The 72089-nt window shown below is 38.8% G+C and overlaps 3 protein-coding genes across 5 annotated transcripts in view; 1 reads left to right on the forward strand and 2 right to left on the reverse strand.

Moving 5' to 3' along the window:
- Positions 1–23195: 23195 nt before the first annotated feature.
- On the forward strand, positions 23196–29595 carry MRPS22 (mitochondrial ribosomal protein S22). Its single transcript, XM_086468000.1, has 8 exons — positions 23196–23298; positions 23587–23744; positions 25033–25197; positions 26393–26536; positions 27013–27096; positions 27682–27827; positions 29043–29151; positions 29420–29595. The coding sequence occupies exons 1-8, from the start codon at positions 23196–23198 to the stop codon at positions 29510–29512; spliced, it is 1002 nt and encodes a 333-aa protein (XP_086324126.1). The 3' UTR covers positions 29513–29595.
- Positions 29596–30212: 617 nt separating this feature from the next.
- Positions 30213–47986, reverse strand: COPB2 (coat protein complex I subunit beta 2). 3 transcript variants are annotated; one of them, XM_086467645.1, is made up of 22 exons: positions 47942–47986; positions 46217–46354; positions 45524–45610; positions 43605–43731; positions 42354–42502; positions 41081–41227; positions 39849–39948; positions 39569–39711; positions 39148–39347; positions 38469–38579; positions 36919–37007; positions 36731–36837; positions 36293–36436; positions 35490–35620; positions 34982–35189; positions 34638–34748; positions 33595–33809; positions 33225–33317; positions 32966–33146; positions 32728–32796; positions 31036–31122; positions 30213–30567 (listed from the first exon to the last, which is right to left on the reverse strand). In XM_086467645.1, exons 1-22 carry the CDS (start codon positions 47942–47944, stop codon positions 30472–30474), a joined length of 2736 nt encoding a protein of 911 aa, XP_086323771.1. In that variant the 5' UTR covers positions 47945–47986; the 3' UTR covers positions 30213–30471. The 3 variants fall into 3 exon arrangements, with proteins under 3 accessions (XP_086323771.1, XP_086323770.1, XP_086323772.1); XM_086467644.1 differs by having other exon boundaries at positions 31036–31125; XM_086467646.1 differs by lacking the exon at positions 32728–32796 and having other exon boundaries at positions 31036–31125.
- A 16933-nt stretch (positions 47987–64919) lies between these two features.
- The window catches only part of RBP2 (retinol binding protein 2), a 10845-nt gene continuing 3675 nt past the window's right edge, over positions 64920–72089 (reverse strand). The window contains exons 2-4 of the mRNA XM_009951272.2: positions 69734–69912; positions 66605–66706; positions 64920–64973 (exon numbers count right to left, since the gene is read on the reverse strand). Coding sequence (XP_009949574.1) covers positions 64920–64973; positions 66605–66706; positions 69734–69912 — 335 coding nt within the window. The remainder of the gene's footprint in view (positions 64974–66604; positions 66707–69733; positions 69913–72089) is intronic.

Genomic DNA, 72089 nt, shown 5'->3' on the forward strand with positions numbered 1-72089 from the left:
TTAATCCCAGCTGTTGTTCTTGATTATTTCCTGTTACTTTTTTACATTTATCTTTGCTCATATTCTGGGAAAATAATTTAATTAAACTATTTTCACAAAGTGGCACAACAACAGATTATTCTAGAAGGAGAGTGAGTTATTTTCCTTTCCAAAAGATACTATGCTAATGATTATTAGCCTACATTAAGGCACAAAATATGTGTCGTTTAATGATAAACCCCTACAAAATAATTCAAGTGCTATGATTAAAAATTCACATTTAAAAATAATTATTAGACAAAATAAAGAAAAATAATCAGCAATTAAAGGACATTACCACATGTTAGTATTTAACTGAGTAAAACACATTCATTTGAGGAAAAGAAATCCTACCTGACAGCTTTAGATGATTGCTTTACGGAGATTGCAGAACTGCATGTATTATTTGAGGGAAATATCACTGCAAGTCCATACATTTCATGCCATTAGGGACTTGAGGAATCTTAAACTGCAAGTGCTAACATATGAAGAAATTCACAAACCAGTAAACTCAAGCAATAGGTAGACTATCAAGCTTTTTGATAAAACACTCCAGCTGCACTCCCTCAAATCCTGCCTCCCTTCCTGTCACCAAATACACCATTTTCATCAGCTCAAAGATTGCATCGACCTGCAGAAGACAGAACCCTTACCCAGTAAACTGGTATTCTTCCTTAATAGGAATATAGGAAAAGTATGCTGTGACAATGAAGTGGAATAGTCTTACTAGAGGTGACTCTCCAGCCACATGCTTTATTTGTAAAGCATATATAGGTTTGGTTATATAGCTCCTCATGTGATCCCTTGCTACATCTTATGAATGGATTCATGTTTACTGCAGAAATCTATTAACAGTCCAGCTCCATCTTGCCTAGCAGAATTGGCTTTGTAAATCAGGAAGGTATTAAAACAATGGCCTATCCTCATCTCTGAAACAGACATCCAAATGACTGAATCCACAAGAAGGACAAAGAGGTATTAGGAGAAAAAGAGCCATTTTAGCCTGTAAATTGAGAATGGCTGTGACTGTATGTGCTGACTAGGTGCTGTGGTAATTCTAGTTGCAACCATTATACTACTCATTTAAGCATATGTCCTTCACTGCACATATAAAATGGAACTCCTGTGCCTATTAAATGTGGCTGATTACACTTTTATTGTTCTAATTGATACTAATTCATGATACGCATTATTAATGCTTCATGCATATGCCCCTATATCCCTATAAAAAGCAAATAATATTTGAGTTTTCCTTTACTTTGCAAAGTGCATATGGCTACATGATGGTTATATTTCTATCTTTAATCCTGACAAGCATCTCAGATTCCATTTGGGAAATCAAATTGAAATTTTAAAAATTATTTGCATCTCAGATCAATTTGGAAAGAAAATATGAAGACAGAAACCAGCAACTGTAACGAGATGAAGAAAGAAAGTGTGGCTCTGTAAGACTCCAGATGCACCCAGCTGTTATTTGGGATATTTCTAATTCTGCAATCTGTGCAGAGTCTCATTGAACTGAATGGCTTTCTGACTGCAGATCTATGAGGTTTGTTGATTACGCCTTTGAACTCAGATAGGCCAAGTATATAGCAGCTGCTCTTCACAAAGAAATCAGGCTTACTGAAAATAACAGCATAAAAAGACCTAATGGTTTATGGTAACACCACTACTCCATGTAGTTTCATTAACCAGACGGAACCATTATAAACAACTAGATTAAATGAGGAGTACTTTATGTGAGATAAGTAACATTCTAACTAAAGCTGGTTTATATTCTCTTTAATTTGTCTTAGTTGCAATCAAAATAATGACATAAATTGCCAATCATATCACTTTGGATTTATAAAGCACCTCAATCTTACAAACAATTCTGCAGCTACAGAGACATACAAATATTTGTAAACTACGAAGATATAAAGGAGGCTAGAGACAACTGTCAAATGAAGACAGAGCAGTTCAGCTCTAAGCTGTCAGTGAAAATTCTCTGTGTCTCTGAAACTTACTTACCTCTTTAAGATGACCTGTGACCAGCCTGTTATTCCTTAACACATTACAGGGCCTAATCAGAAGTTGGCACTACTTTGGGGGGTAACATATCACTGCAGTGTGAGGAATGGTAGTGCTTTGTCCATCATGAGTAAGGAGCAAAGTAATGGATCCCAGATCTGACTGTTATGGGCAAGTAAAATTTATTGGTATCATTGAAATCTCCAACCTTGAAAGAGCCATGTCCTCATTCATATACAGAGTTACAGCTTGCAAATACTTTTCCGTATTTGAAGTCTAAGCTAAACACTAAGTGCTATGAGACCAAAACGTGTATATCATGTCCATTCATGTATAATTAATTGAGCATTATTCTGCTCCTTTTAATATTACTTGTTAATTCATGACAATATCCTATTAATATACTCATTTAGTAGACTGTTCCATTCCTGTGAATGTAATTACTTGATTTAGAAAAGTGAATGAAAAGTTCGTTGTGGATAGAGTTCAGGAGCTCAGTAAGAACAGAGCTCTGCTGGCATGGCTGCCCAGGCTCTCTGAGGCACTGGGCATCAGTGGCTGGGAGACAAATGCCTTCAGTCATTTTCAAGGCCTGTTATTGGCACGACTGTCTTGCTTACAGCCCAAGTACTGAATTGTCCCATGTACCAGGGGACATCATCTAGTACCTGCACTAGATGAAGTCTTCCCACGCATGCAGACCTTGCTTTTGGGACTATTCTATCTTTTTCTGGGCCTACTATATGCTATTTCATACATATTACAGTAAATGTAGTAAGAAATCAGGGGTGAGAGATGAAGTAAATAGAAGTGCTAAGGGAAGCATCTTGCATCTTTCCCTCTAAGTAGAAAGTGCATAGTTTCTTAATCAGTTATCAGACAGCATATTATCATATTCCTCTCCCAACTGCATCCACCTTGAAGATTTAGATTGTAAGCTCCTCAGCGTGCAAAACCATCTACTTAGGAGTTCTAAACCTCATGTCCATTCAGGACCGACTTCCTAGGTACACAAACAAGAGTGACTGAAAGGCTAACACAGTTATTTCCATGCCCATTAGGATTTAGACTGGTAGCTCATGTAGTCTAGCATCCCCAGCTCAGAAATAAAGCAGCTGTGCAAAAATGTTTCAAAGGCTGGGTGCCAGTTCACACACACCTTATTTGGAGTCTGCTGTGAACTATTAGCCTCCTTTATACACCATGAACTGCAAATACTGAGATCAATATAAAGCACTGGTCAGGAGATGACAGGTAGGACATCAACAGATTTATCTCTCATTAAAATAAAAAATTAAGAACTACAGTGTGTCCTTTCTCAAAAGCACATTCAGGCTAAAGTTTTTAAAGTTTTTCAAGTTTTTTTGGGGGTCATACCTCTCTTAATGCTTTGTTACAGTCTAATAATTTGATAACTATCTGGTTTAAAAGCCTTCCACTTTACTCTGGTATAAGCTGGAGTTCAATATCTGGATCCGTGTCATTTTACTTTCATGTTCATCAAAGCTCTGTGGGGGGTAAAAATGAACATCATCATCCTCCAAATCTTCATTGTCCTTCTGCCTTTGTAATGGGCACAAATGAGCACTGTCATTCCTTAATTCAATATCTTCCGTTCTATTTTGCAAGGCAGTATGTTCAGAATCAGTACACATGTTGCCACCAGTGGTGACACCCATCCCAAAAAGTATCTCTTCTCACCACAAAGAGTAACCAGTCTTACATTAAAATGACTGTAACGCAGCTGATTCTCTGTTAGCCACTGAAATGGGAACCAGGACCTTAGAGGCCATGGAAAAATCATGGGTAAAATGGTAACCAGACTGCATGGTGCAGAGACAGCTGTGTGAAGCCAGTCTAGATCCAACAAGGATAATGGTGAGTTGGAGATAACTAGTCCCTCTGGGTTTGAAATTACTCCAGCAGAGGAAATAGTCCCTCTGCACAGCAGTGCTCATTGCTCCTGGTTATAGAAGTAACCAGGGGATGTAGTAGAGCATCAGCCATTTTGTGGAAACATGTCTGCATCACGGACAAGCTTCTTGGAACCCAGGAGCATACTGGGGAGAGTGCACAGCTGCCCAGTCATTTCTCTCTGGATGTCTCCCTGTCTGAGCCCTGAGTCCATCTTTGCACTGCTTATCATATCCTCTGGTTTAGCATTGCTGAATTGGCAGTACTGAATCCTTTTAGACCCCCCCTTTTCAGAAGGCTGCTCAGGTTTCTCTGGCACCGCAAGACAACTCGAGCCCAGTATGAGTGGACACAACAAACTGATAGTCCCTTAGGACTCCTGCAAAAACCCTCCAGTGGTTTTTCACTCCACAGGGCTGACTGTTCCAGAAAGAGTGATGAGATTTTTTTCTGTACAAAGTCAGCTCCAGCTTGCACAGTTCGATAACTCTGTAAGTTGTGCAAGTACAGCTATATGGCTTCTGGACCCCTGATCACCACAGCATAGTTTGTGTGATTTTCAAACACCTAGCCAACTTTGCACTCTTCTGCTTCTCCATTTACAGTAACCTGAAAAAAAACCTGCCTGCATATTTTTACAGGAACACACAAAAACTTCTAAGTTCAGGTTTTCTACTAACTTATTCACAACCTTTGTTCATTTTTACTCTTAAGAGGGTTTAATGAATGACTTAGTAGGCTACAATGAAAGAGTAAAAAATTCAAAGGCACCTGTAGGAATCAATTGCCACAATGCAGCTCTGGTCTCTCTGAAAATCATATTTAACTACCATTTTGTGTCACTTTTAGCCTATTGCAGCATGCCATTGAAACCTTTGTTCAGCAGCTAGTTTTCCTGACATTACTACAACTGAAGAAGTCTCACACATCTGTCAAATCCAGAAACTGCGTGATGCTGTTCTCACCTGTGCATTCTAAGTTTTACATGCTAGTACCATATCACTGTGCTTCACAGAACAAAGGGACTTAAAATCCTATGAGAAAGCAAAAAAGGTATTTTGTTAAAAAACACCTGGTTTTAGAAGCTACAGCTGTTTCATGTTTCTATTCATCCTTGACAATGTCCATTTTTTTCAGAATGTTTTTACAGCCTGTTTTGTGTTAAGTACCTGTTGTTTGGCACCTGGACGTATGCACAACTTTTATCTTGTGTACAGTATCATCACTTCAAGTGGAATACACATATGCTGCAAGTTCGTTGGATACCTAAGGATTTTACTAAGATGGAGCCTCTAAGATCCAGCCTTCCTCTCATCAAATTCAATAACAAAACTGACCTTGACATCACCAGGCAGAAAGAGAATTTTAAATCCTTACTCTGCTTCTAAAGACAGATGCAGCTTGTGACAATGGCTGACACGGAATGATTTTCTTTCTTTTTTTGAGAAAGAAAGAGATAACGCTTACACCTAAAAAATATTCTGGAAGTTACTTTTCGCTTCTAAACATCTGTAAAGCAAGAACCTTCAGCTTGCTGCTTGTGGAATTTCCCACAGAAGTCTACAAAGGTTTTGCATTCAAAACTATTACACGTTTACTAAGTGATCTAAATGTCATCCTTTAAATTAAGAAGAGGGAGTTTAGCAAAGCTCATTTGTTCTCATGTTCTGTTCATTTATTTAGATACAATTTAGAAAACAACATGATAGAATGAAATTCCATAGCTGCACTGCATTAGAAATGCTGTCAAGACTGGCTGAAGATTACTGATTCTGCTTCAGTTGGAATTTGTACAAGTAATGTTATCTAAAGAAGAACCATATGAGGGCAAATTGAGCAGCATAGAATGAAAACTATTAAAATTTAACCTAGCGGCGAAGTATCTAAAAAAAGATTAGACATTCAGCAATACATCTTAATACATGAACACTAAGATACCTAATGGGCACACTAAATTCCTCTAATTTCCATTTACCAAGCCATAGTAAGTCATAAAATCTTAAGAGCATCTCATTCAGTGATAGATCCACAGTGAATTACTTTCCCTTGATAACGTTGCATTATTAATTTATAATTTATTAAAGAGAATTGATGCTTAAGAATGACAGAATGTGCCAATTTTCCAAAGTGGTGTAAGCAAAATAGAAAATTAGTTTATTCAAATAATTTAACTCTATAAAAACCGTATTATTTTAGCACAGGCAGCTATCCTTTGATACAGACCAAAACTGCTTCTCTGAATGCTATTTAGATAAGAAGTATAAGCAGTTTATTTTGAAGTGGGAATCAGTCAATAAATTATCTGTACCTGCAAATATTCCATGTTTAACTTGTAATAACTTCCTTTATTGAGTTTTATTTGCTTAAATGCTAAACAGTACTGATACTCAGCATTAATACTCTTCACATATGTGCAATACTCATGCATATCCCACAAAATACAACAAAGAGTCATAGGGATGAACTGCCATAGTGTAACATATGGCAACAACTAGTGTAGTAAACTGAAGCAATAGTATACCAGAAAAAAGAAAGATAGAATTGGACAACACTTTCCTCAGATAAGAAATTATGAGCCCTGTAGTTACAGCACAAGTGGAGGAGACAGGAAATCTGGGATTTATTCTGGGATCTGTCACAGTTTTCCTGTGTGGCTTTGAGAAAGTTCTGTGGGGTTAACTTCAGCCATGAGGCTTGCTTTCCCCTGAGAGCAGCTTGTACCCATATCTCGACAACCCCTCTCTAGTATAAGCTAATTAACACAAAAGGTAAGAAGTTACTAGTGCGACTTCTGTACATAAGCAACAACAAAGTCAGGATCTAATAATACAGGTGAAACAACATGATCAAAAGCAGGCTAGGCAATAAAAGTATTAATATGAAGGCAGGCAACATACCCCTTCCCAGGAGCGAGCGGGCCAGCTAGCTGGGCCCAGCAGTCAGCTCTCTTCCTCTTAACCAGCTCCTATGTATACTTACAGGGACATTCCCAGTGACAAGTCAAGCCTAATTATCCCTCAGAAGACATTAAGTGTTCCACTGGTCCTAAAGAGGTACAGCATCAAAACACAATAAAATAATTGACAATGTGTTTTTCTCTTCCTAAGGGCTCTAAGGACACTAGAACAAAAATGTCCTGGACATAATTTTTCCATTTAAGTCCGTAGTAACTCTAAAGAAGTCAACAATAAACAGATTTCAGACCCAAGGTATAAAACCAGCATCCTGTTGTCTCCAGTTTACATTCTATTGCTCTTGGACATAGCACGTATCATTTAAGAATCTACCCCATTAAAAATGTCATTGCCATCTATTGTTCCAATAATTTTTTTTCCTCTGGTCTTGTGTCTGAATCTTCATGAATCTTTTCAGACAGTTGGAAATTTAATGGTAAAAACCCCTTGTTTTCTAGAATGCAAGATGCAAGTCAGTCAGATCTCTACAAAAATTAACTCATAAGTAAAAGATTACGAAATATTTCTTCTGTATGATATGCATTTTGTTTAAGTTTTTATTTTGTGTTTTTAAGAATTCAAATCCATCTTTTTTTACACAAACCTCACTCACATATATCCATGTTTTCTAGCACTAGCATGGCTACTTCTTCTCCCAAATACTTTATATCATTGTGTGTTAAATGCAATTGTAACCTACCTGGGGCTGGTCTTATTGACCTAAATTAAGTGGAATTCACACAGTTCTATACCTTCTGGGCTTTAGGATTCCAGCTGATGTGGCACACCACAGCATTTCTCCTCGACAGCAAACACTCCCCGCCCATGTTCCATTGTCTCCCAGGAATATCAAAAGCAGGTTCCAGTTTGCAAATACAAAATGAGAAAGACTTTTCACAGCTTCATTTAAGAGAAGAAAACCAAAAAGTCTTTACCTTATTGTAGTTTCAATAACGACACAAAATTTTTAAACTAAACATTCCTTTCAGTGTTGGGCTTTTTTTAGCCTTGGCGATCCTGTCTAAAGCATCTTGGGAAGGCTTCTATATACTGTGATAATATGAAAAAAGAGTCTCTCAATTACAGTAGTATCAAATTTGGGGCATGTCCTTTTTTACTGTATGTTTGCATAACAAATAGCACAATGGGCCTCTAATTCTGACACAGATTTCTGGGAATACAGTACAACAAAAACTAAAAAAAGAAGAGAGGGTGAAGGTGCCACTGTGGTTTTGACTAGGGCATTCTAAGCATGGGCATGAACCTGAACTCATCCAGAAGGGATTAGAAGACCACATTGTTTACCATATAAGACGAAAATGCAAAGAGTTTTTAATAGTTTTTCATGCTGTTACTGGATTTTGACAACAATATCATTTTGTTCAAATATCATAAGAGTAGTTTATTATCTCACAGCATTCCTTGAAAATCTGAACTCTCTTGAGTTCCACAGAGCTGTACCAGATAATTGACATCAGAACACTCTCCATCTGTTGTCCTTCCTAGAAAACTGGCACCTCAGGAATGAACTAAAGTTAACATAAATATTTAAAACAAAAAGTCTCCAAAACATGCTATTGGTCTACATGCAAATCTAATTCCTGGAATCCTGAGGGTAGCTATTTAGGGGTGCCTGTATCTCAGATGGTATGTTCAACTCACAGTCTTGGCTTTTATATTGATTCAGGGTGCGTATGTGTACAAAACGATGTTAATAAATGTAAGGAAATAAGGTCTAATCATACGGGGGGTAGGTTCTGGCCAAATTCCAGTTGGAATAATTACACTTTGCCTTCCTGACTTCTCTTGTCTTAATTGTTATTTACCATAGGATTCTCTAACAAGGTCGCATGCTTTTGCTAAGCTATGAAGAGAGGAAAGTAATTCCTGGAAGTCTACATGATGAACAGGAGAGAGTTTATACATATTTGTAAGATACTGTTAAATAACACTAGGTAAAATAAAATAATTATACCTACACTAAAAGGAAGAAGATATTCTTATCATAAATCAGCCTACTATTTATTAACAAAACTGGAAAATTAAAAAAAAACAACCCGCCACATATTGATCTCTTCAATATAATTTGCTTATTGGGGTTTCATTATCTGAACACTGAAAAGATGCCAGGCCTGAGCAGGGCACTGTTAGTTTACTTTTGTTCCAATAAGTACAGACATATAACAAGCACATGTGTGGGTTGATGCCCCAACATTTAAACATCCATTTTATATGATCTGATCTTAAAAGCGGTTTCTTTTCTTTAGTGTTCACCTCCACCAGTTCTGCAAAACTTTAATCAGAGATGAAACACCATGAAATTTCTTACAACCAAAGTTGAGTTACAGAAAAAGAACATGCACAAGGATATGGCTGCCAACCACTTTGCTTCACAGCCGGGTCAATAATCAACAGCCACACTCAGCCAGAAGTGTTGACCGTAGAGGTTGCTGCCAAAGAGACACGATTTGAACAGTGACCAAGTGAAACACAAGGTCAAATTATCTGGAACTAGGTGAAGGATGGAATAAAACAAACTTTTTTTTTTTTTTTTTTTTTTTTAATAATCTCTGAATATTGTGACAATTACTGAAAATCCTATTTCTTATAAGCATTTACCTTGCATTTAAATGCGGTATGTATTGCCATTGACACATTAATATAATGTACAATTATTCACTAATTTATACGTTTGTTTGATGAAAAAAAGCAGTGAGAGCTGAGGAAAGATAGGCACCAGTCTGATCATTTAGTGACTCCAATGTCCTGTTTGTGTCAGAAGCCATAATTTTGCTGCAACAGCTGACTAAATGGCCCAGGAAAGCTCACTCCCATCTCTCTGGCTTTCTGGTGCAAAGAAGCCCAGGCAAATGACACCTGAGCTGGAACCCAGGTATAGAACACAAATTAAAATGTCTGAAAAACTGCATTCATGGACCATCTTTCCCCCTTGCACTTTGCAACACATCATTTTTGTATGAAAAGCTATGAGCCAAAGACAACTTCATCAATAATTGGATAACATGTTTTATCACCATTCCTGTCTAAATTACAGTATAGTAACTGTTTTGCTATATTAATTGTGACTTTTCCAGATCTCATATGTGATAGAAGTTAATTTAAAAATATCTTTTAATTTTTTCTTTCACTCTGTCTTTATTCCTTCAGTCGGAGTAGCTTCTTGTGTATCATAAACTTCAACAGAGGTTTGTCATCTTTCACTAGCACCCTACACTAATTATTTTTGCTACATATTTAGGAAATTACAAAATATATAATCTATCCCTTCTAGGAGGGACAGAAAACATAATCATCCCTGTCTAATTATTGCACTTTTGCTTCCTCAGAGTACCTATTTAGCATCAAGATTTGATTATGTTCATTGATACATTGGTTAAGTTTACTCTTAATTTATTTTAATTTTATGTTCCAAGGATACGTTACTGAACACTCACTATAAGACCTTCAGCTGTGGCCACCCACATCCTGAAATTTTCTTTCTACCTAATTCTGCCTTATGCCATAACAGAGTAATTTTTTTTTTTACAATATATGTTTCTTCTAGCAAAACATACACATCCCATAGTATTTTCTATGTTATTTTAAACAGCTTGTACAGCATTGCACAGTGTGTGGGTACAGAAGTGTGTACACATGCTAACCCCCCAAGCACATACACAGAGCTATTGTTGAAAACTTTCATTAAAACTTTGGAAAGGAAGTCCATCTGCCACAGCTCAGGATGTCCTGTTTCTATGAGAGGCTTTGGCTATTTTCTGGCCATTTTCTCATTGAAAACATAAGTAGAAGACTTGAGAGCATTTAGCCTTGCTACTACTAAAGCAATCTGATTTGGAAAGGGTGTTTTGAAGGGTTTTTCCCCACCAGCTGGTAATCCTGAGGCATGGGCACCTCCTCAGACACAGCACAGTCAGTGACCCCTGTTCTGGTGTTGTCAATGGGAAGGATGCGGGGAAACAATTCGTTCCGTAAGGATGGGACACATTCTGGTCATCGAGATAATCTCAAACTACAGCTATTGTTTCCAAGCAGTATCTGCGTCCCTGGTTGTCTTTCAATCTGAACCGTAATGCAGCCTAGCCAGGCTTTGTGGGCTCCTGGCAGTGGTGTTCCAGCAGAGCAGGTAAGCTGGAGTTGCAGGAGTTTCTGGCTGGCTGCAGAAAGCAGCAGTGCTTCTGAGTGACCTGGTTGGTCAGAGCAGGTGGGCCTCATCACACTCTGACCCAGCAAGGACAATGCATGCTTCTTCCCTGTTAGAGGGAAGAAAGAGAGATCCTTGGCTTCTAAAGTATTTGGGACATAATTCAGAGTTAGCATCTGCTCATAATATATATTTGCTTGTTTTAAGAGGCTGGTTTCTTTGTAAGGTGGAGGCAGCTCTGTGGCCAGTTTGGATTCTGATTTTATTTTGAATTATTGAAAGACAAACAGTAAGTTCAAACCTCAGGAAAATTATTTCATGATTGATTGGTGATATTTGTTTTACTTTAGTACTGCTTTCCAAAACGTTCAGTTTTAATTTTACAGTTGATCAATCTGCAAACTGCAGAAAGTCCCAAATATCTTTTCCACTGAGCAAGGGCTATCCTTGTTTCTGTTCCTCATTTGGAAATAAAGGATTGTAGCCACAAGAGGTAACAGTTTACACTTACACACAGTGGTCACAAGTACCCAAAAAAAGTGTTCCCAGTGGGGACAGGTATCAGACACAACCAGACAAAACTAAATGCTACAGGGGTATACCCTTCTACCAGGAGAATAAGAGGAGAGAAAGGGTCAGTGGGTGGAAAAAAGAAAGTGCTTGAGGAGACAAAAATGTCAAAATAAAGCACCAGTGGGGAACACTGAGTAGAGAGCCCAAGAGCAAAAATAAACTGGTAGTGAGGAAGGATCATTAATAAAGGCCCTAAACATCTTATTCTTCCTATGCAGTCTTCTTTTTCCCCATATTCTCCTCGCCTCAGTTAGCCATGTTTCCAAAATGGAATGACTGCTGGTGTTTGTCACAAGAGAGCATTGGATGCTGCAGTAGGATGCAAAAGACAATGGGGAGGAACTGTAAATAAAATGGCTGCTCTATGCTATGCCTCTCCTTTTCGGTAAAGAAAGCAGCATTGCCTGTACTAAGAGAAAGAATGAGACAGAGCTACATTCATCCTACCATCACTGAGTTCTACAATCCAACAGGGACTACAGGCCATGGACTGTCCTTCAATCAGTTTCACTGGACCAGAACATGAAACAGCCTTTTAATCCCCCTGTCCCAAGAGGCAGATACACAGCCTTCCTACCCAACTGAGAACTCCCCACCAGGCAGAGGGAATGTAACATTCTGTGGTGTCTTAGGTATAACGTCCACCTGTAATACTCTTGGTGGGTCCTCACCATTAAAAATCATCCTCTTGTGTGTACAGCAATAACACACTCACATGCAAAACTGTACAGAGGCACATTAAAGTCATATCATCATCTCATTCTTCTAAAAATTATTTCTGCCTGCATTTCTATAAGGTGAGATAATTAACTTTGCCAAACACAGGACAGAGTGAGACTTGCTGAATAAAGAGGCAGCATTTTAAAAAGTTGGGCTGTTTGGAAAAATTGAAAAGACATGGCACAGTTAATGCAAAATCCTACTAGAAATTAAAATAATACCAAATGCCCTCAAACTTACATGACACCTACTCATGAAACACTTTAATAATTTTTAAAAACGAATGTATTTCTTTAGGCCTATCAAAAATGAAAGTAGGAATGCATATAATAATACTTCATTTTTACTATCCATCCAATCAATCTGTATGTTAAAGGCAGGTGAATTAAAAAACACAGAATGGGAAAGGGGCCTGCCAAGAGTCACCAAGAAGTCTGTGGCAGTTATTAACAGAAGCCAGCTCTAGCTAGGAATTGGTTTTATCTTGATGAAAGTGACCCACAAAGAGTGGGGAAGAGAGAGACCTAAAGCAGTGAAACAGAGACTGGATATGATACAGAAAAGTAACAACTCACTACACGTGATTTAACATTACCGAAGCACACTCAAACCTTTTCTTAAAGACCCTATGCAGGATCTGGCCCTTTTGAGTAACATGTTAGATGTGTAAGATCAGTGTTTTAGAAACCACAAAGTCATCCAAAACCAATCAAATACTGACAAAATAACAACTGTTGCACTAGTTGTCTTCAGGATGACTTTTTAACTCAAAATAAGGGCATAAGGTTGCTGTCGCTACCTAATACCTTTTTGCTTTTACTTCATTTAAAAAATGTCCATTCTCATTAATGCCGTGGCACTGAGTAAAACGTTATTTGAGGAGGTAGAGGAAAGCAACACACTAGCTGTTATTCCTGCCTTCCTGTTCCGTGGTAAAGAGCATGCTGATGATATCAGGAACTGAAAATTCTCCCTTTTGCTAGGTTAATCGATTGGAGAGCTTTATAGCAGACCAAAAAAATGAAAAAATGTACTTGTCAGTCTAACTCATTAAGAAATGTTCCCTATGTAATCATAATGCCGGAAAAAGAAGGTTTGCAATGCTTTTAGAGTGTAAAAATCGAGAATTTACACTTTTAAATTGTTTTCATAATAAAAAAGCAATATTACAAATATTTTTGAAAGATGAGGATTCTTTCATGTGTTGAGAGACTTTTGCTACTCATTCCTGTGCACGACACACAGCCACACAGTGCCATCTAGTGTTCTGTGGCCATACAGGGAATAACGTTGAGAACTTCGAAAGGATATTCCGAATTACTCCACAATAACAAACACAGACTAGTTTTGTTTTTCAGAAATACAGTACTATGCGATAAAACAATCACATCTAATAGCTAACATGGCAGATACTATTCTCAGCTACCATTCATTTTTGAGCAGCACTGAGAAAATTATTAGATGAAAGCAATAGAATGTTTGACTACAGAATCAAAGAATGGTTTGGGTTGAAAGGGACCTTAAAGATAATTTAGTCCCAACCCCCTCCCATGCACAGGGACACCTTCCACTAGACCAGACTTACTATCAAGTAAGCATAATTTAACTGTCATCAGTGGGAGATATAATCATATTTAGAGCATATAGTATGTCGCACAGAATCACATATTGCACCAGCATTTAGAAGTTTGGTTGGGTATAACACAATCAAATAGATGAGAGGAGAGAGAGAAAAAGAAAACAACTAATTAAAATGATGCTTTGCTTTAAGGGCAAATATTTGGTCCTTAGGGCTGAAATATGGACAGCAAACACACAGTTGATTTTGGACACGGTTATACAAAACTATACAATACTGATCTCATATTGCTCTGTTGCTCACTAGAACAGACCTAATTTTCTGCTGCCTCAGCACACAAGCTGTCCTTTTAGACAATTGGATCCTTTTGGATCTAAACTAAAACCATCCAAGCAATAGCTTACTTAAATTGTAAGTATCAATCAAAAATTCCATTGCCTGCTTACAAAGTAAATGGTACTTGCGTGGGAAGTAATTCTGCTGCACTGGAGCACACAGGAAAAATGAAGTCATCTCAGTACTGCAGCATACTACTGTAAAATATCATGCGGACTGGTTGCATCTCAGTAACACCTTGTAAGGTTTAGGAAATATTTGTGCTGTTGCAGAGACGCAAAGGGAACAGAATCCGATTCGCTTTTCCATGCAGCATGTAAGGTTCCTTTCAGAGTTAGACCCTGAATTTGTATGCGGCACGAACTATCATGCTTTTAATCATAATTCAGAAGAAAATCATTGACTCTATTTAGTGACTGTCATGAAGACCAAAATGTTTTCAGCAAGCAAAACAGCCCAAGGGAGGGCTTGAACAGAGGGAGCAGGATGGGTTTGGATCAGTTTTGGACAGTTATAAAACTGCATCTTGAGGCTATAGTTACCTGAAACGCTGTGACACAATCTGTAGGCTTGCTGCTAATAAAATGAGAAGATCCTGCTTCCATTCTTCTTTCCTTAGAGGCTCTGGCACTCATTAGACCCCTCTGTGACTTGATTCAGCTCAGTAACCTGAAAGAAAATTAGTCATTGTTCCACTTGGATAATAATCTCAGATTATTTATGAAAAAATATGAAAATATGGGGTGTGTGTATGGAGTGGGTGTAAGGGAAGGAATTTAAATCAGGCAGCCCACAACAGGATGAATAAAAGGGAGGACCAAGACATTCCCTTTTCCTGTGCAGTTGTAAAAAAAAAAAAAAAAAAAAAAAATCTAGCCAGATGAAAACATTTAGACTTCTAGCACTTTTAGCTTTTCCTAGAATCATAGAATCATTAGGTTGGAATAGACCTTGGAGACAATCAAGTCCAACCGTTGACTGAATACTACCATGCCCACTAAACCATATCTACACATTTTTTGAACACCTCCAGGGATGGTGACTCCACCACTTCCCTGGACAGCCTGTTCAAATGTTTGACGACTCTTCAGTAAAGAAATTTTTCCCAATGTCCAATCTAAACCTCCCCTGGCACAGCTTGAGGACATTTCCTCTTATCCTATCACTTGTTACTTGGGAGAAGAGACTGACCCCCACCTCACTACAACCTCCTTTCAGGCGGTTGTAGAGAGTGATAGGTCTGCCCTCAGCCTCCTCCAGGCTAAACAATCCCAGTTCTCTCAGCCGCTCCTCATCATGCTTGTTCTCCAGACCCTTCACCAGCTTTATTGCCCTTCTCTGGACACGCTCCAGCACCCCAATGTCCTTCTTGCAGTGAGGGGCCCAAAACTGCACACAGTACTCAAGGTGTGGTCTCACCAGTGCTGCGTACAGGGGCACGATCACTTCCGTACTCCTGCTGGCCACACTGTTTCTGATACAGGCCAGGATGCTGTTTGGCCTTCTTGCCCATCTGGGCACACTGCTGGCTCATGTTCAGCCAGCTGTCAACCAGCACCCCCAGGTCCTTTTCTGCCGGGCAGCTTTCCAGCCACTCATCCCCAAGCCTGTAGCGCTGCATGGGGTTGTTGTCACCCAAGTGCAGGACCTGGCACTTGGCCTTGTTGAACCTCATACAATTGACCTCAGCCCATCAGTCCAGCCTGTCCAGATCCCTCTGCAGAGCCTTCCTACCCTCGAGCAGATCAACTCTCCCACCCAATTTAGTGCCATCTGCAAACTTACTGAGGGAGCACTCAATCCCCTCATCCAGATGATGGATAAAGCTGTTAAACAAGACTGGTCCCAGTACCGAGCCCTGAGGGACACCACTTGTGACTTGTTGCCAGCTGAATTTATCATTATAATTTTCAGTCTGCTTGTTTGCTGTAATGTTATTTTGCATCCTCTTCCCCAACAAGAAGAGAATCCCACACTTTGACTTTGTGTCTTGTGTCTTTGTCCCCCTGACAAACAGGGGCATGCTGCTTACAGTGCATGGGCAGAATTAGGCCTGTGTTTTTTGTTTCTGTCACTAATATTTCTCCTGGCATGCTGGGCTGTCTGCTGGGTTTTTTTCCCTTGAAACATTTTATAAAGCCACTACTAGATCTCTCCAGCTGCCTGGCTACATTATTTATTTATATATGTAATAAGTGCCTTCATAAAGATCCAAGCACTTATTCTAGTCCAAATGTACAAACATTGACATATGTTAATGATCATATCATGTATTGCAAAACGGCATGGCTAAGTGTACAGGGATTATGGGTACACAAGAGAAAAAGCTGTGGTAACACATTGTACAGGTTTCTACCCATATACATACTCCCTGAAAACCAAAAGCATAAATGCAATTACTCTTTCAGTGCACCGTTTTAAAACAGTTTGTAAAGAATGTAAGTATATATTTTGCGCCACATTAAGCAAGTATGGCACCAGCTGAATAATTTTCGTCCACACTGTTCTGGAAACCATCTAGTGACATCTCGTACTCTACTCAAACAGTTTGTCCAAAAATGGATGGGAGTCATCCTATTAACTTTAGTGGGCAATCTAATAAATGCCAAGAGGTTTACTTGGAAATAAATGGTGAAAACAATCTGATAACTATTTGACCAAATTAATTCTATATCTGTTTTCTTTTCTAGGATTTTCTTGATTTGCTTGGATAGAAAGAAAGTAATAAGAATAAAAACAACTAGAAACTGTTCTTGTGAGATATGCTCTCCACTAAACAGCTGAACAACCGTTTAATCTTGGCCCTAAAGACAACCTTCATATCAAACAGGTAAATAAAGTTGATTGGCTAGCAAATCAAAATACTTCTGCTTAAAACAAATGAAAAAATGTTAGATTTTAACAGCCTAACAGAAATGGCTGAGATTTAAACTGATTTAAATTCTTTTAGCTCTGCTTCTGTGAGATAAAAATATCTTTTACTTTCTGAGTCTTTTCTTTAACTTATTTGATCATGAAGAGAAGATACTGTAGATTTATGTGTTCTTTGTACTGGAGAGCACAGCTGGTTTAGCTTTTCTGTCAGACCCCCAGAAACCTGTCTTTATAATGACTTTTTTAAATGCACAGTGGGTTTGCTCAAGCAAATGTAATTTATATTATGTTCTGGATCCAAAGGAAAGAAAAAAACCCAAACAGAACATCGTTCCACCCCCCAGAAAAAACAAAACCTCCAGCACCACCTTTAGAAGAGAGGGGATTCTATTTTAAATAGTGTAAAAAAGTCCTTTAGTCTAGTATGGGTAAGAAATCGGTTAAAAAAAATTGGCCTTGTCATGTGGGCTACTTAAATATATAATAGCAAGCCAAAGATATGCATTGCTCTCATCAACAACAATGATGAAGTAAATTAAAAAAATGCATATTGTTAATAGCAAACTACAGGAGCTTGTTTCCGTGAAAAATTAATTGGGGGAAAGAAGAAAGAGAAGGTGACAAAACAAATCCTAATAAATCCAGATTAATTCAAAGCAATATAAGATGAAAACAAGAAGGCTTAGGGGCAATATGAAGAACAATCAGCAGATTTAAAGAAAAATAACTACATAAACCAGAAGAAGGTAACTTGTGAAAGAATCCCTGAGACAGATGTAGCACCAGAGGCAAGGGAACGGCATGTGGTTAAGAACGGTTTCTTGGCATCACTAAGCAACAAGATGGTTGGTTGTGAGATAACTGCTCTTTAAACTGGAAAAAAATAAACAAACAAGGAAAAGTATCAGAGACTGAACCAGTTTTGGGAATAAATAATCTATTTAACTGTAGCAAGTCATCAGTAGAAAAATGTATTCACCTACTTCCAAAAGAGTTGAAGGATTAAATGTTTGTGTCTGTTAATGAAATCAGCTATTATGAGAAAAGGCTGGAAGAATCAAAATTTTGCAGTTACCATTGAATAGATATTAGAACAGTTTATAACTAGGACGATACGCTTCCGAGTTTTATGAAAAACCACAAAATCACACAATAGTCCTGATGAAACTTGGGATAAAAAAAGCAGGAAAATCACATCTCCAGGCAACTTCGGGAGAGCGACAAAATATGAGTTACACAAAAGTGTAACTAGTAGACACATCTGATTTGGATTTTTATGAAACCTTTGACAACGGGCCAGGCAATACACATAATACACATCTAGGTTTAATCCGGACAGTCTAGGTTTCAGAATATTCTGCCAGGTGTCAGGTTTCAGTGAAAAAGAGATAGAAGTATAATTGAGAGAAAAATATTGAGTATTTGTGTTAGCAACAGGAGAAAAGGGAAAAATTATAGTTAACCTTTAAATTGGAGTGTGCCATCTCCTCCAGACATTCCTGTCCCCAGAGGACGAAACAAATGAACAGATATGCCCCATCCTGCCCACACATAACAATTTGTTCTGGACACCAGATTTAGTTCACAACGCCCTGGTGAGTGCTTGGATTGAAGTGGACAGGACTTCAAATAGTGATGGAACGAGAGGGAGGTTAAAAACTGATTAAGAAGGGGGAAAATAACAATTACTCAAATCCTACCTTACTTTGAATAATACTGAATATTTAGTATTATTTTTTCCTGACAATTAATTTTTAAAAGGTATTGCAAAAGCAGAAAGGAAGAATAAAATAAAATTTATTTGAAAAATATGGACTTAATTCAGAGCTTGCTAAAGTCAGGGAAGGACTTCCAATGGCTTCAATGGGCTTTGGCTCAAACCCTTATAGCGCAGCAAAGAAAACAGTATAAACTGAAGTGGGGTTTATATCCCTGCTATAAATAATGTATGTAATCTCAATTACTGGAGACAGTATTTGTATATATCTAATTTATCATTATAAAAGTGAGATTATGGCAGCTTTATGTGAGACCGAGGCAAATCTGGATCATTACTGAAAACAGTTCATTTACATTACCCACTATAACTACTCAGGCACTTTCATTCTTCGTGTTTAAAATCTCAATCTTGCCCCCCTGTGGCCTGTAGGAATATAGCACACGTGAGTAGTGTAAATTCGTCGAAACTAGACTGAAAATTAAAAAGAAAGAGCACATATAATACTTTTTGTTTTGGTTTTTTTTTTTTTTCCCTTCAAATTTGAAATACAAATGTCAAATAGTCAAGGCACAAATAAAACCTGGAGGGACATTGGCTCCTCAACCTACGCTTACTATTAGCACTTGCTAAAACTCACAGCACTAAAGAAACTTGGAAGACTTTTGCATAATGTTTCACTCATTATCTCTCACTAAGGATATTTACATAGGCAACAGAATGCAGCTGTTCACGCAGGATGATACTGGCTACAGCTTTGCTCAATTACTTTAGTTTCAGTGGGCATCTCAGTTATTACTTGCAAAAATGGGCTTTGTCCAGCAGAACTACCCATAACTGCCCTCGGAGGTAAGTTTGGCGCAGTAGCTCGGGACAGAATTCTACAGCCACGATGATCTGTCCCTGTTGTCAAGTATCAAAATGAAATTTGAAAATAAAACAGCTTCAGATATCTGTACGGTCTGTAAGATAGAAATAGCCACTCTGATGTATTTGCAAAGGCTCATAAGGCTCATGCATCATCATCATCATCACCACCACCATCAAAATAGCTACCCAGGGCTCTGGATAGCAATGCAAATCCATGGCTACAGCCCATAAAAGTCAATTCCAGAGAAAATAATACTCTTTCTCATAAACAGAAGAAACTGGCAAATAAGATGCTTGCAGGTAATATGCCTGACAACAAACAATCATATTACAAATGACCACCCATTTATCAAAAGAATATCCCACTCCATCTATGTACATGGGGAAACAAAACCAACCACATGTAATATACCATTTCTTTAAAGACTAGTTGGATCATATTATAAGGTTTGTGTCACCTCTCTCACTTCAGCACTCTCTGCCTTCTCTGTGAAAAATAATTTCTCTTCAGACTAATCCATGCAGGTTTAGTAAAAAGCTTCCAACCTGGTCCATTGTGTCCCTCAGAAAAATGTTCCACAGGATTGCCAGATTCTTTCTTATCAGGAACAAGAGGACCAACCATTAATTTTAAAAAGGTCATGTCGTAAGCTGTGGATGTGTACACAGCCTGACTGGGTTCACTCTGTTTCTTCTTAGAGCGGCTGGATGCACCGTTACCAAACCTTACAGTGAAAAATACAAAAGGTATTTTTTCCAAGAAAGAATTCTTCCTTCCTAATAACTTCTTACTACTAATTTGACATATTTATTACACAGAAAGACTGATAAACTACAGCACTTTATTTTATCAATTAAATAGGCAAAGCAACAATGCAGGCTCCTAAGCTCCCCATTTGTCTTCTCTTTCCCTGAGGTGTAACCAAACTGGTTCACTCTAAGCAGCCATCTGATCCTTTTGCTCTCCTGAAACTACCAACAAAAAGGAAATTAATGCCAACTGTGGAGGTGATTTTGTATTGACACTTTTCCAACAGAATCCAGACTTAGACCACCAATATGTTTCACAGGGGACATCCACCCATCATCAGATGGTTGTAATTTTCCAACAGCAACTGTCCTGGGATACTTTCAAAATAGTAACAAATGCTAAGAAAGATTCTTTAATTCATTATCAATTTTTAGACCACTGATTCTTCAAGCTGGTGTTGTATTTTTAAGCATACCAATATAAAACATCCTAGTTAAAACTGTTGCTTCGGTACAAATAGAAACCATAAATAAAATACCATCAACATATCCAATATAAATTGTTATTATTTTATAAATTTTGTTAACCTGCTATACTTCCATCTACAGTATAGTTAATATTTCCTTTCATCCCACCAGCCAAAAGGCTAATCCTCACAGCAGCTGTTACTACTCCAGTACAGAATGAATGTGAATTTAACCTCTCCTGGATACAGCTCAATAAATTCTGTTGTTTTTCTAAGCACTTCTGTGAATTAAAATGGACGTTGGCTTCCCATCCAAACTCATGAACAGGTTTGAAGTGGCTTTTAGGCAAGTCGCCAAATAACCTCCCAATTCCCTTATAGGGTATAGCTCTTACTCCAGAGGTCTTCCAAGCAAGACTTGAAAAACATCATCTTCTCCATTTCCTCAAAATTACTTTTCATTTTCTTAGCATTACTTAAATAAATTATGCAGAAAATTACATTAAAAATAATATTAAGAGTTCATTTGCACCCTTCAATTCTCAGTGATTTCAACTTAATTGTACCAATACAAATACGAGGAGAATATGCCCTCCTGCAACCTTTCTGACAATGAGAAGGGCAGGATGTTGAAAAGCTTGAATACAAAATTCAACCCAGCACATATGTTTGGATACTGAATAATGTTGAGGAAAATAGGAATACTGTCCAGCACAATATAGATTTATTATTAGAAACAAATATATTTTTCAGCTGATGCTTAACTTCATTCAATTGAAAATCAATATATGCTATAACGTCTTCCTTTTCTCCAAGAGTTCAGTCTCCATTTTCAAAAGTAAGATAATTCAGACTTTGATTTGGCAAAGCAATGAACAACCCACTAAGCTTGAAACCAATTGGAAATCTACAGAATTTAAGCACTTCGCTTGTGTTTCCATATCTTCCCTCCTGGAAACAAAGTATTTCCTGTTTTGACAGGAAGTCATCAGCCAGCTTGCATCAATGTATGGTTTTGAACATTTTAAAATTTGAAGCACTCAGGGCCCCTGTACAGAGATTTGTCTGCTGATAATAGATTTTCTTTCAGTGTCACACACCCCTAACCAGTCTGTAAGACCGAAATTCATAATAGGTGATGCACACCAGCTAGAGAAAATAAACTTCAAGTAATAATAAACTTTCAATCCCTTGAAATAGACAAGTCAGTTATTGTTTTAATGAAATAACATGCCTGTTTCAACTGCATACCCCCTCTCATCAGCTATTAGATCTAATCTCCTGTATCTATTGGATATACTATTTAATTTTGGTTTTGTGCTTGAATACAGTAATTTATTTTCCCTCCTTTACAAAAATGTTCACGTTCCCTGAACATGAGAGGACTAAACTCATCACTGCAGCTGTTACCAGACCGAGGAAGCCGGTGCACTGTACAGGGACAGGGACTCCTCAGGTAGTACTTTCAGGCATGAATACTTGCTATGTCCTTTGGAGTTCCCCCAAATTATGGGCCAGACAGAAAATTTACCACCTAACAAGGTGGTCCTTTCAGTCACCACGCAAAGCCACATGAGGTTTTTAATTTTGTACAAATTACCATAGCATTTCTCCCTCTCAGGCAGGCTGCCCAAGAAGCAGGGCAGATAGCTGCCTACCCTGACGGCTGAGCGATCGAGGGGCATCAGACCAGGCAGCTGCTGGTTAGGTGCACCCCCCCGCCGCCGCGCACCCTGCCCCACCTCCGAGCAGCGGCAGCGTACCGGTGGTTTAGCCGCGGCAGTACGCACGGCGGCCTCAGTTCCTCTTGTTTCCTACGACTGTGCCTCCCCACTAAGCAAGGAAACCTCCCAGCCTGGAGGCCTGCTCCGCCCCCTTCCCGGCTGAGGGAGCCGACGGCCCGCCGTGCTCCCGCCGCCTCCCTCCCGCCTTCCCGCCCTGCTCCCGCTCCCGCCGTCGGCGCTGTCCTTGCTCTGGCAGGAGCAGCAGAGCGGGTTCTGGCCCTCACCTCCGCCTCAGCAGCGTTTATTAAAACACACATAATATACAAACGCACTGGGAGAGGGTCCTTGCCTTTTCCCTCGGGGAAAAGGCCCAGGGGAACACGCTCCTTCTCGACCGAGGCGAGCACACCGCCCGCGCAGCACTCTGTCCGCTCGCTGAGACGGCGGGAGACTCCATTTCCCGGCGTGCCTCGGAGGGCTATCCGGCGCGTGCGCGCGTCGGCGGGGAGGGAATCGGCGTGTGTAAGATGGTGGCGCTCAGGGCGTGGGGCTCTGCGGCGGTGCCCGTGCGGCTGTGGCGCGTGGCGCGAACGCTGTGGGGCTGTCGCGCGCTCGGGCAGGCCGCGGGAGGTACGTGAGCGGGGGCGCGGAGCGGGTCCCCGCCCGGCGTCGGCTCAGGGGCTGCGACCGCCTCTTTGGCCGCCCGCGCCCTTCGCGGTGGGCGCCCGCAGTCCCGGGGGAGGGAAGCGGGACGGGGTGGGTGTACCGGCGCGAGGGGCGGCTGCCGTGGGGCCTTGGCGGGAGGAGAGCGTGTGGCGCCACCGCGGCCGACTCCGCGCCCCCGCCGCCCTCCCCTCGCCCCGCGCAGGCGGCGTCGTCCCCGGCAGCGGCGTAGCAGCGTGTGACATCCTCCCGCAGAGGGGAACGCGGCCGGCAAGCCTTCCTTCGCGGATGAAGGGGTTCAAAGCCTGCTCTACAAGATGACTGGGCTCAACCTACAGAAGGTTTTTAGGCCGGTGAAAGCGGAGCTTAAACCGCCTAAGTACAAGCTGATGACAGAAGCTCAGCTGGAAGAGGTAGGCTGCTCTGCTTCGGTTTGAAATGAGTTTTGGGTTTAGCAAAAAGACTGTAACTGCCCGTATTTCTGCTTTTGTTAATGCTGCCGTTGAAAACATTTTGGTTTCTTTCTTTTGTTTCAGGTCACTTCCTAAAACTCAGAATCACAGAATCATTAGGTTGGAACAGACCTCTGAGATTGTAAAGTCCAACCATTGACCTAATACCACCATACCCACTAAAACATGTCCCAGAGTGCCACATCTACACATCTTTAGATACCTCCAGGGACAGTGACTCCACCACTTCCCTGGGCAGCCTGTTCCAATGTTTGCCCACTCTTTCAGTAAAGAAATTTTTCCCAATGTCCTATCTAAACCTCCCCTGGCACAACTTGAGGCCGTTTCCTTTTCTTCTGTCATTAGTTACCTGGGAGACTGACCCCCACCTCACTACAACCTCCTCTCAGGTAGCTGTAGAGAGCGATAAGGTCTCCCCTCAGCCTCCTTTTCTCCAGGCTAAACGACCCCAGTTCCCTCAGCCGCTCCTCACAAGACCTGTTCTCTAGACCCTTCACCACCTTCGTTGCCCTTCTTTGGACACGCTCCAGCACCTCAATGTCCTTCTTGCAGTGATGGGCCCAAAAACTGCACGCAGGATTCGAGGTGTGGCCTCATCAGTGCAGAGTACAAATTACTGTTTCTTCACTTCAAATAGTCAGTTTTATTTAGCCAATTTCTCTCGATTTGTGTGGAATATGGAAGGAAATTTGATGCTTTTTTTCTTGAGTGACAAGTTTCCTTTATTATCACCTTTCCTTATGTTTACTAGTTGTGTTAAATGTCTTTATTTGCTATTTAAATTATAGCCCTGAGATGCCTTTGACTTCTTTTTTTTCTCCTATTATCTGACGATGGTCCAGGATGGCAAAGGGGCCTGACTTAAGCCAGTTCTTCTGTGACCACAAACACAGCTATATATAAACTGTTGATTGTTGTTTATGCTTTGGGGGAAATTTGCTGTGGAAAAATACCTGAAATAAACTCGGTGTTTGTAGTAGTATATGTAGATTTTAGTTTTGAAACTGGCAATTTGCCCAGGTTGCAGTAGCGATATATTGTTCACATGCAATTCATCTACCTGGAGGCTGAATTAGCATCTCACTTCTCAACTGCAGAAGAAAAAAAAAAAAGATTTTAAAATTTTCTCTCTAAACGAAAATACTTGTCCCCAAATTGTATGTTAGCTTTCCAATAGGATGATTTTTTTAATCGTTAAACTTTTTTTTTTTTTTTTTTTTTTTTCAAGGCTACCAGAAAAGCCATTGAGGAAGCTAAAGAAAAACTAATCATGCCTCCTGTTTTGAATGAACGAGAGCAAATTGATGATGTCTTAGCAGAAGACAAATTCCTTGAAGGAACTGAAACTACAAAATACGTGTTTACAGATTTGACTTATTCGGTCCCACATCGTGTAAGTAACAATGTATTAATTTATTTTAAGAGCTTTTCAAAATAAGCTTTAGTTTTTAATAAAATGTAATTATAGCAGTTTGCAAACAGGCTGAGGAGTTGTAAATTCAGTCTGGTACAAGGCAGTACAAATACATACATTTCCAAATGTTTGTTTCTGACTGATAATAATAAATTACATTCCAGTGCTCAGGAGCAGGCATGGGGGCAGGAAGCTGTGGGATAGGAAGGTGATTGTTTTAAAAGCAGATGCTTGTGATGTGTGAGGAGTTCTGAGTTCTTCCATACTTCCTAGAAGCTTTCTCTGGAATTGGATTACTTAGTACTGTGTGTAGACCAAAAGGTGGAGCTACTTCATAGTTGCAAGATCTAATGGAAAGCTGAGTAAGTGCCAAATGAATTCAGGGGAAAGCTGTGAAGAAACAGTCCTCAAATAGAACTGTGGAGTATAGGGATAAAGATTTTTTTTTTTTTTTTTGTGGAAACGTCTAGGTTGTCTTAAGTAGCAGTAGTAAGAGGCTGGAAAAATTCTTAACAAATTGCTATGAGTCCAAGAATTCTCCATGGTTCAAGCATGCATATAGTCGTGATCTTGTGAAATGAACTGCCAAGTCTTCCATCTATTACTGCATCTGAGAGCTGTCTCCAGGAACTGAAGTACTCAGTGTACTGAAAACTTCCTCAGCCCAACAAACTTCCCTGTATGCCACCCTAAGTCAAATGTGCTTGTGAACAGATCCAACTATATGGCTTTGTTTGTGGCTTTTTTTGTTTTGTGCTTGCCATTACTTGATTCTAGTGCCTACGTCTGAAACAAAGTTAAAGTAGAAGACACTTGCATTCTGAATTTAGTATGCGTTAATAAATGCATAGGATCAGGCCAGCAGCAATGCTAACTCCTTTCTCAGGGTATTAGTTACCTTTCTAAATGTCACAGAGCTGTAGCTTTTAGTGTAGGCACATGCACAGTTATGTCATACAGTAAGATTAAGGTGCAAATGTAGCACTTAATTATCAGGTTCCAAGGGGGAAATGGTGAATCTAGCACATAGCAACAATCAATTAGAAACTGGTATTATTAGCGTGTGTTTAGTTATAGAAGGACTTTGCCAAATAAGGATCTTTTTTAACAACAGTTCTGGCTACGAAGAGAGCAGACTTTGGGAGACAATGGTCTTTCTTTACCTTCTTTTCAGGAACGTTTCATTGTAGTTAGAGAACCAAATGGCATATTACGCAAAGCAACCTGGGAAGAACGAGACAGAATGATACAGATATTCTTCCCAAAAGAAGGGCGCAGAGTTATTCCCCCAGTGTTATTCAAGGATGAACACCTTGTGGTAAGATCTTCCTGGATTTGAAAACTGGTAATTTTTACATAATTGTGCTCTGATAGTGAAACGGTGCTCTTTGGACAGAGTAGCTCTCCAAAAGCCAGTCTGGTTGTGTGTTTTAAACTGCTTGAATTCAGTTTTGAACAATTGCTTATCATTGTAACTTAGTTAAAATACTTACCTGGCCCTAATCTGAAACTTTATTGTAAGTCCTGGGTAGGTGTAAGTATTCTGTTGTACTAGAAATCTATGTACCTTATGTCTTGAGGAAACTGTATGCTTAATCTGTGATCTAGTGTTTCAAAACCAAAAATCAACAGACACTGTATTAACAGCAGTTACTGCACTTTTTGTCTTGTGATTAAGGGGATACTGACTGTAAGTGTTGCTCAGAACAGAGGCGTTGTGGCTGCTGTTTTGGTTTTGGGGAGTTGGAATGGTGTGGTACAGAATCTATTCCTGAAATTTAACTGTTGTTTTAGACCATGTTTCAGCAAGACCGTCATGAGGATATCCTTAACATGTGCATTGCTCAGTTTGAGCCAGATTCACCTGACTATATCAGAGTGAGTTCACTTTTCATTTTTCTAGTAAAAATATAGTATTAGTAGAAGAAACTTAGGGTTTGTTTTGTAAACGTAAGTATTAAATTAAATATAGCAACTGTAGTTGCTGTTGAATATGTTAGTCTACACTTGCCTTTAAAGTGTTTACTTCTCTTTAAGCTGTAATAATATCCCAAATCACTGAGAATGTGACTTCTGTTAGGCATTTTTTTCAAGTATCTTTTCTTCAAAGTAAAATTTCACCTCTGCTCTAGCATTTTTCTCCTGAAAAATAATTACAACTTGACAGCAGAGAAATAAGGGTTCAGAAGTTATGTCCCTCCCCAGATTTTCAGTACATAGCTAATATTTAGTGCTCTCTTAACGTAAAGATGTCTGTGCCTAAATACTGGGTTATTCCAGCGTTACCTTGAATTACAACATGTACAGAGCTTTAAGGTAGCATGGTTCAGCCTGTAGCCTACTCCTGCACTTTAGGGAGCTCTGAACACAGATAAAAAAAAACTCTGAAGTGAGAGGTAAAGGGGAGAAACTGTCATCAAGCTCCAGTTACGCTAATGAAACTGAAACCTTTTCTGGGTATAGGTTCATCATCGGACATATGATGACATTGAGAAACATGCCAAATATGATCTGCTCCGTTCAACAAGACACTTTGGAGGAATGGTATGGTATCTAGTAAACAGAAAGACGACAGATGGCTTACTAATAGATATGATCCAGAGAGACCTGTAAGTGGTGTTTGTCACTTATTAATTCTGCTTATCTAAGCAAACAGAAAACAATAAGTACCATTGTTTGAAAATAAAATCAGTATTTCTGTAATATCTATAGAAGTTTTCGTTTGTGTGAAATTTTAGGCTAGCTGTAACTAGGTGCTAAATGGAAGCACAAATGGCAGTCCATGAAGTGGCAGGGTATTAAAGTAGGTTTCTTCAGAAATTAGCCTTTTGTAGTTGCTGGGTTTTTGTTTCCCATCTGATTGTCAGTAGACTTCCCGCTCTGGGCACTACTGATCTTAACGCCTTACAATTACTGAGCTCAGTTTTGGCTTTTAAGATTGACACACTCTGGGGTTTTAGAGCAATTCTTAAGTAGCTTAGGAACAGATAGATGCACTTTCATTTTAAACGGGTGGATTTCTCTAAGATATGCTGCTAAACTTATCCAAAACTCCCTGAAGTAAACAATATTTAATGGTTCAAAATGAGCTAGAAGTTAGTACAATTAGAACTCCAAGTTGCAGTGATGGTGGCATTTGTTTCCTACTGTTGAAGTTCCAGACTTCCAACAGGTGGTCAGATCTTGCTTACAGGTGGCCAGTTTAAACCTGAGGATATGGAGAAATACAGGGATGTTCCAGTTCTGGCATCAAATTCTTAAAAGGAAAATTCAAATATCTAGACAATTTAAATTACTAGAGTTTGGAGCATCTTTACCTGCCACCTACCCACTTTTGGCTTATGCTTATGTTCATCTAACACACCTGTTCCAGGTTTAAATTCAGCTGAGGGCCAGGTGTCACAAGATTGCTACTACTGCTTCTGTAAAACATGCTGGTTATGGCAGTCAGTGTTAGAAAGCTTCTCTTTGTCAGGGTTGTTCTGCTAAATACTTGTTATTGGGAAATTAATTGTATTTACAGAGAGATTTCAGCTTTATTACTGCCAAGCAGTCCATCAGGCTTAAACTGCAGTAGGGATAAGTTTATGTACCTTACCTGCTGCACCTTGATGTTCAGGTGCTCCTGGTTTTCCTTCTCAGGGAAGGGTTGCCATTGCAAGGGATGAGGGGATGCCTGTTTAGCCGTATATTCTAATGACTGTATGCTCAATGAAAGCAGAAGTTTATGAAAGCCAGTGGTGTGCAAAGTACACCACAAAGTACACTTTCTCTGAATACTCCGAAGAGAAAGCAATTGCTCTAAATGGCCTTTTTTTGTTTAGGCTGGATGATGTTACAAGCTTAATTACACTGTATCATATGCTTCATCCTGAATGTCAATCGGCAAAAGAAGCGAAAGAAGGCAAACTTCAAGGAGTTGATCTGATCAAGGTATGCTTTTCTACTTTAACTACAGAAGAGAAAGCTTTTAAACAGTAGAAGACTATTTAGTAGTCTAATTTTCTCTGTACTTTCAGCAGAGAGTTAACCAGAACTGTTGCACACCAGGTTTTGTGTGTTTGTTTTTTTTTTTTTAAACTATAGATAGCTGCACCAGGATTTCAGTTGTAGCTGGCTGATCTAACACTGGAATGATGAAATCTCATTATGCAACTGTGCTCTTAGTTGTACATTAATCTCTCTCCTGCCATGTTTGCAGGTCTTTGTGAAAACTGAATCACAGAAAGAAGGCTATATACAACTGGCCCTCCAAGCTTACGAAGAAGCAATGGCTACTTTTACAGCTTCATGAAATCAACCTTAGTTCATTGTGTGTTTTAACTCTGTTTATAAACATTCTCTGTACCGGACTCCACAATAAATACTTGAAACAAGTGAGGGTCCTAGGAAATGTTTTCCTAAAATATTTAAGAATCACTGCAGCAGCTTGCTCTCTTGAGAAGTTCTGCAAGTGAACTTACAGCAGTCATCAAGACTGGTGGTGTGAGGTGACAACATAGCCTGAGTTTAATTCCTTTACTGTTGCATCTTGAATGTGGAGTTGCCCACAATTCACTTCACTAATACCAAAGTAAGCATTGCGTGGACACCACATCCATCCCTTAACACATATTACTGGAGTCAAAATTACTCTTTAGAAAGCTGTGTAGATACCAGTTCTACACACACTTACAGAGATGCTGCTTTTCAGAACAGATCAGCATCATTATTTGTGTAGAACAAAAATTATCATAGTGACATTAAAAAAGGGAACACTGATATTTACCAAACTCTGATATTTACCCTGTCTACAGGTTAGAGTAGAAGAGTAACTAACCTACTGATTGTTAACAGATACAAGCTAAATAGCACAGTGAAAAAGTAACTGTGCTGAAGTGTATATGCTAAGAAGTCAGGTTAAAATACTAATGCTTGGCATTATGCTCCTGTTTCAAATATTTGCAATGCATACGAAGAATAGCAGAATTACTAGTAAAGAGAGGACTGAAGAATAAAATGGTTAAAAGGGTTTATTTAATTGCTTGATAAATGAAAACATTTTTTAGTATGCACTGGATCAGGCCTACATCTTGGAATTTCAACATACTGGAAGCTGATTCTTTTTGTGCAGTTGCTCGGTCTACCCTTCTTTCTACATGTACATGGACCACTTACAGTATAAAAAAAAAATCAAATTAAATTGGAGCCCAGAGTCCACAGAACTTCATTCCTTCGTTTAGAGTAACTGATTTAGTCATCGAAGAAGTATGTTCACTCATCTAAGATCTCTTCATCCAGATTGATATCTGTGGTATCAATATCCTCCAGATCCAAGTTATCTAAGTCATCTTCCAAGTCCAGCAGTGTCTACAAAAAGAAAAGACTAGGTTAAGGGGATACTAACATGGTTACCTGTTAGCCAGCTTATGTCATATGACCCTATGATGTATTTGCACATTCTGCAGAACACCAAGCTGAGGCAGTGAGGTGGAACATCAGTGTTAAAATAAGCTGTAGAGAAGCTGCCTTCGTGGTAGGTAAGCAGCTTTCAGAGCTGCAACTTTTTACCATGTCTGTACAACTGTGTTTGGACTTCACCCTTCATTCCTTGTAAACCCACAAGGCTGCAGGAACCAGGCTGTATTACTGTGTACAGTTTCTGCATACAACAGGAAGGGATCCATACGCCATACAGGTCCTAAGCTGACTGGGTCTATTAACATAGAAAGTGACATTTTCCAGTAGCCTGGTTTAATCACATTATTAGTTGAAGTCTTCAATGTAAAATACGTTTAGTGCTTGTACTTCCTTTCATAAAAATATGTATTTCAGTACCTTTTGATCTCTTGTTGGAAGTAGATCAGAATTCTGCAAAACCGTCTTCATCACTTCTTGTTTAGGAGATGGAACTGGTTCTTCAGCCTTCTAATGAAAAAGAGACTCCTCAAGTTTTCAAATTTAAATTCTTTCAACAGAAGCAAATAAACAACAGCAGACCTCTAATCCCCCTCTCCCAGTGGTTCTCTCAGGTTCCCTCAGTAATTCTTCAATCACATTTTCAGCACCAGTAAGCCTGCTGGTTCTCACTCCACAGGAGACTACTGTTTCTCCACCCAGTTTATTTAAAGCAGCTGATGATGGAACTGATGCAGTGAAAACAACCTTCAGAAAGTTACCAAATAATTTAAAAAACCTGAAGTGCTGTTAGGAACTAAGTGATTTTCAAGGTCCTCAGCAGGAAGGAGGTGAGATTACTTGAGACTGTCATAGCAGTTTTAGCAAAGGTGGTAAATCTTAGTACTGTTGCTGGGCTTTGTGTTCCATACCCTATAATGGTTTAACGCTTATCCTTCTCTCTTCACTGCTGCACAAGTTTATATTAAGACAACTCATCAGTTAGTACTGTTACTGAAGCAATGGTACTATTCAATTAACTGTATTTAGTTTGATTGTATAATTATCTCCTACACAACTTCCCACATTCAGCCTCAGCTGTAAGAGACAATTGTTGTTTAAAGACTTCCATGCAACCATTAATTGAATGCAAAGTTGGGCTTCTAACATTAGTGGTCTTGTTTTCAGCTTCTAATGCAAATGAGTTCTACTTTGTTTTAGGTAACTTTTGCAATGCTATTTCTGTATCTTTAACAAATGCGCATACAGTTTGATTTCGCTTTAATGATACCTGCATTGATACACAAGCAGCAAAGAGTCACTAAAGCTACTTGAAAGTAAGCAAACTTCTCTGAACTGTCAGTGAAGTTTTGGAGTATATCTCCTACGAGGGAAAAATACAGAGGCAGAATGGGGAGTTGTGACTTTCTGCTTCTCCCTTGATTTCCACTGCTGTTCTTTTAGAAGTTTATAGCCTTAGAGCTGCGCCAACATCAGTGTCTTTAAGAAACTCTCACATTTTGTTTTTCGTGTTCAAATGTAAATTGTATTTGACATAAGCAAGAATTAGAAGTTGTCATCATCTGTTTAAGCTCTGAAAAAGCATTTTAAGTGTTCGTTTCAACCTATATGCTTATACGTTGTATTTAAGTCACGTGTTTTCTGCATAATACTTTGACAACTGAGGTGGTGAAAAAGAAACCAGTTTGAGTTACTTCAGATATTGATTAGAACATATTTTCCAGTAATTAAGCAGGATTCCTAGTCAGTTAGTTATGGGATAAGGCCATTCCATAACCCACACACTAGCAAAGCGTTTGTATGTGCAACTGAAATTAGTTTTCTGCAGGATGAATTCAATGGTAAGACTCTACAATTACTCACACTAAAAGATGAACCAAGATAAGTAACCGCACAAACGAAATAACTTCACAGTCAAGAAGTCATTAATAGTTACAGAAGTAGATTAAGAAGAGTCTGAGGCAAAAGAACATGAACTTGGCTGCAGTGCTTACAGTCAAGCCGATAAGAGCCATAATTTGTCCATTACCGGTGAAACACTTTCCAGGGTAGATGTTACCGTACAATAGCAAGTTTGCCTCTTAGAATTCATCATTTAGTAGTAACACTGACCTGAGATGCCATTACTCCAGAAGGCTCAAATCCTTTCACTTCTTCAAGTAAGTTTCTTTCTTCGTTTGGCTAAAAGTAAAAAACCAAAACCAAAAACCCAAAACCAATAAAAAAAAAATCCAGTCCCCGCCCAAACATATGTTCACTGAATCTTTAAGCACTGACTTGCTTAAAGCTGATTTTACACAGCACAAATGTTTTTCTCTAGAGCCAACGAGAACTCCCACTTCCTACTTACAGTGACAAGGGGGTATTCCCTGGCTGGCCGCAAGTCAGCCAGACTTTGTTTAACATACTCTTCAGCAACAAAAGCTTCCTTTAATCCAGGGAAAAGATTTTCGTACTCTGTAGGATCAGCAAGGGACTCAGCAGCTTTTTGATTGACTTTTGAGAGACTCTCCCGCCACAGTTTAACAACCCTAGAGATGCAAACCATATTTGTTACATACAGCTAATTTATTAACACCATTCATGCTCTGCATATGCTTTGAAATTACCTTGAAACTTGGCTTGGCAAGTATGTCCGTGCAAGAAAAGCAGCTTCTGGAAGACGCCCGGTTTTAATCAGGAGTTCCAAACATGAATCAAGCCTAAAAAATTTTAAAACGTGATTTTAACCAGCAAATTTAATAAAGACAAATTTTTGTATTAGATTAGCTGTTTATTTTGTCACATTAAAGTGCTTTCATTTCAGAGTTTAAAAGTAGCAGTCATCATAAAACAGAATCAGCTTTCTGATAAGATACCTGCCACAATCTTTCCCCATGAAGTTTTAAGTTAGCTGTAGTTAACCATCTAGAGAACCTGAGGTTCTTTGCACTTGGGAAAGCAGAACAGAACAATCTTTCTCTCTTGCTTGCTACTTACTTTCCTTGCAAGAAGTAGCTCATAAATGCAACATTGTTCTTGCCATCTTTTTCTGCTCCTTCAGCTAACTTATTGACCATGTTAGCATTTCCTGAAGCTGTAGCCAGGAGCAGTAGTCCTCCGTAGTCTTGTGCATGGTGGAGACACTCCTGGGCTAAGCCAAACTGGCATTTACTAATGGCAAGCTCAGCAAGCTGCTTCCATTTCTGTTCTGACTAATGGTACAAAAAGGGGAGAGGGAGGGAAAGAAAAAACAAAAACCGAAAAAACAACTCACATTTTTGAGCAGCATTTAAAGATTTTCAGAGCATTCAACGTGAAAAAGTAAGTTCACTCGTGGAGGCACTGTACCCCATCATTACACCTGCCTTCCCTCTGAGATGCTATGGTTATTGCAGCTTCACAGCATGACACTGTGAGTGTCATACGCAGATCATTACACAGCTACACCATTACATACAATAAAGTTTTCCATTAAACATGGAGGAAGGAGGTAGAAATAAACTTTGGAAATTTAAACAGTAACAATCTCTTAAAGCTCCCAAGTTAACCTTCACAATGTAAGGACATTTGTGTCTGTAACTAAGTTAACATTCCTTATCACCAACTTTGTTATTTCACAACGGGAACGGTGAGATCAATTCTCTGAATAATGGCTATGGGACAAATCACTGCCTGTCAGTCTTCCTAGTGCATCAACCTAAGTTTGCTAAGGCTGGAACAAAGGCCTAGAGGCTTCAGTCCTGTCATTCCTCCTCCTCCTGTTAAATATTGGAGATACAGGCTTGGTTCTTGGTTCAAGTTTTATATTCTCCAGGAGTTCCTGTAGCGTTACAAGCAGACAACATTCTTCTGTACCCATCCCACAGCTTAGACTCCTTTGAATTACAGGCAGAATGACTTCATCAAGGAAGCTGGAGGCATTCATATAGCGTTCAGGGAGCTGTACTGCATCCCCATATACCATTGTCTGTTCCTACAGGGCCTCTTAGATTCACACTAACACTCAGAATTAGTATGAATCACCAAAAATTACTGTTTACCTCTGCTTCTACTGCAAGCTGATATGCTATTTTTAATTCTCCAAGTTGAAGAGCAAGTTCAAAACGATGCTCCGGATCTGTAGATACTGCAAGAGCTTGTTGTTTGAAACCCTGAAATAAAAATCTGAAAGTAAGTCTGGGATCCATCAGGTCAAACAGCACGTTAGATGTTCTAACAAAACCCCTCTAAACAGAACTTTACAGTATTCTCAAATAATTACTGATGATTAACAAAAGTTTATGCCTACAGAGAACATGACTGGGTTTTGCTTAGCAAACTCAATTAGAAATATGAATAAACTGATTTATTGAGTTTTTCATAACTAGAGAAGTAGTTTTCTTGCCTGTTTTTCAAGAAAATGTGCAACTCTGGTTCTCTGTTCTTTTGGAATTGTGGGAAGAACTTTGTCAGCCATACTGAAATCTCTTCTCATCACAGCAGTTTGATATTCAAGGACTGAGACCAGCAAAGAGTAGCTAACTATGTTTAGCTCTTTATCACCCAAATAAAGTCGGTTGTCCTTAGGGATATACCCCAAAAGATACATTGTTCTGAAACAAAACAAAGAATATTCATCTTGAATAGATCCACTACTATATAGTCTATTAAAAACAATTCAAATAGTTCTTACGGTAGCAAGAATACTCACACGAAAAATTCTACTTTTACTGTACGTACACTTTCACACAACACTATTCTCTCCAAGATTACACTACTGCCTCAGAACACGCATTAGCATGATACGTAAGAAAAAGTAGTAGTGCATGGCAAGCAGGTGACAAGGTTCACCTTGTCCCAACTTCACTGAAAGAACCTTTAACACTTGCTTATAACCCGATGCAGCAACTTACCTGTCTAAATGGGCAATAGTGACAATTTCTCCTCCAACATAGTAGTTGAGTCTGTTCACGGAACTGGTGTAAATGAAGCAGTCGCCTACCCACAAGCCTGTTTTCACAACCTCCTGAATCTCACCAAGAACCTGCAAATTAAATTTGACTTAGTTAAACAGATAGATAAAAAGGTCCTTTTAGATATCACTAAGAGTACTGCATTTTCAAATCCGATTTAATATTCTATACTTAATTAAATAGTTGGGCAAGTTGCAAAAATAAGTTTAGATACAGATTGGAAGTACCTAAATAATGCTTTAGTTTTACAAAAATGCTGTAGCATATGAAATCTCCTACCTTAATTCTTAACTAAATAAATTATAAATCTAGGAAACAAGCACCAAACTTTCCTTATGAAATTTTTGTTTCTGACATTTCACAGCATGAGGTTTTTTTCATCACTTCTCAAACTTCACCATTTCAAAACTTGAAAACTGCAAAAAAAGTTTAAGCTATGTAAACATACTACCCAAGTGTGTTTAAAAGTAACCTCTATAACTCCATGAGAGTACTAACAGATGTCTGAAGGGAAATGTAGGCATCACAGTCTGTCATGCTGGGATTCAAACAGGGATACTCTCCCCAGGGAACCCAAATGAAATGATTAACAGTGTTCCTCAGGCAGATGTACACTGTGTGGTATTCAGTGTTCTGGAAACTAAAATTTAATGGGACTATGTTAAGGACTAAATTTGCTATACCCTGGGAAGACTTGCTTCCATGATCTCTAATCCTGTTCTATTTTTTTAAATGGAAGGTACCTCAAAAGCATCTTCAATTCCATCTTCAGTGACACCTTCATGTGTTTCTTGGGCTGCTGCAACTTTTTCCGATAGGTATTTCAGAATGAAGAATGACTCTTCCGTAGCGATGCAGACAAGCTCACCCGAGTCAGACCAGAAAATCTGTACCATCAGAATCAGTAACAGCACTGTTTCAGAGACCCCAGGTCAAGAAAGGAGGGTGTATAAATTATGGTTAAAACATACTAACTAACAAAAGCTTTAGGGCCTGAGACACCAACACATACAGGGTTGTTTTTTCCCCTTCTGCCACATGACTGAGATAAACTTAAAAAGTTACTACTTTATGATTAAGAGCTCTGCCTCATTCAAGAAAATCAGCAGTCCAGTAAAAAAAAAAAATAAAATCAGTGAACACAGACAGGTCAGTATCTTCAGTCTCACCTAGAAACTTACATGTTTGGGCTGAATTTCAATTCTGCGAATCAGTTCTGTGTTTTCCCAGTCATAGAATGCCAAACCATTAACAGATCTGACACCCAACAGGAAGCCGCCGTAGATGCCTGCAAGAAAATAAAGGTGGAAGAAATCCACATTGTGCAAAAAATGCACAAACATAACCTATTTTAAAAGTAAATACTAACCTTCTGCTCCAAAATCAGGTTTGAATGACTTCTTCTCTTTGAAGTTTTTAAATATCTTTACAATGCTGTTGCTCTCCCTGATTGCGTATCTACAGATTGCATTATAAAAAAAAAAAAAAAAAAAAAATCAGCTAAAAGTAGCAAATTGCTAACATTGTAAGCTGCTACAAAACAACTGCATTTGATTTATCTTCACAAAATAGCAGAGTGCTACAATTGGGAAATTTTAAAGCAGGACAGTTATTGAAAGTTCATCATCCACACAGGTTTTAGTCTTCAGGCCAGTCTTACCTCTGTGCCCAGCAAGATCATGGAGTGGATCCTCCTGGAAACTATGCTAGGGCACATTGAAAACAAAGAGGTGATTTTTGACAGCCAACATGGCTTCACTAAAGACAAATCCTGCCTGACAAATTTGGTGGCCTTCTATGACGGCATTATAGGGATGGTGGATAGAGGAAGAGCAAGTGATGTCATCTACGTGGCCACATCGATGAGTGGTATTCCTCAGGGGTCAGTGCTGTTTAACATCTTTGTCAGTGACAGGGACAGTGGGATCCAGTGCACCCTCAGCAAGTTTGCCGATGACACCAAGCTGTGTGGTGTGGCTGACACACTGGAGGGAAGGGAGGCCATCCAGAGGGACCTTGACAGGCTGGAGAGATGGGCCTGTGTGAACCTCATGAAGTTCAACAAGGCCAAATGTAAGGTCCTGCCCCTGTGTCGGGGCAATCCCAAGCACAGACACAGGCTGGGCAATGAGTGGATCGAGAGCAGCCCTGAAGAGAAGGGCTTGGGGGTGCTGGTGGATGAAAAACTGGACATGACCCGGCAATGTGCACTCGCAGCCCAGGAAGCCAATCACACCCAGGGCTGCATCAAGAGCAGTGTGGCCAGCAGGTCGAGGGAGGTGATTCTGCGCCTCTGCTCTGGTGAGACTCCACCTGCAGGGCTGTGTTCAGCTCTGGGGCCCCTAGCACAAGGAACACATGGACCTGTTGAAGCGAGTCCAGAGGAGGCCATGAAGATGATGAGGGGGCTGAAGCACGCCCTCTGTAAGGACAGGCTGAGAGAGTTGGGGTTGTTCAGCCTGGAGAAGAGAAGGCTCCAGTGACATCACACAGCGGCCTTCCAGTACCTAAAGTGGGCTTACAAGAAAGCTGGAGAGGGACTTTTTACAAATGCATGTAGGGATAGGAGATAGGGTCATGGTTTCAAACTGAAAGACAGTACACTCAGATTAGATGTAAGGAAGAAGTTCCTTGCTGTGAGGGTGGTGAGGCACTGGACCAGGCTGCCCAGAGAAGCTGTGGCTGCGCCCTCCCTGGCAGTGTTCAAGGCCAGGTTTGATGGGGCTTTGAGCAACCTGGTCTAGCAGAAGGTGTCCCTGCCCATGGCAGGGAGGTTGGAACTAGGTGATCTTTAAGGTCACTTAAACCAACCCAAACCACTCTTTCTACCATTTGTACTAGCAACAGCATTAGTTGCTAAACTAAAACTAGCAACAGCAGATTTAAGTTAATGCAAAGGAAAAAATCTGCAACACTTACTCTGAAGAATCATGTGCCCATACAAACTCCTGTGCAGAACCAAAGCTCTTGTTTCTCAAGGCCATAGCTGTGTAGATGATGTATTCACCATCACCACACACTACTACAAACCTAGAGCATGAGAAAGATGCATTTGTCAGATATCTGTGTTCAGTTCAATATGCATGATCAAACAGACAAACTGTCTGACAAGTTAAAGGCCCCTAGCCCAATATAACCCCTGCAAATGCAGACAGAATAAAAAGAGCTTCGTATATTCCAAAAATGTCACAGAACTGCATTTTTCTCTGTGTCATGTTGCTAGCTACTTGCTATTCCCTCTTCCTTCTGGTCTCCGCTGAGTGGCTCTTGTACCTTGTATCCCTTTACTTTTTCTTTTAGTTTAGCTGACCTGTTAAGAAAAACTCAGGAGAAGGCATGAAGAATGTGGTTTGCTGATATTACCTTATACATTTTGTTTGCATGCTTCTTCCCCTACCTACACGGTCCAACTTTTCTAAGGTGTGAACTCATACAAGTGAAGCCATCTACTACTGATTTTACAGTGCCTGGCTGATACATCTGTTCTCCACCAGCACACTACAGGAGCTAATTTTTTCATTCAAAAAGTTTTCCAATTTAAAAGACAGAAAACTGAGAAATTTGAAACATTTAAGTATTTTGTTCTAAAATCTATTACCGTCCATTAGGGTTGTGCTGAATTGTCTGAGGATAGATTTCACAGCTCCCCATATCCTTTACAGCCAGCGGCAATCTTTCTCCATCTTTGATTTCAGCATCTCCCATAGCTTTCAAGTTAGCCTGTTGGACTTCTGAATGTTTAGCCCAAATAATTTTTCCATTTGCATCCATGGACATGGCAGGTTCTTCACGACCAAGCTAGGAAGTGTAGCATAAGAATATAACAGATGGAGAAAATACATTCTTGATTTTCTTTTCAGTTGAACCTATCTAGTGAAATACCCTGTCTCTGTCTAAAAATGCCAACTAAAATCCCAAGTTTTCAGTATTTTACATATTATCACAGAATCAGAAATCAGTTGCTCTGTACATAGCACAGCAATGAATCACCATTTCTCATTCCAAATCATTAACTGTACCTTAACAATAATACTGCCTTCATCGTATCCCAAAGCCACATTATTGGATCCTCTTAAACTGGCCACACACCACACTCTCTCCATACCGTAGTTGAGGGTACTTTCCAGGCGGTAAGTGCTTGAATGCCAAATGCGCACAGTTCCTAGAGGAACAAGAAATACATACATGCCTTTTATCTCTTCTCTCAGTGTGAGGGCAGGAAGTGTATAGCCATACCACAAGAAAAGTTCTCCGTTAGTTCTTCCCCTGTCCTTTATATACCAGAAAATACAAAATTACCGTCTTCTGAGCCTGTAATAATGATAGGCAATTCAGGATGGAAGCTGACACACGACACATTTTGAGCATGTCCTTCCAGTGTTTGTACACATGTTTTATTCTGCAAAAAGAGCAAGAAGTACAGGTAATAAACACATTACTACATTTTTACCTTAATTTCTGAAAAAAATCTTCCCCAAATCCAAAATATATCTGAAAACATATTTCTCTATATTTCTTCCAGTAACATTTATTTCCAAAGAGCAGCATCAAGACATATTAAAAACTATGATTGTATTGAGTTAATCTCTCCTCCCCAGAAGAAAATATTTCCTTCCCTTGACAGTTTTCTGCTATTTTCAGATGGGTTTCTGCCCAGACAATATGCTTTCTCAGAGCTATGCAGCATGACAGATTAAAGCAAGACAGAAAGCTGAGTTCACTACAAAAAAAAAAAAAAAAAAATCAGAGCAAAACATCTATCTGAATCTAGTTACAGGTGAAGACAGATCTAATACTGTCTTTGTTAAGAATGTTCATTTTCATAGTCGTGACAAGAAAGTCTACCCTGCTTGAGACAGCTAAGATTAGACTTTGTAACTGATGTACACAACTGTAGATGGTGACAAAGTTTCAAGCACTGTTATGTAACAGCCATTACTGCAGTCCACACTTAAATTAACAGCACTGGCTTTAACTTCTGAGCTTGGATTTCCTCCAGGGCAATGTGCTTTAACAATCAGAAAACATTATCTAACAAACTTTGTCTTGCCCTTCTGACCATTGATACACTTGTACACAGGAAGAACTTATGAGATCTAGGTTCCAGCAACAGACTTGAAACCCTGGATTCAATCTCTCTTTCCTGTAGAGCATTCAAACAAGTCACCTCATGTCCCCTGCAAACTGTCAAGCAGAAGCACATGCATGTGTGTGCATGCACACATATGCCTGTGTAAACGTGCATAAGATGAAAAAGGAGAGAGGAAAGGGAACGAAGAAAAAACGAAAAAATAATGAAAAGTGAAAGGATGGGAAGAGTCGATACATGAATAATATTTACATTTGAACACAGAAGAGGAGCACCTTAATCCACAAAAAATGAAGTCCAAAAGGCAAGGGTTATTTACGTTTCTAAGGAAAAATGAGGACAATCTGTTGGTGTATTCAAGTACTTTCCCTCTTTCTATTTCTCCACTAACAGTTTTGCACTGGCAGTCTGCACAAAAGTTTATGAAGAGTTGAACGCACACCTGGTAGTCCCAGATCTTAACCAACCGGTCATCTGCACCAGATATGAGATATGGCTTGTCTCCTCCACTGTAATAGTCAATGCAGTTTACTCCTTTCTCATGACCTTCCAAAGTGAAGTTGGGTGAAGAAGAGCCAAGCTGCCACACCTTCCCAGAAAAACAAGAAACCCAACTGCATGTAGTTATCGATCTTTTACATGCAGCTCAACCTTGTCAAAGAGAGCAGGTATTCACATGTACTTTACAATTCCAAAGACGTAGAATACGGAATTCCAAAGACACAGCTGTTTTCTTAGGTGAAGAACCTGAACAACTGCATATCAAACTAGAAATACTCCCCCCTCCAAATAAACAGAAATAACATGCTGAGTTGCACATGCTGTGATCACATGTCAAAACAATGGAACTGGTTTCTCTCAACTTTTTTTTAAGGACATAAAAGCATACAATACACTGTTTGTAAAAAGTGGTATCTGTTTATGAAATTAACTAATAGACCCAGAAAATGCAGTCAACTATTTGGGCATACACAGGTTGCACCAACTGTGTCCCGAATTTTATTTTTTACAGTTATATTAAATTAATGACAAATCTCATGCTAAACAAGGACTCAAAATGAACCCTGTCATAGATATACTGCGATTTTCCCATGATTATCATATCGAATCAACATTTGTACGCACCTAATCTCAACATCTGAGGACATATGAAATTAAAACTGGCTTTTTACAGCCAATACACTGATAATTTATAGGGAATGTGAGGAAGTCTCACTGCTCACATGGCTGTAAATCTATAATCCCAGATATTTAGTAATAGTTTCACAGCAAGTGAGACTTGTCAGGTCTACTACAAAAAGGCTGAAGACACCTTTGGAAACAATTCAATAGACAGACAGCCAAGGACATCAAAATAACAGGAGAAACGCCTTTACTTTTTTTTTTAAATGCAAACAGTTAAAGGTGTTAACCACTATATATATAGTTTCAGTTCTCCCAAACTATTGCTCCCCAATATTTCTTGTAATCCAAATGGAAATGCAGCACTTAAAAGTTGAGATAATCATATTCCAATTATTAGAGGTGACAAGTAATCTTGTAAAATTACTGAATTACTTAGTAGGTGCTTAGTAACTCGACCAACATTGAGATCTTCATTCAACAAAAATTCTATTATTGCACCTGCTTTTCTGACACATTGTCCATACGGTATTATTTGTCTGATAATTACTTAATGACTAAAAAAAACCACCCCCAAAATACAGTTTCTCTACCTTGATTGTCCTGTCCAAAGAGGCACTGGCAAACTGGTTATTGTCTTTTGGGTTTATGACAATCTGCATGACATAATGGGTGTGCCCTTCAAATACCTGAGAACAAGACCATTTTTTATCCCAGTCCCAGAGTTTAATGAGCATGTCATCTGAAAAACAAACAAGCCTCAGTTAGTTTGATACGTTCTGATACCTACCTTCTCAAATTACATAATCCTCAATAACTTCAAGTTAAAGTCTCAGTCATCCCCTCCCCCTTGAAAGGAGGCACTGCTAATACTCAACATATTTTTCATCTGTAAGATTACCAGTCCTTCCTTGCAGAAGGACCACAGAGAGTACAAGTTTCTCAAAAAGACTGACCAGTAAAATGGTGATAAAACTAAGTAAGAAATATATCTGTCTTAAAAAGGGAAATTAAGAACTGATATTAAGGTATCGAATTATTAATCTTAAAATACTATGCAGATTTTAAGGAACTGGACCCATGCTTTCTTCTGCAGCACCTACTGTGATGAGCACTAATAATGTAATATTAACATTATTAAAAATAACAGGAAGCAGAGACAACCAAGGTGGCTTCCCAGTACCTTTATTTCAAGTGTAAATGTATTAGCTTCAATGGCAAAACACAGAAATATGTAGCACTTCTGACTCACAAGGCTCTCTGCACTCCTGCAGAACTCCAACTGCATTAGTAAGGTTTCCAGGAATGACAAGGACTGACTAGCATGATGAAAATGCCTTTGGGCAAGATCTGTCAGGATACTGTCATCTTCTAATCCTGAGTAACACAGATCGCCTCAAATAACAGAGAACTCCATAGTATTTTTGGGAAAAAAGATGAAAGTTATCTGTTGCTTCAAGTCAGATTGCCAGCTGAAAACATACTCCAAACCATTATGTAATTTTTTTAAAAAGCAGAACTTTAGCATGGCAACCTCTCAAATATTAGCACATATACGAACCTTTCCTCTGGCAGATATTAAGCAAGAAGGTTCTTCGGTCTTCCCTGACAAGAACAGAACTATTATATTTTAAATTTTAAGTACAGTTGATATTCCAATAAAAAACCATGAATGCATCTGGCAAAGAAATAACATGAAATGACAACTGTCATGTTGGCTACTTGCTCAAGGACTCCTGTTTCAGATGAAAAAGGAAAAAACATGCTATCTCTCACTGGACAGAAAAAAAGAAGCCTAAAAATAGCTGGTTAATAAATATAAAAATATACCGAAGAACTCTTACCGCTGCTTGTCAGTATGAAAGGCTGTGTGGGATGCACAGCAATACAACGAATGTAATCTGAATGTGCTTCAAACATGTGAACTCTTTCCAAGGTGTTATAGTTAAAAACTCTAATTTGCATGTCATCCTATGAAAGCGAAGAAGAGCCACCATTAAAATAAGACTCTCTGTATAATACACTTTATATTCAGTGCAGGGTAACTAGAAAAAACATTCCCCCAATGAAGAGCCTCTAACAACAAAATGTTTAAGAAAACGAATTTTCTGTACATCATTAATGATTGAAATTATACTTTGATTCAGAAGTCTATGAATTACCCAATCCTACTCCAAGGCATTTATGAAACGGAAACAACTTAAACTAAACTTTAATTTTTAAAAGACGTATTTAAAATTGTCTTTTGATTTAAAATTAAGGGCAGTGCAAAAATGCTTTAAAAATTATTAGTACTTTATATGAAAACGAAAAGCAACATTCTCCAACGTAAAATTTACAGTGATGTTAATGCTATGGGGCCAGGAGGAAAGAAGTTGTAGCTCTAAGTCAAGTGGAAAGGTGATTTCAACTTTATTTTTTAAAACTGAGATTTTTTGGTTTTGCAGGGTGGGGTGAGGATGGGGAATACTGTTATTTTGGATACAGCATTATTAAAAGCAGTATTCCCAAACCTTTTTAAAAAAACAATTTTGAAGAACTATCTGACAATGACTAAAACTTCAGGTAGAGCATTCAGAAGTGACCATGTCTTACAAGGATCAGAGTAAATGAAACAGTGATAAACTCTACACTACTTGTTTTATCCAAAGCATTTACTTTTCCACTCTGTCCTTTCCTCTTTCCCTCACACATATGCCTGTTTAAGCGGCAACATCTATAGAAAACACTTCAGAATGGCTGAAAAGGACAAGTATCATCTTTAGAGACCAGCTTATCAGTATAATGAACATGGAACGCACGGAATAAGCAGTGACTAATGTCATATTTACATAGTCGCTAAAACTTGGCCCTGTTGCTGACAGCAGCTGTCTTGCCCTTTCCTTACCATTTGTTGCTACTGCATTGCAGCCTCCCTTGGGAAAGCTCAAATGGACATACAGAGCTCAAAGACTAATAGAACTGTGCACTGAATCAGACCAAGAAACTGATCCAGGTGAAATTAAATGGAGACTAACTTCCACCAGCTGTCAATCCAGCTCCCATGCAGCTGTTTGAACTCTTGTGCTGCCAAAGAGGCAGTGTCATACTTCTTGGGAAACAGTGCTGACTTACGCGTGCTTCCACAGCAGCATAAGACAATGAAATAACAAGAAATTTTTTACTCTGTGTATAGGGCAGAAGACCAGAAAAAAAAAACAAACAACCTGAGACAAAAAATTTTAGGCATTACCTCAACTTAGGCAAAAACATTCATTCTATCAAGAAAAACATGTTAAAATAGAACTATTCCTCTCAAAGTAGGCTCATTGAATAAAAGCAGATTATTTTTCTACAGGTGAGTAAAACTCTACAAGATTTATTTTTACTATATCCAAGAAGAAAAGCAGAAAACAACTTCTAAGTCATCTTACCTAGGATAGCCAGTGGTTTCGTCTTTTAACTAGTTAAAGTAGCGCTACTAATATTTAGTCAAAATTGGGTGCAGAGTGTGTTCCAGTTGATAGTAAAAGCTGAATCTAGATCTATCCTGCACTGCATGCGGAATTAGCCACCATATTAGGCTACTCTCCTTTGAAGTGAAATGTTTAAGTTTCTAAGCTTACTTAAAGGAGATAATTTTTGGGAAACTAGTGAAGTACTCCTTTCTCTCCTACAGATTCCTATAAAATCATATTATTATGTGATGTACAAAGGAACAGCATGAAAACAAATTAAAGGAAGTCCTACTGCGTATGGAAATCAAAAGACAGTGATAGCTTACAGCTCCTGTAACAACCCAGTTCTTTCTTGCCACGAATTTGGCAGCTCTCACTGGCAGGTCGCACACTTCAAAAGTCTTCACCAGAGTCTAAAAACAAAAATAATAAGTTTATAGCACTGGAGTAAATATCAGTTTTGCTATCAGCTCTGTATCTTTTCTTATTGGTGTCCAGTCTCCAAAAACCCTGCAACACTACATGCACACTTTTTAAAAGGACTATACCTGTCCAAGAAGGGAGACTCTTGTCTGTTCTGTTCTTTTAACATCACCTTTATGTTCTCCCTTCATTCTCAACCTAACCCCACCTCCAAATATTTGTGGAGCTGCTGCTCAATTTCAACTATACATGATAAAACATGTAAAAGTCTAACAGTTCCTACAACCTTCACAAATACAGATGGCAGGTACAAGACAGAGGCATCTAATCTTTCAAAATGAAAGACATTAGTGTGCAAAAAATCCATGAAGGAGATAATTCTTGAAAAATAAATTTATAGGAAATAAAACCATTAAAGTCACACCTAAAGATATTCCTTGTCTATTATTATGGTGACTTTTGTAATAAGACATGGGAGAGTACACTCAATTAATGGCAGTGATTCAAAAGTCTTCTTGTGTATCTTGTACTGAAAAATAGAATTTATACATGTCAGTTATGAAGACTTCATAATAAAGGAAAACCAAAATCATCACCTGTGTTTCATGGTTCCAAACACAGACACTGCCATTGTAAAGGCTAGCCAACATCCACGGTTCTGTGGGATGTAAGTCTACACTCTTCACCCGGTCAGACCGAGCTGTTAGTTTCCGTTTTATATCAAGTCGGAGAGGCTAGAGAGAAAAAGAATTGAGAATATCAAGTTATTTGACAGAAAACTGGCACAGAAATATCAGGGAAGAATGAAACCTGAAGTTAAACATTAAAATAAAAGGAGTCAGACAGAAGACTACTACTCTTTTCTACCCATCTGCTGCTTTGTTTCTCTAACAGTTTCTGGAAACATGGCATCCCCACCAACGGCAATGGGTCCATTTACTTTACTTTTACGAAAAAATATCTCCAGCTCAGTCAAAAAAAAAAGATGCACTGCACATCTTCCTGGTGTCCCTGAACTACTAAAGCAAAGCAAAGCGAATTTGCTTCTAATATAAATAATAGAAAACGAATCTTCCTGCTACTTCACCTGAAAAAACAGGTGGAAAAGCCATCATCACAATGGAACACAACAACATTTGCCCATTATAAATTTCCTTCCATTCAGAAATCCAACATTAAATTTTAGAATGGAACACGATGTTGTAAAAACTGGGGGGAGGGAAAAGTTTCTTTCCCTTATAAAGAAGGATTTGACTGTCCACTATCATCACAGACGATGTAAAACCAGAGTATTTAAGAGGCATGAAGTACAGCAAATTGAGACATCATAGATTTGTTTAGACACTCAAAGATTGTTGGGCTCACTTAATGCTGCTGACATTTTATCTCAGAGAACTTAATGTGTAATAGCTGATTAAAGAATGCTGCATGTGTTTAGTAGCAGAATAAAATTAATAAAATCTGCAGATACATGTGTTAGACACTGCATAGAGAAAAAGATACCTGGCTATCGTGTAGTACCCGTAACTTATGGACATGAGAGCTAACGGTAGGGAATGAACTTGTGGGTTATTTCTCCTGCCATAAATACTAGAAAAGCAGGCAAGATAATTGCAAGTGATTCTTGAAACTGCTTTTAATCTACCGCTACCAAGAACCAGACTGTGGCTGATCTAAGAAGTCAACTGCAACAGGTAATCAAAACACTTTGACAACTGTTAGGTTTGTTTGATAAATACCACACTGGTTACACTGCCCAAGGGATCTGCTCTGTGACTTTAAGCATTACGATGCTGGAGGTCTTTCAAGCGCTTTCTTCTTCTTAAACTTATATCGCAAAACAACACTACGACTTCTTCAGGCAGCACAGGCACAGGGAAGCCCTGGTCAAACAGAGCAAGCATACCCTGCACAGGCATCCCTGGCCTGCCCTGCCCAGGTCCAAGCCAGCTCCCTTAGGCAGCACCAGTGGCGCCCGGAAGGGCCCCGCAAGGTCCAGGCCCAGCTCCCAGCCGTGCCGGCGGGGCGGCTGCTGGGCCCTCCTGCTCTCCAGCTCACACTCAACCGCACTCTGCCTGGAGGCACGGGGGGAGCCGGCCAGCACAGCAGCTGCGCGGTGCCAGGCTGGGCCTCTTCACCGAGCCACGCACAAACAGCCCAGGACTGACTTTCCAAGCCTCCTGTACCGGGGGCTGGCGCGCAGCGCGTCCGGCCAGCCCCGCTGCAGCCGGTCACGAACGGCCGCGGCACCCGCGGGGGCAGCCCCCGACCGTCCCCGCACGGGCCGCCGGTCTCACCCCCGGAGCGGCCCCCGGACTCACCATGGCCCTGCGTCCCCCGCGGCAGCGCCGACGGCCAAGCTGTCGCGACGCCCCGGCCTCCCGAACCTCCGACGTGGAGCTTCCGGCCCCGCCGCCCTCGCGAGAGCGGCGCCGGAAACTCCCGGACCTCGCGAGCACGCGGCTACGCCGGGAGTGCCGGGATGTGCAGTCGGCCGCGCCTCGCGGGGCGGGCCGGGAGTTGTAGTTGCCGCGCGCCGGAGCGCGTGCCCGGGTGCCTCAGGGCGGCGGCGTCGGGAGTCGCGGTGCGAGTGGCGGCAGCTGGAGGGAGGCACCTCCCGGCGCCGGCCATTCCTGTGGCCTCGGGCCTCCCGGTACGTGGTGGTGGAGAGCTCCGGGCTCTGCCCGGTCGTGAGTGACCTAGAGAAGAGAAGGGCCCTCTGAGCCCCTTTGCCTGCTCAGTGTGGTCCCGCGGGGCGCGCAATGGCGACGCTGGTCAGAGGAGCGGGTCCCCAGCGGTGAGCGTGACAGGGCCCTGAAGCCAGCCCTAGAAGGCGCCCCCCTTGCCTCTCACTCTGTAACTGGCAGACGTGAGCCTGGTTAGCCCTGCAGACCTCGTAATGTGGAAGGCCGTGTGACGTGTTTCTCCTCTTAACCTTTTTGTCAGTTAAAGCTGCAGATACTGCAACCCTAAACAGTGTCGAGCAGAAACGTTATGGGGGATGTGAGGTTTTGGGAGGCGCCAAACAAGGAACCACTGTTGAGAAAATTCCTCCTAGCTCTGCCGCCAGATTGAAGTTCCACCTTTACTTAAAAATTGCAGGCCCCAAATTTCGTTGTATAAAGGAGAGGAATAACACAAAGGATATTTATATTCATTGAGATTCAGTTAAAGAAAATACTCCTTTTGACACGATTGTTCACCTGGCGATTAGGAGCCTTGTGTGCTTTATCCTACAGGAGAGTAAGAAGGATTACATTGCCCTGGAGTGTTTATAGTTTCAAGGACATAAACAAACAAAAGGGTGACAGAGAGATTACTTAGCTTTTGTTACTTTCACTCCAAAAGAGAAAGACAGAAAAGACATACATGAAATTCAAAAAACCACAAGCCTGATGAAAATAAGTGAGAAGAGAAATGCCCGAAGCAAGAAAAGGGGTGCAATGTTGTCAACCATTATGGGTGAGTTTAGGCTCTTAGCTTTCTTCAGGGCTTTCTTTTCACTTTCAATTCCTTATGTTCATGATTGTAGAATAACACTTAAACCATTTTTAGTCTAATTCATGACTTTTAGACAGCTAAGGTGGAACTCTGAAAGAACAGGCTGGAACACTGAAACAAGAGATGTAGAGGAAGGATAGCCGTATTAAAGGACGTAGGTGGTGGGGGATGAACAGTACACATTGTATGTTTTTCCTTGAATAACTCAGTGAGGTTTTATCCAGAGAGAGATGAGGGTATTACAGGGGAATCAAAGACTGCAAGGAAAGTAAGTGAAAGGTGAAGGAATAAAGCTTGTTAGTCAAGAAAATAACAGCAAGGAAGACATTACTTTGCTAATAGCTGCTCCTGGGAAGCTGTAATAACAGAAAAACTAAAGTGCAGAAAAGAGGCACAGGGTGTAAGCCAAAGCTGATCTTACAGTAGGAAAGAAGCAGTGAAATAAAGCAATGAAAGTAAGAAATGTCCCTCTCAGCTGTTAGATGCAGGGGTACCAGTTCTGAGACAAGAAGACCATGATCCACAGATCACTGGAAATTAAATGGGTATACAGAGGAAATATTATGTATTTGTTTTCCTTTCGTATTCTTTCCTATATAGCCTCTACTAGCCACTGTTTCACCAGGGGTTATGTCCAACGTAGATGGAACCATGTGGGTCTCTAAGAATACTTCCGGTACAGACATTGAGTAAGAAGATTATCTCTACTTTGTGTTCTTTTATGTGACCCAAAAGCTATTCTTTTGCCTGTTTACTGGAAGATATTTTTCAGGTCAAACACCCCCACAGTGCATTCTTCCTGAGTCGTAGAACAGAGGAAACTTTGCTTCTTGTGGGCATTGCCCTGTTCTCAAGTATTTCATTGCCCCTTCCATAGCCCTGCCTGCTCGGCTATGCGATAGCACTTGCTGCAGCTTACCTGGAGCAACATACATGCATACTGGGTGTTTGGGCATTTCCTCCTGGGCCTGAAAAAAAGTCTAGCATTTTCTTTACCTTGGAGGAAGGGCACAAACTCGGGTTTGTGTGTGTCCTGTTACTTTGGTGGCTACTTGATACAAATATGACCATATACGGGAAAAGGGGGGAGGAGGGAGTGATGTAGGGCAAATAATATGATGGCTACAGATCAATAGAGTGCAATCATAGGCCTTGCTTCTTTAACAAACCAGAATCAAACTGTACAGAATATTTACAGTGCAGTGTCTAGTACCGTTCTACAACTGTCGTCGTCTTAGAAACATAACAGCATTTCTGTGAAGTGTGGATATGCGTGTGTAGCGAAGTGTATAATAAAGGAACTTGTAATACGGTGTCGCAGAACACATTTCCTGTAGATGCAAAGCTACTTTTAAATATCTTGAAAGTTCTCAACAAAAAGCATTAAAAGGACCTTTTTTATTACAAGAAAAGTGTGTTCTAAACAACTGGACATCTACGTGCTGGTAGTTGCAGCAGTTGCATTCTGACACATTACATTTTGTAAAACTGAAAAATGGACTGGAGTCCTGTAATAGAGGAATTTTGCACACTTTTATTGCTGGTGATTTAGAAACATGGCAGCTGTAATGGCATTGCAACAAGAGATATGACAGTTGCAAGGAGGAAGCAACTATGGTACTGTTTCAGCCTACTGGTAATTTCCTCTTTTAAGGCTCTTGCTTCTCGAGATAGCCAGTCCATTCAGCCTTACTGTTCTGAGATTCAGCTTGGATCCTTTTGGCTATGAAATTATTGGCTGGTTTTGAATTTGTATGGCAGTAAAATTTTTCTGGAAGCAGGATAGAGCATTCTAAGATAAAAGCCAGTACGATGTTGTTCTTCCAAAGACAAAAACCAATACAGTGTCATTCCTCCAAAGAAAAAGGTTGAAGTAGTTTGGGATACCAGTTACAAGCACCTATGGTTTATCCTCAGTGTGCCAAATGAATTTTAACAGAGAAGGGGAAGGCTAACAATAAAACACTAGTCTGCTTTCTTTTTCTCTCAGCTCAAGACTAGAGGTCTGGAAATAAGAGCCGTATCCATATGGCTCATTCCATATGCTTGGAAATTCATACTCAGGCAAAAATCTAACAGATGCTCTTAGCTGGATCCATACCTGGTGTAATAAATTTAGTGTGTGCTGCTTGTTGCAGTAGGCAGCTGAGTCCTGAAGATCCAGTATTTCTTTGCCTTGATTATTCTACCCAGGACACCACCCCTGTTATGTAAAGTCTTTGTTTCTCCAGACTTCAGCCATTGCTTAGTTTCTTTATGGAGATATGTGGCACCTCGCAGGATCACTGCATTTCGCTTCGGGGCTCCATTTGCCAGCATCTCTGAGCTCGACTAACTTTATGATCTTGAGGTAGTACTATGGATGGCTTGCTAATTCCTTAAGTACTCTGTGAGTTATCTTGTAACCAGAATTACTGTATTATTCTCATTAGATCCTTTCTTTTAGAATATACAGAGGCTTTTATGTATTTAGGTCAACTCTATAGTATTGTAAAGTGTTTATTTCATATGCAAAATTAATGTCAAGTGCTGCTCATTGCCAGGAGTTAATACTTGTGCTGCAGTGAACTGAAGTAAAACTCATTGCAGCCTTAGCTTGGAAGGTCATAAAGATTGATGGAACACAGTGGGTTTAAAGAAAAGGTGTTACTAACATGTAGGTGGCAGGGCTGTGAGACAAACCCTGCTGTAAATCTGGATTAAAAGCTCCCTCGAAACTGTAGTAGTTCATTTTGTTGCAGATCAGGAATACAGCAGTGTTGTGGAATGCAGTTTGTCTCTTTCAGTCTGAGATGCCCAGCCTTTGTCTCTTCTCACTTTCTTGGAAACACACTAGTCTTGGACACAATCCTGACTTATATACAGAGAGTATTAAACTGACTAGGATAATGAATTAAAATGCCAGTAAAGAAATCAGAACTTTTAGGAAAACTGTCAAAACTGTAGAATTCGTATTAGAAAAAAAAAATCGTGTCCTCTCCAAAACCTGCAACCTGCCAGTAGCAGCCTAATGGTGCATAAACTGATAGTTTCAAAAAATAGTTGTTGCTTCAAAAACAGTCATATATGTGGTGCATATGGAGAAAATGGATACTGCAGTATGTAGAGAAGGAATTGGAAGTTTTGCATTTGAAGTCACCTAAAACAATGTCACCTGACACTGGCCTGCCTTTTCCACTTACAATTCTGCCAAACTTCAGCCGTGTGGGTTTAGATTTTTTCAAATTGCATGTCTTCATCTGAACATGGGACCTATGTCAGTTTGTATTTTCAAGTTTCAATAGAAAGGTTTAGTCATTTTTTAGAAGGTAGTAAGGGAGCACAAAATACCAGCTTCCTTAAAAGCAGCAACAAGATAATCATCAATATTTTTTGCAGCATCTGAAATGAACTTAATTTAAGCAGAATATATAAGATAAAGTATCGATCGTAGTAGCGCAGTATGCACCTGCATGCTAATCATGAGGAGAGAGATGTCCATAAACAGGGAACTCGGACAAAGAAAAGATTATCGGAGAGAGTGAATGAAGCATTGTGCATAATACAGACTCCAGTTCTTACCCTCTTGTGCTACAGCTTCTTTGAGAACGTTTGATTCATTAGGTAAGTGCTATCTTTATGTCATTTATGTAATTACTTAGCAGGAACGATCTTGTTTGATCCTCTGGTGCTTCTGATTTATTAACACTTGCTTCTTCGCGTTTTATTTTCTGGAGGCCATAGTCACACTTTTGGCACGATTCCACTTCCATTAAGATTGGTGGCAAAAGGGCAGGCCTTGAAACCACAGAAGTGGTTTTGAATGCAGCAATATGTATCGTCCCAGGTATTCCAAGTTTAGAGCATATGATTTTTTTAATCAGATTTATAATGCCTTCCACTATAGCTAAATGTTGGTATTAATGTTCTTTTATTGAGTTTTGAGGCTTCAGGTAAACTTATTCCACTTTCTCTGCTCTTCTTTAAACCTATCTATCAAACTATTTCTAAGATCTGATTCAGCAAGCAGTTTAATTTGCCCTGAGTATAGTCTTGAGATAGCATGAACTAGAAAACCTGTAAAATTAGTTCTTGTCTGAGGAGTATCAGTCCAATAGCTACTTAAAAATTTCTATAGTGATATTCATGATTTCAGGATAAAAATATTAGTTTATTTTCACTTCTAATTGCTATTATATTTTATTACCTTATCACTGCTGACTGTAGTGTTGGAGTGTGCTTAAGAAATGATTCAGCATAGGGTTTTCCATAAGCTTGCAAAAAGTATTTATTGAATAGTATTACCAATCATCAGAATGCTTTGTTGCCAGCACTCTGGAAAACTGAAAATACCACGTATGTTTCCTATTAATGTTAGACAAGAATGACATAGAGTTATTTTCTATCCAGATATAAAGCGTTAATAAAAAGAGGTTTAAGAACAGCACTATGGACAATTAGTCAATGGGAAAGGTTAGTGGCCAGACTGACAATTCACAGCTTGTGAACGAACAAAGTTGTTTGTTTTCTCTTGATCAGGCAGTTTTGTGTTTTCCAGATGCATAGGTGGGGTTTCAGCCCTTGGTGTAACATCTGCATATACAATGTACAAAACAATACAGAATCAAACTGTCAAAGCACATTTATTTAGTTAAAATGGACTGAACAGTATTGATACCTAAATATTCTACGTTAGGATCTGTTTCAAAGGAATAGTAATGATGTTAAAACTACTTTTATTGGATTGCAGTGATATAAGACAGTATCTTTCAGTTGTGTGTTTTCTCAACAAACAAAGGGAAGGAAATTGAGGTTAAAGAGTAGCTGTCATTCTTGTTACCAAGATCCCTATTGCTTAGGCACTCATCCCGCATGACCTAATGCTCTGCTATGAGCAGTCTTTTGTTTTATAGTTTGATAGCAGTTGTTTCACCACAGGCTCAAATGCAAGTCAGTCTTGTGACGTGCTAGGCACATAAAACCAACCCCCTGCTACTAGGTTTTGTTTTCAGGTCAGACTAATTTACACGGGGTGTCGGAAGAAGCTTTTAGAAGCCCAAAATGTGACCGTGATCCAGAACCATTCTCTCAAGATGTGCCTGTCAAATGGAAAGCAGGTCTGTCATCAGGTTTGGGGCTTTTTTAAAATTTTATTTTTATTTTTTAAATTTCTTTTCAGTAGTTGTAGTATGTAGGGTTGTTTTAGGAAAGATTAAGACCACTCTATCTTTGTGATATGAGCTGCATAGATAGATCGTTTCTCAGTTTGCATTGTAGTTCAAGAAATTATCAATCACAGAATTGTACAGCGTTTCTGTAGTGCTGAATGTATGTCTTTGTATTTGAAGCTTTTTCTTCACAATGACACAGTAATGAGTTATTTATGTAGGACAGCAGGCAGTGATGAAAGCTATATATATATATGAGATTTTATTCTTGCTCTTTTATAATAATCACACATAAATAATGTATTGCCAGAGGCAAATGTAGCAATGTATTTACATATACATGTCCTATACAAGCTCTATTTCTTTTATTTTCCCATTTCTAGTAGAACCTGAATTGTTAAATTTTTCAGAGATATAGTCATATATGTAATTCAATAGTAACAGCATGTGCTACATACACTCTTCATCTAGTCAGAGTACTGCAAGTTATCACAACTATCCTGTCCAGTGTTTGAATTTTTAAACTCAGGCTGTAGCAATTAATGCGTTTAGCATTTGAATGGCTTTTCCAGCCCTTTGTCAATATATTACATAAATGAAACCTGACATGGGATTTGCAGCATTCAGATCTTCCAGACAAATTCACTCTCAAAAGTGAAGTATATAATCTGTTGATGTATGAGGATCAATATAGAGTATTAGTTCAAGCTAAAAATGTTTAGGCTCTTAATCCTAGCAGTCTCTGATTCAACTCCTCTTAACGCTGCTATTCTTAAAAATGAAAATGCTACCGTTCTCTAACACATAGCCAACTTCCCCCTACCTCCAATTAGTAATAATATCACCTACACATGGTTTTACATGCTTTACGATGAGGCACATTGAGTTTTCCTATCAAAAAAAAGATATGTACTATTTTTATATGGCTATCCAAATTAAAACAGATGAATTTTAATAATACATAGCTAGTAGGTAACTGGAATTTAATCCCCTCAAATAAAAGCACTTGTAAAGTTGTGATGTGGTTTGGACTACACACATTGTCTGTTCTTAAAATAGTTCTCTTCTTAAAAAAATATGAGAACGTTATTCAATTTACCATGGAGATATAAAATGACAGTAATGACAGCATTTTGTGTTTTGAGTCTGTGAAGAGGACAGGAAACTCGGCTAATAAAACCACAGAACCACAGGATGCCCCTCTGTGTGTTTTAAAGATTAGCCACTAGATGACGCTTTGATTCTGTTAATCTCTCTTTTTTTTTTTTTTTTTTTTCCCCGCACCCTGACTGGTCTAGACCTGAAATCCTGAAACTGTTTCTTTAGTAAATCCTCCTGGGAAAGAATGCGTTTCACGTATTTTTAAATGGATAGTTTTGAAGGCCTTCTACTGAAGTAAATAAAATTATTTGAATTTTCACTGCTGCTTTTAACTGCAGCCTGTTTTGTGGGGGTTTTGGGTTTTGTTTTGGTTTGTTTTTTTGATCATTGATTTTTGTCTTTAATATACTGTTAATTTATTTGTCTTGGACAAAACTCCTTTTAAATATTTTTTCTTCATACTTTTTCCCCCCCATTTTTTTCGTGTCTCTCTGCTTCACAACTGTAACTTAAAAGTAGCAGGAGGTCAGGATAGCTCCTTTACACACCCATTAACAGACATTTAGCATGTGTGGATAAATGCTTGTATTTTATTGTGTTTAATTTGGTGCACATTTTTCCTTACCAGCAGGGTGGCAGGGAATAAACTATGCTTCTGTAAAGCATTTTAATACTAGCATAACTATATCCGTTTTCTGACATGTACCGATACATTTGTAAAAATTATCACTTATCCTGGTACTGACATGTTTATACCCATAAATGGACCAGTCTAGAGGGAGGCTGAAACCTGTTTCACCACAGATCAAGGCAAGTGTTGTAGTTCCTATTGCTCATTCATTAGTCTCTGCACTAATAAACTTCAGGTCTGTAGTCAGTGGTACAGAAGCAGGTGCCCACACTGTAACAAATGAACACGCCACAGTAAACTGGGCACATGTTTCTACTTGGCAGTTTCTTGCCAGTAATATAAGGAAGATCACAACAGCCTCTTTGCAATGAAAGGTGGGGAATTTCCTCATTTTTTGGTGAAGCAGTACTTCAGTGTAGACATTTGCAGGTGAATGGTTGCATGTGAGCAGTTCCTGGCATCAAGTTGACCAACAGGAACTATTTCTTTTGTGATAATTTTTGTGTATGTCAAAGGGCTGCACTAGGCCATCCTTTACAAAAAACTGACTGTGATGGATGTTGCATGATAGGACATTGCTGTGTTACTATGTATACTGGGCTGTTGAAAAAATCCAGCCTCATTTGATGGGTTTGTAACCCATTAGATGTGTTTGGAAGAGATGCTATCCACTGTTTGAAACTTTTAAATTATTTAAAAATAGACTTCAATGAAAATGCTATCTGATTTTTTATGTGAACTATTTCATGACAACTGATGAATATTGTTAAGTTAAATGTAACAGAAACTAGTAATGGAGTTATTTGAGGGGCTTCTCAGAGATGGGACTCAGAAGACTGGCTCTAACTGCAAATACAAGCTAGGAACTTAGATAAAATAACACTAGGAGCCAGTGTTATTTTGTCAGCAGTATTTTTGGCGACTGTATGTTGGCTGAGAATTCTGTTGCTTAGGAAAGTAAATTTGGTTTGGACAAGACAAAAACTGGGCTTTACTAGCTTACATCAGATTTGTATTTATACTTTTAGTGACAAAGGGAGGTTCCTGGCAATAAGTCTTTGCAGTGTAGAACAGACTTGAGGAGATTCTTCTATGCTGAAGATGATAATATAGAAAAAAATACATGCTTATTGTGTTACTTATTTTATTAAAAATATCATTATAGAAATTATCTTCTAAAAAAATAACTAGTCAATTAAGACATTTGTCTTCAGAGAAGGTGCTGCAAATTCTTCTGTGGCTTCAAGTAACTTCATAAAGGGCCATGGAGCATATTAGTATTAAGTATTTAAGAAAGCTTACCACATCATGCATTAGATAGGACAGGCATGCTGTACTTTGCAGCTCATTTCACCATACAGTGTTGTGGTTACGATCGTACACGTTAAGGACAGCTACATAAATCAAGATTTATTCCCCCCTCCCCCACAATTAATAATCTGCCAGATAATAAGACCTGGCATTGAACTAGATACAGAAGTTCTCAGATTGAATTCTCTCCTACCTAAAGATGTTCTCTGGCATCTTTTTTGATACATAATCATTATAATGCAGGGGAGAAGATTGGTGGTTAAAGCACCAGACTACCTTTATGCTCTTCAGTCAGTGGCAATTAATTACTGATGATGCAGCTGACAGGAAAGGATAGGAGTAGTAATGGTTTTCATTACCAAAACCTAATGGAGTGGTCAGGAAAGAGGGATAAGTTGTAATCTCTTAACAGTGTGAGGCCAATTGATTGAAATGTTTGCGTATTTTGTGCTTTAGTCCAAGTGGAATCCAGAAAACAACTAAAATATGCAGCTTAAATACTCTAGCATTGATCTAATATTTGAGAAAGTGATTTGGACTGTAAACTGCTTAAGGTGAAACTGACTGTTCTGTGTGAACTCTTATAGATATGTGACTGCAGAATTGTATCCAGAGTGTATATATTTAGAAGTCTTGATTGTTACTGGTATTGGTAATATAGGCAAAGGACTACATACATTTTACATATTTTACTAGGCCCAGATTTTTCGGTAAGTTGTTGCACTGTAGTTATATCGAATAGACTTATACTGATATATTCTATGAAAGAATTTTAATCTTTGTCTACTTCGATTAGGAAACAAATTCGCCGTGAGAGGTGGATTATTTGGGCCTTTTTTTAACCCTATTCCAAGGTGCCAAAGTATGTTCTACTTTTCATTAGAAGATTTAATGTGTTCTAGGTCTGATTTTATTTTAATTGCTTACACTAGGACAGCTACAGAGTTCTGTAATATACTTTATAAATAAAAACATATCTGGGAAGTTAGTGTTTTCGTGCACAGGCTTGCTTGTAGCTTAAATTGAGATCTCCAGTAAGCCAAACATTTTTTTTTCTTTATTTATGATTTTGGGAAGGATTGACTTCTTTGAAACAAAAGACAAATGTAAACTGTATCAACAGAATATAGAGATTTATTCTTGTGAAAAAACAGGTTGTGAAAACCTGTAAACCCAGGTCAGAGCTCGAGGGCCAGAATCTTGATTACCTTGTACTTCATGCTGTGTCAATGGAATGTTACAGAGGTTTAAACTACTATAGTAAAATATGTTCTGCAATTCCTTTCAGTTAACTTGTTCCATGGAAAGAGAGGAGCCAGTTGGTATGAGATCATCTCCTGATGAATATTACACTCTTGTAGTATGGCATTGCCCCTGTAGAATCTCACAGTGTAGGTACAATACAAGCTAGGCAAGGTGAGTCAAGTAGGAAGAGGTGTGACCAAAACAGTGTGATAACCCTGTTGGGAGCAGGTGTTGTATGTAGAAGTCCAAATCAGGGCAAGGGCTGGAGCTGTCTAGACTTCCATTGGGGACCACACTGGATCCTGCAGCTTGATGTCCAAGAAGCTAATTTATTCCTGCTATTGTGATTTAGTCACAGTCAACATTCATTTTGCTCTGCTACAGAAGGACTATGCAGTCAGCATGGCAGTAGAAAATCTGGTCTGCTTCCCCTTTTAAATGGCACAAATTCACTAAAACAGAAATAGTTCAATTATGACCATACAAAGCCCTTCCCTGGAAAACAGTTATTTTCCTTTAGTGACTTTTGATGTGCTAACATTTTAACTAAGTGTTCGTGTTTTCTGTGTATTCAGTTTATGTCATCAAGGAAAGCAATTTGCTGTAATGCTACTCAAGGCACTCATTAGTAGCAACCAGCAATCTGTGTTTTTAGAGAACCAAGGCTGTAATTTCACAAAGGGAGCCATTCGACTCTGCCTTAATCCTCCAACCAGTAAAGCTTGTCTTCAGGTGTTATTCGTGACTATTTTACTGATATTGGCTTCTCAAAAATGTTTAGAAAATGAGAGTTTGATTTGGGTTAAGTTTTTGGTGATTTATTTGAAAAAATACAATGTGATATATATCCATATAAATAAGTGCAAATTTTCAAATATTTTTTTGAGATAACAGAAAAAATTGCCGTATGCTTTTATTTTTAGTTGCATGTTTTGAACATCTAAGTGAAAAGAAAAATGTTTAACTTAAAAACCTTGTTACTGAACATTCAAGGAAGTTTATTCCATTCTTTCATTGTCAAGTCTTTGAAGCAGATAGCAGTAGCAGTGAATAGTAATGCTCATTTTTCTGACACTGATACTTTGAATGCATTAAATTCTGCAGCTTCAAAGTTTATAGTTTGTGTTATCAGTAGATGTGTATGACCTGGCTCAGGATCTGATCTGGCTGAACGGAATAAATGATTCCACAGAGTGCTCTGACTTAAGTAGAACTACTTGCGAAATCAGTTCCAATCTACAGTTAGAGGCCCATATAATTATTTCAAAAGTTGACATTTAATTAGAAAGGTGTAAAGAAAAGATTAAATTATATATTTTGAGAATATACTGTTAGCTCACTTGTCACGCCAACTGAATTTTACTAAGACTTTACTTGCTTATATGACAAAGGCTCAATAGCCTTTCTCTGACCAAGCTAGAATGTGTGACCATGGAGTATGGTATTATTTCAATCAATGAATCAATGTATTGAAAAGACATACTAAAGTATTCATTTGGAGTTTAGGACTACTGCATAGGATGGCCTGTTGGAAGAGCATTTCTTTAGTCTGGCCGCCAGAAAATTTAAGCAATCTTTGGCTTTAGGGCGCCTCCAGGAAAAACATACTTATTCTTCAGTTATTAAAGTTATATTTCCCTACACATGTATAGGAAGATATGAGCAAATTTTGAAAAAATAAGTCATTGGATACTAGAGATACATAGCCAGAAAAAGACAAATCTGAGAATTGGAGTAGCAAAAATATTAAATATTATATGGTAGTCAATAGAAGTCCTGCTGTAAGCAGCAGAACTACTGAAGCTTGGTTTCCTATGGATTTTGACTCATGGTTGAATTCACTGGTATCAAGATATGAACTCTAGCTGAAGGTTCTCCATGTTATAGGCATTTATTGTGTTTTTATCCTAAGTGATTTTTCTGGGACTTGATGAACATGAGTTCATGCTGTAGCCTGTCTTTTACTGAAGGCATTCTATCTGGCCATTAATTTTCATGTAAAATTGTAGAACTGTTGTATCTTAGAGAGTCTTCATCCTTTGTCAGATTTGGTTGGCCCGTCTGCACCGGGCAACTGGTTTAAAAGCTGTAGGGTTGTGGGCAAACAAATATAGTGGACACCTATGCCTCATTTTCTTCACAAACGAGGCTACTGAACCCCTCTCCCCTGCCAGATGTAAATACATGTGTGTATACAGGTGCATATGTATAAATCCAAAAGCGAATGAAATAGAGGCGACTGAAAAAAATTGAGAAACTATAGGAAAATGCTTGACTTCAGGTGCAGTGACGAAAGGCAGTAAAGGGCACTAAGTATTAAAAGCAGTTCAAAGGAATGCTCTTTCACAGGGAGATATCCTATTTAACTTTCATGCCATGGTTTAATTCTGAAGTTATAACTAAGTTTACAGAAAAAGTCTTTGTGTTGGGTTTATCAGATTTTCAGAAAGCCTTTCTATGACAGACTGTTGCCTAAATGAAAACCAGCAGTAATCCAAAGTATAGCAACATGAAAATGGGTAGAGACTTTCCAATGGTTCTTAAGGCTTGTTTCTGAGTCTTGGTAAACATGAGGTTATGCTGTAGCCTTTCTTTTGCTGCAGGTACTCTATTTGGCCATAAGAATATAGTATCTTTACATCTTCTGACAGTCTTTTTGTCAACTATTACTGCAGGTACAATGAAAGACTCAGCTTGATTTGCTGATGAAAGAAATTGAATACTATTTTGGGACTATAGAGACTCCACAAGCTCATCTGCCAGCCTCTTCCAGTCCTTCATTATTTTTTGAGTGCAGAAGTGTTGCCTGATGTCCACCTGAAGTTTCCATGCTGCAGTTTAAGTCTGTTACTTCTTGTTCTGTCTTTCTTTTCCTATCTTTGGGTATGGAGGATAGTGTGCCCTCTTTCCTTTAGCAGCAGCCTTTCATGTTTTTGTTCTTATGCCCAGTGGAGTCTCTGTTTGCTGTCACATAAGGCAAAGCTCCTAATCTTTCCATAGATTCCTCTACCTTTGAGAACTCTGGAATATGTACTGTCATCTATTGCATTCCTATTTCTATTTAATGATGACTGAAGCACTGCAGTGTGAGCTATAATTAAAGCAAGTGTGATATTTAGAGAATAACTGACAAAATTTTTGCAGCTATTGAAAAGCTTGTCTGGTTAATTTTAAATCTCATTTTCACAAAATGATTTCTTCTGATCTTCACCATCTGCATAACAAGTGTAATCAGGAAGCTGAAATTAAAATATCTGCAACCTCTGCCCTTCAAATCAATCACAAATTAAACCTGAAAAGAATGTGTTCTGAAGAAATCCTTTCTGTTAATTTCTCCCCACTATGGCAAAATAAGTACCCTTTCTTAAAAAGAATGCAAATGAATAATTAAACAACTTTTTTTTTTGGTGAAATTTTGTCTTCATCAGATCTTGAAGTAAATGCTGATTTAGAAACCTCAGACTTTTTGCCAGATGGCAGTGGAGTAGACATCTTTCACAAGCAGCAAATCAGCAGAGCATGTAGAATATTCATGGAAAATTTGAAAGCCATGCTGTGCACATAGTACCTAGGTCACTCTTCAGAGCTTAATCGAAAGATAGCATCTTAGGGACTAGCCACAGAACTGTATTGGTAGGAGCATTTACAACATTATTCTACAGCTTTTGCCTGCCGTGTTGCTTTCCTGTTTTGAGAGTTGATAAGAAAGTGCTAGTTGACTTTTAGGGAGAAAAATTGGCTCAATGCAGAGGATTTTTAGAAATCCCACCATAAACATTTCTTATGCACATCTTTGTCATTGTCATTTGAAAAGTCCAGTGACAGGAAATGGTATTGACCCTTTGCCCAGTACTCTACTCACTGGGAAGTGCCTTTGTTATAGTACAGGCTTTTCTGGATCAGAAGGTTGCTGGTAAATTCCCTCCTGTTAGCTGTATTTGAGTAATATTCTCTACGAGGAGAAGAATCAATGCAAATGGTAATCCTTCAAAACTGCCGAGACAGCACAGCATGCCAGAGGGCTGAATAAATGTGAATGAACGTTCTCTGATTTACCAGCAAGGTCCGTTCCTCCAGTGCAAGTAGTTAATCTTCTGACAAGGAGATAAGGGACATTGTACAGCTTAGGGACCAACCTAACATCACAAATATGATACAAACAAGCACACCTTTGGAAGTAGTTATAATGCAACATAATGAATATCTTCTCTGTCTCCCGTTCTGTGCATACAGTTGTAAAGGATGCTGCAAGTTCTTGCATATCAGTATGCGCAGGAAGAAAATGTTGGTTTAGAACGTAAAAAACCTTGCACATTTTCTCCCTGTTAAAAAGTCTGGAATTTTCATCTCCTAAATTGGTGAAAAATTAGGATCAGAGTTGGTTTTCTCTTAAAGTCTACTCAGATGCCCAGTTGCCTACTTCATTTGCTTCCCAACCATATCCATTAGATAAAACTAGTAAGCATAACAAGAAATCAGTTGGAGAATGCTTGCTTTCCATCTTCAGACTCATAATTTTGTGAATTAATGATAGCTCTTTGTGAAATATGAAAGATTTTCCTTGGTTTTATGATTTGATGTGAACTTATGAAACCCTACATTGTGCAGGCTTACTCCTGGGAAGAACCACCTATGAGAAATGTCACTGATTGAAACATGCACATTTTGTTTCCTAGTGATTACTTTGTTCTGATAAAATTTTGAAAGCTTAATGAACCGTGGTACGTCTTTGCTTAGTAACTAGCAAAGACTTAGAAATAGGAATTAAATATGTTTCTACTGGGAAGTCCAGATCAGGGCTGAATAAGAAAATATGTTTACCAACTCCAAGTGCAGTTTCTTCTATGTGAACTAACATTAGAGCATCGCTCAGTTGAAATACACAGGAAGTTTGATACCAGGTCAACTTTAATCAGGAGAAGCAAAGTCCAATTCATAAAACTGTATTGCTACATACGCATTTATATGCCCATGGCCACGTAAGTATTAGTGACTTATTAATCAGATTTGGGTTTTTGTGGATATAATCTTGTTTTCAGCTCAGAGACTGTCTCACTCCTTTCCTATTCTGAGCTATTGACAATGAGTAGGCTAAGCAGCAGGTGGGGATGGGGAGGAAGCATATGTTCCTCCATTTCTGCAAAGTTTTTTTCAACATCTTTTCTCCCTACCACTGCTCTGTTTAGTGAATTTCCACTCCTCCCATACTGAACAGAAGATGGGGCCTAGGGACAAAAGGGAATTGAAATGGTGATAAAGTTTCTATGAAAGTTTATATACCTGCAAAGCAAGGTTGTAGGAAAGACAGTATATTTTATTAGAATAATTCATATAGTTGGGAAAAAACAGATGAGCTTTTGGGCATACAAGCCCTTCTTCTGTGGAATGTGTGCACACATTTTGTTGAATAATTTCAGTTTCCATTTACTGAAGTAGTGCTCACCATCCATGGTTAACTTAAACTTGCCTTTAGCAAAGAACATGAATTCTTTTGAAAAACCTTAAATAAAACTGAGAAGAGTTGTATGGAAATGACTTTTCTTTTTAAAGTCTCTGAAAGGCAGGTACAAGGTGAAGATTGCAGCATGCTAGGTACTCTATGCACAGGGTACATGCGATCTGTGTATACTCTGCAGTTATCCCCTTATAGCCATAAGTATGCCTTAGTTTTCACATCGTGGAACAACTCTTGAATGTAGAGTTTGCTTCAACAGCGGAATTCTCCATTGGGATTATTAGTAGGATGCCAGTTCTAACTGGAGGTTAGCAGCATTGTCAGTGATCCACCCTAGGGCCGTATTAAGGAGCTGCAGCATTTCACATTGGCCATGAGGTGATAAGTACTAGCAGCTATAGACCTGGGCCAAATTCAGATGAATAACCTACATGGGAAAGGCCATGTACAGTGAGCCATTCTGTTGCCTGAAACTGTGGACTTAGTGATCCAGGACTAAATTAAATAGAAACAGTCCAATGAATGTCCAATTTTACTCAGTCATCCAAATATATTATGATATTACAGCACTTTATAGAAATATACTGTTGATATAATTGTGACTGTTAATTTTCAGCCTTGTTGCTAAAGCACATTCCTCTAGAAATTATTACAAAGATGTAGGAAAGCATTGTTTGAAAGACAGTTACTTTTATTTAACTCCAGACTGAAAGTCAAAGGAATTAATGATGTTTGTAACTGTTTGATGTTATTTCTATAAAACGTGGTTTTTTTCCATAAACGGACACAAAATACATTCACATAGCAGTGTCAAAGAATTATTGCAAATCTCTCTTGGTTCTTCTTTTTAGATAAAACATAACAGCATTAATAGTGTGATGAAGGTCTGGGTGGCTTTCTGGTCAATTTTAGTTTTTCTTCCTAAATGTCTGATGGCATACCTGGTCTTCGCATGTCAGCTCCTACAATATTAAAACAATTAGTAAGCATATAGTGGTACAGGTTATATTTTGCATACACAGCAGATCCCACCAGAAATTGCTACAAGTGACCCACTGCATTAAAAAGATATGCTTATGAAAAAGAGAACAGAAAGAATGGTGTATTACATGTAACCAATCAGCAGGCACACACCACACATTGCAGTAATTAGATTTTGATACTTGACTTGAGCTCTAAGAAGAATAAACATGAAAAACTCATAAAAATTGCTCTCTAATGCAAGGCTTTTTCATGCTCCGTTATTAAAACAATGTACTGTAATAGTTTATAATTCATGTGTTACCTCATAATTCACGAGAAGCAATGAAACAAGGAAATTAAAAAAAAATGGAGGATGTTTTAAAAACATGAGAACATTTGCTTCAGAGCTGTGCCCGGACATTTTTCAAGGGCTAGAACAATACACCATTTTTGCCCAGTGTTGCAGCTGACCTCTTAAAGGTTGGCACAACTGCACGTTGCAATGCAGTCAATTTGGTTAGTCTTCTGATTAGCAAGCATTCCTGTGCCAAATAAGCCTTTGAAGTGAGCTAAAGCTAGTTTTTTGGCCAGCAATTGGCCAAACCCACAATAGAGTTTCTGAAGACTGTTGTAAGAATCTACTTGGTCTCTCTGTTTCCACCAGTCTTAGCCTGAATCCTGGTGCCAGCATGTAGAGCCTTAGTTGGGTCAGTTTTGGGTATGTGTTAAAATAAAGTTGAAAAAGTGGACTGGACAGTTGGCTTTTAGTTAGGTGGCAGACAGTGGTTTTTACTTCATTGCTTTGATCCTTCAAGGCAAGGTGGTTGCCCATACCAACTATCTGTAGGGTAAACTTGTGAAGGAGTAGATATCTAGATGCAAATCATGAGACAGAACAATGAGCTCTCCTCTGTAATCTTTCTGCACCAACCTATTGCATCACCCACATTGTCATGCCCATTCCTTGATTGCTTTCCCAAGAAACTCTGGAATCGTTATCATGATGTATCTGTTAATTTGAAATCTTTCTGGACCTCACTGACTGCTTATTTCCTGCACAGACTCTTCTGGCCTCTCTTGGACTCATCTCATTTATCTTTGGGCTCCAGCTTATCAACCTAGATGTTTTTATGTTTTGATGTTTTGACATTTTTATTGTACTACCACAAAATATTTGCAGTGTAGGTTGTTTGCAGGATCCTCTGGAGTGTCCAGAGGTTTCTGATCTGTATTACATCATAGTATGCTAAAATTTCATAGTGCTTCTTTCAGAACAAAAAAGAATATTTTTCTTGCAATCTGTCCCATACTGGGGTGTTTTTTTTTTTTTTTCCTATCAGTGATTATGTAAGAATAAGATGATGTTAGAAGTGCAATGTAACAAGGAGGGTTAATAGCTAGAGGGCAGTGGACTGGAGTGAAAAAAAACCACTGCAGAGTTATGACTTAATTGGGAGCAGGTGGAAAGAAATTGAGCATTCCTGGATTGTAGCAGAGAGTGGATTTCGTTAGGGTTGAGAGATCAGAGCTGGCTAAATAACTAGAACAAGTAATAAACATGTTGAAGTGGAAACCCAGACTTTGTTGCGGTCTCAGTGATGTACTATGTTATCTGTATAGCAGCCCTTACCAGATGCAGTAGGTCTCCTTCAATCCAGTGCTTCCAGCCCCTATTTTTCTTCTCACCTTTCTGAACACATACCAGTTGGTCACCGTCCCAGGTCACTAGTGTCTGCATGAATCAGGCAATTAACTTAGATATGTTAATGAGAAGTTTATAAATACGTGAAAATAAACTCGATCAAACAATGAGAAGTCACAATTACAGTTGCTTCCTACCATTCTGCATCTTCCTCCATAAAAGACCCAAATCAACCATTCGAGCAAAACCTAAGTGCATTCAGGATGACACAGTGTTTTGATGTGAAGCTTTTCCAGTGCTTTGTTGTCATTTCCACATATTTCTTCACATATATGAATCTAAACTGTCCATACTAACTAGTGAATTGCTGAGTGAATTAACAGATACTTGTGAAATGTATGCAAATTATATTTTTCTTTTCTTGCTGTTTAAGCCATTAATAAAAAGATTATAAGGTTTCATGAGTGAAGACCTGGGGGTTTATACCAACTAGTGCTGGGCTAACACCTTTTCTAGCACTGCATAAAAGAGCAAGTTTAGCTATATGTTAATATAATCTCATACAATAAATTTGTCTATATATTTTCATGCACTTTGACAAAACACCTTTAAAGAGATATGATTATAAGCTGGACATTGTCCTCTAGCTGACCCTGCTTGAACAGAGAGATTGGACTAGGTGATCTCAAGAGGCCCCTTCCATCCTCAACCATTTCATGATTTGGTGTGATTCAGTCTATCACTAATAAACAGGATATTGGGTATGCTGATTCTTGTCCAGCAGCAGGATGACCATATCTGTGAGGAAAAGCTCTTTACGGCCTAAATTTTCTACTCAGGTACGCTAGAGTACATTCAAAGCAACTTTCTTTGAATTGTTCTAGATTTGAACCATTGTACTTTAGGGAGACATTTGACAATGTATCATAGGCACATCCTCATCAGAGACCAGTTACAGTCAGTGGAAGTTCAGTTATTAAAAAGCTTCAAGAGTATTGGGAGCTTAATTAATTTTCTAGTTCAGCACTGGATGATTTATTTCTCTTATGAGGGAGCTTTCTATTAATAACGAGACAAAACTCATTCCATTTCAGTTAACTTCTTTCTTATTTACGGAATTTTTAAGCTACATGCTCTTTAAATTATCCATGCCCTCTTTACATGTAAATGTTGCCTAGCAGTTTTATTACCTTCACCTAACTTCAATGTGTTTGAGGCATTGTTTTGTTAATAAAATGACTGGAAAATTCTTTTAGAGCAGTCCAGAGAATAATGGCACAACATGCTCCCTTTTTCCTTCTCCTCTTGTTAGAAATGAATAATATAGTTTTAGAAAAGAATATTAGGCAAAAGTGCTTAAAGCAGGTAGGGTTATAATTGTACAGGCTGTGTTTCCTTCCTTCCTTCCAAATGATTGATAATGAAGAGGAGAGTCTGCAAGTGAAATGATTTTGCACAGAAAGGCAATGGCTTTCGTAGTGGTGAAGAGCAGTAGAGGAACATTAGTCTGTGGATTTAAGGAGTGATGCAACTACTGAGTCCTTAGATCCTTAGTAATGCCTTCAACTGGTCTAAAGAGATGTGGGAGCAATAAACTCTGTCACAGGAATATGTCCCAGCCAGTGCTCACTGGAAAAAGTGATAGGAAGAAGATTTAGAGATAGGAATATTCAGAATACTGGGAAAAAAAAAGGGGTTGTATTATTTGATGTCTTGTGGTGCTGTAAATGATAAATAATTTGGAAGAAGTCATAGGAATTACACTGCACAAAGTTAGTTTGAGAATGAACCATAATGAATAAACAATGTCCGCTGTTAAATTTGTGCCACTGCAGTGAAGGATGATGTGAGTTCAAATGTAAACATGTCCTTTATGCTGCCAATTTCCTGTGGCAATTGCCAAAACAAAACAGGTCTTGCTGACAGCGAGTTTTGATCTCAGCTGCGCGGAGTTTTGCAACAAGTTCTGAAACCTTGTTTATTCAGAAGATTCTGATGGAAAAGACAGTGTATGTTTGGAGAAGAGCAAGAGGGCTGAGTGGAAGAATGAACCTGGCAATTGGCAGAAGAGTTGATGCAGTGGGTAGCTGAATGATGACAAAGACAGGCTGGTGATGCAAGATTAGCAAGACTCTGGAGGGGACAGTCAATGGAAATTTAGGATCTACTGGCCTTTCTACCTTCGAAAATCTTGCTTAAGTATTTTAGGGGTGAGAAGAGAGCAAAACAGAAGCAGTATTGATACAGAAACATGAAGCTGAATTCAGTATGTGAATTTAATTAGTGCTCATATGTATTCTTCTCCTCACTGACTTCCCTGTACAGTCTTGTTTGAATGCCTTGCAGGAACAGACTTACTCGTTGACTCTGTCTGTCACAGGAGGTAGGGCGTGGACTAACACACGTATGGTCCTTGATCCAAACATTACTTGTCCGCATATCTCACTGAAAGGTGTCTGAACATATGCCCACAGTTTCCCAGGGGAATTTTGAGCACAGGTTACTACTATAATCCTAAAGATACTAAAGCATGCACTGCTGGGCCTCCTTGCCTGTCTGCCACTGCCAGTAGGCCTGCCATCCGTATCAGTGGTAGCTTTGGCTCACATTTTTTTCTTGTCCCTTCCCAAAGGTTAATAGCTGAGTGCAGGTTTATTTTTAGCAGTGTCCAACTGTTAAACTGTCCAAGGCTCAGATTAAAAAATGCTGTGTGAACTTAGTCATTCAGAACTAAAAGTTTATACTGACACAAAGTCCTAAATTGAAAGGCATGAATTTACAGTTTTGTTAAGAAATGCATAGGTAAAAATACACTTTTTCTGTTTTCTAAATACATAAAGGTATATCATAGAAAAGCTGGAAAAATCCCCTACTAAAAAATATGTAATTAATGATTGTCCTCATGTATCTGAGTAACCATCCTGATTTGCATTTGTAATAAATGCTTGTAGCAGGGAAGAAAACTGTCTCAAGATGCAAATTATTTCTGCTTTTGAAAAGCCTCTGGTGTCTGTGAAATAGTGGTTGGTTTTCTTTATGTATTCAGCTGATTTTTGGAACTCCTATGCTCACAGTGCTGACTGTAGTGTAAACAGATACCAGGTACCAAATTTTTACCTTTACCACTCGGTTATCCAGTCCTTTGGTATGTTCTTCAAACTCCACTCCCACAGTGTAATTCAGTTCATAATTTCTGAAAGTACTGAGTGTTTTTGTTTTAAAATTATTTCCATCTTGAATAATCTCCTTTGTTTGTTTCAAGTGTTTTGCAATCTTACGAGTTGCAAAATCAATACCTGCCAAAAAAAAAACCAGAAAAGAGAGTATCACAATGAAAATTCCAGTATTTGTTACCAAAAATAAAACCCCACAATGTTTATATTTACACATAGTTTAAAAACCCAAACATTTTATGTGGGACATAGTTCCACAAATGATGCTTTTACTTGTGACATTTTGCAGAGAAAAAGATAATTTCAAATAAAAATAACCATGTGTTTCCAAGTAGACTTTCAATTTGAGCATCTTCCACTGATTATACATTTATTTATTAACAGGATATCCGTGGGAATGTTGTGAGCAGAGCTACAACATACAACCAGTAGTGAATAGATGCTGGCATGTTAATTACGTGAATCTCAAGGATTTTTGGAGAATGTGAAAGAACAGGGGCTATTAAGACCGACATTGCCTTTTTGGCTTCACTCACACCTGAAGCTGTGGGATGTCAGGAGTGCTATTATCATCTTCTGCCTGGGAGCCATTCCCTTCTCTGAGCATGCAGTGTTGCATATGAGGGTACTGATATGTGTCCTGCAGGGTTAAAAATGTTGGCCACCCCCAAAAGAAGGATCTTGGAATAATATTCCTTTTCAGAAAATAAGCATGTTAGAATGATTATGTAATCAAGGGGATTTTGGCATGTAACATTTATGATGAACCTATAGTCTGTGGGAGTATACATGAGGTTAGTTAATTAATTTTTAAATAATGGTAATTATACTAATGAATGAAAAAGAAACAGTCAAATAAAAGCCTGACTTATCCATTATTGTTAGCAGACACAGAAATAAATTGTCGTTTAGTTGTTAAAGGGAGACAAATTCGAAGTTTAAAGTCAAAAAAGTATCAAACTACAGCACTTGACAGTTCGTATTTAACATTCTGTCAGCATTTCATGCAGTACTGATCTCCTTAACATCCTTATTTTGTTCATGATGAAGACTAACATTATAATGTAAACAACTGCTTGCAACGGAATGCATTGAAAGTTACCAAAAAGGAGAATATATTTTACTGCGATGACAGTTTGCCCCAGACAATCCACCTAATGCCAGCTGCATTACCATCTGCAGTAAATATTTCTGACCAGCTGGCAGTGAATCTTATTATGGTGCTATATGCAAATGAAATAATCTTGTGCTTCTGCAAGAGACCGAAAAATGGCTTTGGTTTGTTAGCCATCCTTTAGTGGTTTTTCATGTGAGTTAATCATTGTCAGCTCAACAATGCCATATACTAATGGAGCCCTTTTTCTTTTGGTAGATTCATTATACTACTTGTGAAGTACTAATTGAGTTGAGTAAGAGGATTGGCTTGAAAAAAATGGTGACTTTTTAACATGGGGAATAATGTTCTTGTTCACTATTTATATTCAAGACTTCTTGGGTATATTTTATCTGCTGTGGTAGATTAAAGATATCTCTGGGTCTGATATATAGCCAGGTAACATAAAATTTAGTTCTCTCTAAGGAAAAAAAAAGTCTAGACTTCTAAAGAAATGCTATTTCTGACTAATATATTAGTCTTGTAGCTCCTGGAGAAAAATTGAGGCAGGTTTTATTAAAGCATGGTTTTCATAACTGCATTTTGAACAATACAAGCAATAAAAATGGTATATTGTTCTATTATAGTAGATTAAAATGCTTTGTAACATGTTTATGATAAAATCAAAGTTTCTGGCTTAAAGGGCAAGCCTGTTCTTTTTAAAATATAGAAATGCCTATGTATTAAAAGGATGGATGAATTTAAAAAAAACCAAAACCTCAGTGTGCTTTGAACCTGAGCACTTTAATACTTAAAATAGCAACCACATGTAAAATTCTGAGAAACAGAGCAGAAGAGTATCTTTTTACCCTTTCAATGTAATTCCTTTCTATTCTGAGAATCAGCTATAGTTGTGTGCATCTTTGCACTGTTTTTACTGTTGGGGTTTTTTTTTGCTAATCCATTGGCATGTTTTAATTAGTATAAGTTACAGTATATGTATGCATGTATACACAAAACCCCATGATGTACTTATGAAGGGCCAGATCCAGACAACTGGTGCAAAGAGCTCCTTCATCCCAACCAGTTCCTATTCTTAGTGGGAAAGTAGTTTGAAAATTTTATTGGAAAGTTCAATGAGTACCTCTCCAGTACAGTCTGCCCAGGGTAGGCAATGAATCAAAGTATTTCCCAGGAAAAATACATC

Source organism: Leptosomus discolor, chromosome 7, assembly GCF_034619465.1.
Source record: "Leptosomus discolor isolate bLepDis1 chromosome 7, bLepDis1.hap2, whole genome shotgun sequence".
In the NCBI taxonomy this organism is placed as follows: Eukaryota; Metazoa; Chordata; class Aves; order Leptosomiformes; family Leptosomidae; genus Leptosomus; species Leptosomus discolor.

Bases quoted from the DNA above. Each gene is read 5' to 3' on its own strand.
- MRPS22 (XM_086468000.1), top strand. From the start codon at position 23,196: ATGGTGGCGCTCAGGGCGTGGGGCTCTGCGGCGGTGCCCGTGCGGCTG. The intron at 23,745-25,032 runs GTAGGCTGCTCT...TTTTTTTTCAAG, and splicing joins CAGAAGCTCAGCTGGAAGAG to GCTACCAGAAAAGCCATTGA. The intron at 26,537-27,012 runs GTAAGATCTTCC...CTGTTGTTTTAG, and splicing joins TCAAGGATGAACACCTTGTG to ACCATGTTTCAGCAAGACCG.
- COPB2 (XM_086467644.1), bottom strand. The intron at 36,437-36,730 runs GTAAGTTTCTAG...CTGATGGTACAG, and splicing joins TTGAAATTCAGCCCAAACAT to ATTTTCTGGTCTGACTCGGG. The intron at 30,568-31,035 runs GTACTGAAATAC...TTCTTTTTGTAG, and splicing joins TTCCAACAAGAGATCAAAAG to ACACTGCTGGACTTGGAAGA.